Source organism: Coregonus lavaretus (assembly GCF_964263955.1).
Source record: "Coregonus lavaretus genome assembly, chromosome: 25".
NCBI lineage: Eukaryota > Metazoa > Chordata > Actinopteri > Salmoniformes > Salmonidae > Coregonus > Coregonus lavaretus.
The window spans coordinates 36,198,291-36,270,379 of record NC_140012.1 but is presented as its reverse complement, the minus strand read 5'-3'; the positions used below and the strand labels follow the sequence as shown (position 1 = coordinate 36,270,379).

The following is a 72,089-nucleotide window of genomic DNA, read 5'->3' as shown; positions in this document are numbered from 1 at the left end:
CCTGAAAACCCACCTGTCCCTTCGGCGTGAATTTCTGAACATCCTTACCTACACAATGAATGAGTTTGTGCCGCCACGAATCAAGATCCTGCCGAAAGCCTCGCCTCTCGATCGTGCATTGCTGCCTCTTGCACAGACTCGCCATTTTCTACCGATTACTCTCGGGAACGCGCGCGTTGGCAGAGAGGAAGCGCTAACATTAAGATGAGCGCGCACGCAATGAAGAATAGGCGCACTACCCAGTGCGCACTACAATGCTGTCAAAACTCAGCTGCGCTGTCACACACTACAAGTTAACATAGTAACATTAATTATTTTTTAATCGTGAATAGAAGACTGCCTTACTTTGCTTTCTAACTTTTCTTTTGAGAGATAATTTAGCCTAGGCCTACAGAATAATAAGTAGCCTTTGACTTTTGAAAGAAACATACATTTTCTTTTTTTTTAAGAACGTAAAATAAAAGTTGATGTATTTATGTTTTAAAATGCAATTACTGTACTATGGTAAGGCCTGTCAGTTAGACCACAATTGAAATAAGGAATTAATGACTATTATAAATGTTTGCCTATTCAATTAGGCAATTTCTTTATTCTACAATATTGTGCCTACACATATTTGGGCTACTCATTGAAATAGGACCTTTAAAATGCAGCATTCATTCACTGCACCATAGAAACATGTCTGGCAGAGTGCTGTAACACAGGGGTTCCCAAACTTTTTCACTCTGGCCCCCCTTACAATATTGGGGAACATTCCGCTCCCCCCTCTGCGTGAGCGCCACGTCTATTTCTATGGGCAAAAGCACTGTTCATGACACAAACTGTTCACACCCCTCTTGTTGATGGAGAGACCTTTTTGCAGTTTTAAAGCTCATTTTCTTGCAATTCTCTACATTTTGCCATGTCTAATGTTATTATGATATTTGAGTAACTCAAACATTACAACAAAATCTATGGGCTAAAAAAACCTAACTAAAAAACGTTAACAGACATTTCTGACAAGTTATAAATAGCTCTCTAAGATATGCAATGACTGACATGACAAGAGGAAAACTGATGATGCACTACCCAATTTCGAAATTGCACGTTGTGCATTCTACTATTACAACTTTCAAGAGTTATCTGAAAGCTAGACTGAGTTCCTTAAAAATATATACAGTATATATACAGTACCAGTCAAAAGTTTGGACACACCTACTCATTCAAGGGTTTTTCTTTATTTGTACTATTTTCTACATTGTAGAATAATAGTGAAGACATCAAAACTATGAAATAACACATATGGAATCATGTAGTAACCGAAAAAGTGTTAAACAAATTAAAATATGTTTTATATTTGAGTAGCCAACCTTTGCCTTGATGACAGCTTTGCACACTCTTGGCATTCTCTCAACCAGCATCATGAGGTAGTCACCTGGAATGCATTTCAATTAACAATTGTGCCTTGTTAAAAGTTAATGTGTGTAATCTCTTTCCTCTTAATGCATTTGAGCCAATCAGTTGTGTTGTGACAAGGTGTGTGTGTGTGTGTGGGGGGGGGGTATACAGAAGATAGCCCTATTTTGTAAAAGACAAAGTCCATATTATGTCAAGAACAGCTCAAATAAGCAAAGAGAAACGACAGTCAACCATTACTTTAAGACATGAAGGTCAGTCAATCCAGAACATTTCAAGAACTTTGAAAGTTTCTTCAAGTGCAGTCGCAAAAACCATCAAGCGCTATGATGAAACTGGCTCTCATGAGGACTGCCACAGGAAAGGAAGACCCAGAGTTACCTCTGCTGCAGAGGATAAGTTCATTAGAGTTAACTGCACCTCAGATTGCAGCCCAAATAAATACTTCACAGAGTTCAACTAACAGAAACTTCTCAACATCAACTGTTCAGAGGAGACTGTGTGAATCAGGCCTTCATGGTTGAATTGCTGCAACAAAGAAAACACTACTAATGGACACCAATAATAAGAAGAGAATTGCTTGGATCAAGAAACACGAGAAATGGACATTAGACCGGTGGAAATCTGTTCTTTGGTCTGATGAGTCCAAATTTCAGATTTTTGGTTCCAACCGCCGTGTCTTTGTGAGAAGCAGAGTAGATGAACGGATGATGTCCGCATGTGTGGTTCCCACCGTGAAGCATGGACGAGGAGGTGTGATGGTGTGGGGGTGATTTTCTGGTGACACTGTCAGTGATTTATTTAGAATTCAAGGCACACTTAACCAGCATGGCTACTACAGCATTCTGCAGCGATACGCCATCCCATCTGATTTGCGCTTAATGGGACTATCATTTGTTTTTCAACAGGACAATGACCCAACACACTTACAGGCTGTATAAGGGCTATTTGGCCAAGGTGGAGAGTGATGGAGTGTTGCATCAGATGACCTGGCCTCCACAATCACCCGACCTCAACCCAATTGAGATGCTTTGGGATGAGTTGGACCGCAGAGTGAAGGAAAAGCAGCCAACAAGTGCTCAGAATATGTGGGAACTCCTTCAAGACTGTTGGAAAAGCATTCCAGGTGAAGCTGGTTGAGAGAATGCCAAGAGTGTGCAAAGCTGTCATCAAGGCAAAGGGTGGCAACTTTGAAGAATCTCAAATATAAAATATATTTTAATTTGTTTAACACTTTTTTTGTTACTACATTATTCCATATGTGTTATTTCATAGTTCTGATGTCTTCACTATTATTCTACAATGTAGAAAATTGTAATATTAAAGAAAAACCCTGGAATGAGTAGGTGTGTCCAAACTTTTGACTGGTACTATATATATATATATATATATATATATATATAAATGGATATATAGATATTAGGCCTGGCTCGCAGTCGGCATTCCAATTCATCCCAAAGGTGTTCGACGGGGTTGAGGTCAGGGCTCTGTGCAGGCCAGTCAAGTTCTTCCACACGATCTCGCCAAACCATTTCTGTATGGACCTCGCTTTGTGCACGGGGCATTGTCATGCTGAAACAGGAAAGGGCCTTCCCTAAACTGTTGCCACAAAGTTGGAAGATATGAATCGTCTAGAATGTCATTGTATGCTGTAGGATTAAGATTTCCCTTCACTGGAACTAAGGGGCCTAGCCCGAACCATGACAAACTGCCCCAGACCATCATTCCTCCTCCACCAAACTTTACAGTTGGCATTATGCATTGGGGCAGGTAGCGATCTCATGGCATTCGCCAAATCCAGATTCGTTCGTCGGACTGCCAGATGATGAAGCGTGATTCATCACTCCAGAGAACGCGTTTCCACTGCTCCAGAGTTCAAAAACGCGAGCTTTACACCACTCCAGCCGACGCTTGGCATTGCGCATGGTGATCTTAGGCTTGTGTGCAGCTGCTCGGCCATGGAAACCCATTTCATGAACTCTAGACTAACAGTTCTTGTGCTGATGTTGCTTCCAGAGGCAGTTTGGAACTCGGTAGTGAGTGTTGCAACAGAGGACAGACGATTTTTATGCGCTACACGCTTCAGCACTCGGTAGTTCTGTTTTTTACACCTGTCAGCAACTGGTGTGGCTGAAATAGCCGAATCCACAAATTTGAAGGGGTGTCCAAATACTTTTGTATATATATATACACTGCTCAAAAAAAAAAAGGGAACACTTAAACAACACAATGTAACTCCAAGTCAATCACACTTCTGTGAAATCAAACTGTCCACTTAGGAAGCAACACTGATTGACAATACATTTCACATGCTGTTGTGCAAATGGAATAGACAACAGGTGGAAATTATAGGCAATTAGCAAGACACCCCCAATAAAGAAGTGGTTCTGCAGGTGGTGACCACAGACCACTTCTCAGTTCCTATGCTTCCTGGCTGATGTTTTGGTGACTTTTGAATGCTGGCGGTGCTTTCACTCTAGTGGTAGCATGAGACGGAGTCTACAACCCACACAAGTCGCTCAGGTAGTGCAGCTCATCCAGGATGGCACATCAATGCGAGCTGAGAAGGTTTGCTGTGTCTGTCAGCGTAGTGTCCAGAGCATGGAGGCGCTACCAGGAGACAGGCCAGTACATCAGGAGACGTGGAGGAGGCCGTAGGAGGGCAACAACCCAGCAGCAGGACCGCTACCTCCGCCTTTGTGCAAGGAGGAGCAGGAGGAGCACTGCCAGAGCCCTGCAAAATGACCTCCAGCAGGCCACAAATGTGCATGTGTCTGCTCAAACGGTCAGAAACAGACTCCATGAGGGTGGTATGAGGGCCCGACGTCCACAGGTGGGGGTTGTGCTTACAGCCCAACACCGTGCAGGACGTTTGGCATTTGCCAGAGAACACCAAGATTGGCAAATTCGCCACTGGCGCCCTGTGCTCTTCACAGATGAAAGCAGGTTCACACTGAGCACATGTGACAGACGTGACAGAGTCTGGAGACGCCGTGGAGAACGTTCTGCTGCCTGCAACATCCTCCAGCATGACCGGTTTGGCGGTGGGTCAGTCATTGTGTGGGGTGGCATTTCTTTGGGGGGCCGCACAGCCCTCCATGTGCTCGCCAGAGGTAGCCTGACTGCCATTAGGTACCGAGATGAGATCCTCAGACCCCTTGTGAGACCATATGCTGGTGCGGTTGGCCCTGGGTTCCTCCTAATGCAAGACAATGCTAGACCTCATGTGGCTGGAGTGTGTCAGCAGTTCCTGCAAGAGGACGGCATTGATGCTATGGACCGCCCGTTCCCCAGACCTGAATCCAATTGAGCACATCTGGGACATCATGTCTCGCTCCATCCACCAACGCCACGTTGCACCACAGACTGTCCAGGAGTTGGCGGATGCTTTAGTCCAGGTCTGGGAGGAGATCCCTCAGGAGACCATCTGCCACCTCATCAGGAGCATGCCCAGGCGTTGTAGGGAGGTCATACAGGCACGTGGAGGCCACACACACTACTGAGCCTAATTTTGACTTGTTTTAAGGACATTACATCAAAGTTGGATCAGCCTGTAGTGTGGTTTTCCACTTTAATTTTGAGGGTGACTCCAATTCCAGACCTCCATGGGTTGATACATTTGATTTCCATTGATAATTTTTGTGTGATTTAGTTGTCAGCACATTCAACTATGTAAAGAAAAAAGTATTGAATAAGATTATTTCATTCATTCAGATCTAGGATGTGTTGTTTGAGTGCTCCCTTTATTTTTTTGAGCAGTGTATATATATATGTTTTTGTTTTGGGGGGGGGGGGTGACCTAGTGCCACCCTGCGACCCCTCGTGCCAACCCCCCCCCCCACACACACAGTTTGGGAACCACTGCGTGTAACAAATCAAGCCAATCAGAACAGGTTTAAATGAGCGGCAGCCAAAGCCCTGCAATAGAACAGCACGACTGTGTGAGTGCATAGTGATGCCATACCGTCCGCGTCAGGAACTCTGAAGCTTATAGCGGCAGGCTAATAATGTTCACTAGCCGAATTGCGCTTCTCCTCTCTTCTCGCCAAACCAACTCGTTAATGTCGTAAAGGTGGATTCCAATGCTCCAGAGACAGAGAAGGTAGCGCACAGGTAAACCGTTTGGTCATTTGATTGTAGGCTATGTACACTGTCAATAGAATGCAGTTCGGGACTTGTCCAAATTGGCTCAGTTACTGTAGCTATCGTAATATACAGGCATGATAGACGATACGCCGGCGACATAATAATACGAATTTTGACAACATGTTTGAAGGCAGACGTGTGATCACCTAGGATTACTCGATAGGTGTTTTACAGGTGAGAATATAGCTACATTGGGCGAGTGGTGTCACTGTAGCCTAATTTACATATAGACGAGAGTGATTGAATAATTTATTACTCATCCAGTGTCAACGGGTTCATACTTGAATTACATCAGTGGCAGCATTTTGTCTCACATGCTAATGGTAATGTGGCAGCAAATAGCCTCCCTCTCAAGTTCTCTGAATGATTAGGTTATATTCCTGCTGCAAGTTGATAAGAAATTATTGAAAATTAGGGGAAGCTTTGCCAATCCTTTTTCTGAAACACATTCCCCAGTTTTCCTTTGTCTGTGTGGGTGAACCTTTTGAAGTCCAGTAGAGGTCCCTGCTTTAGATTTATGTGATGCACTGTCCATAGGCTAGTTAGCCCACCTCAAGTGTGCACACTTGACTTGATAGTACTGTATCTGGAGAGCTATCGATCTGATCTCTTCCCTGCTGTTCCTCTGGACTTCAGCACCTGTCCTCTGCCCCCACACCTCCCTCATCCCTTCTCTCTCTCCCCATCCTTTTCTTCTGCCCATCCTCTCCCTCCCCTCTCCCTCTCCCTCACCTATCCCTCTCCTCTCCCTCGACCTCAGCCTATCCCTTGATCTCACCTCTCTCCATTCCTCTCACCATTTCTTTCCCCAGCCTCCTCTGCCTATCATTCAATCTCTCCCCATCCCTTAATCTCACTATCCCTCTTTCCCCTCCTCTCCCCATCCATCCCTATATCCCCTCTCACCATACCTCTCTTCCCTTGATTTTAACATAGTGTACTTCTGTGAGGTCACACTAACGTCAGGGTTACGTTAAGACAGCTAGTGTCCTAGAAGTGCTATTTACGTGTGTGTGTGCACGCGCAGAGCGGAGGAGCCATGACTCTGACGAGAGGGTCGTTCACCTACACCACTGGGGAGGAGTACCACGGGGAGTGGAAAGAAGGCAAGGCATCTCCTCTCTTAACCTTCTTTTTCAAGTTCACTTCATTTGACATCATTATATAGTAGGCACATATAGTGGCTGATCAATATGGCGCCAATGCATCATGCTTTATACTGGTATGTAGGCCTTCATGTATATATGAGAGTATGGTGATTCTCTAATCTGTTTTGTGTTCTAATATTCCTACGAACCCTTCACACTGAAGTCCAGAGGTTATTCAATTCATGGGATCAATAATCTGAACGTAATATCCTCTGGGGCTAGCATCAGCCAGATATTTTCATCCACAGAGCTGTCGAATATAACATCCTTACAGCCTCATTACCAGCAGCTAGCATCTCTAGGCAGTTCCCTGGAGTCTCTGACTCCATAGTATGTTACCTAACAGTCTCCCGTGGCTCTGTTTCTCTATGTGTCTTAACTAACAGTACCCTGTGTCTGTTTCTCTATGTGTCTTAACTAACAGTACCCTGTGTCTGTTTCTCTATGTGTCTTAACTAACAGTACCCTGTGTCTGTTTCTCTATGTGTCTTAACTAACAGTACCCTGTGTCTGTTTCTCTATGGGTCTTAACTAACAGTACCCTGTGTCTGTTTCTCTATGTGTCTTAACTAACAGTACCATGTGTCTGTTTCTCTATGTGTCTTAACTAACAGTATCCTGTGTCTGTTTCTCTATGTCTTAACTGTACGTATTTAGTTGGTCAGTAATTAGGGATAATCTGGGCAGGATGAATACCAGTGAGAGGGTGGAGGTTGGGGGAATACTGTGAACTCAACAACCCTTTGTCTTCTTCCTGTCATTTCTTATTTCTGTAAGGCACGGGACTAGGTTTTTAAACATAGAAACAAATGCACAGAATAGTCTCCCCATTTCCAAAAGTGTTTGATCTTATTATTTCCGACCACACACACACACACACGTAGTCTATTAAGCCAAATCCTAACTAGCCTTTAACCCATGACCCATCACGTCAAGGCCGACCTCCTGTTGCTCTGTCAAATCTCCAGGATTAGGCCTTGGACCGCTTTAGGAAACACACTGGAAAGCTCAGACTCAACCCCTGTTGAGGAGACAAAGGTCAAGCAACAGAACAGCCAAACACATCTACCAGGAGGAACTATAATATTCACAAGAATATTTCAAAACTTGAGATCGTTAAAACATACTTTTTGTTTAAAAGGTCAGCTCCCTCAAACAACACAGCCATGTTATTTATTTATTTATTTTTATTTTACCTTTATTTAACTAGGAAAGTCAGTTAAGAACAAATTCTTATTTTCAATGACGGCCTACACCGGCCAAACCCGGACGACGCTGGGCCAATTGTGCGCCGCCCTATGGGACTCCCAATCATGGCCGGTTGTGATACAGCCTGGAATCGAACCAGGGGGTCTGTAGTGACGCCTCAAGCACTGAGATGCAGTGCCTTAGACCGCTGTGCCACTCGGGAGCCCAATATAAACCGTGTCCACAGTTTTAATGAGTATAGAAGTCCAATGCAAGGTCAAAGAATGTTAAGAGAGCAGGATTGCAGTTTATATACCGTAACATCTACTGTAAAATGTGGAATAAATACCCTAAACCTTCTTGTATCTGACCTGTAGATGATTGGCTAAGTACACATTCTTAGGGTTATATGGGGAGAACAGCCTCATACATTCTGTATTGGATCATACAGGTGGCAGATACACATTAATTCCTTGAATTATTTTGCGCGTGTGTGTGGTAGATCATTCGCAGACAGATTCTGAAGTAGGAATCCCTGTTAGAAACCTGCTGGATTAGACCGCTTTGAGGCAGTAGGCAGATGGTATCCTAATATACTAAACCTGCTGGATTAGACCGCTTTGAGGCAGTAGGCAGATGGTATCCTAATATACTAAACCTGCTGGATTAGACCGCTTTGAGGCAGTAGGCAGATGGTATCCTAATATACTAAACCTGCTGGATTAGACCTCTTTAAGGAGGCAGTAGGCAGATGGTATCCTAATATACTAAACCTGCTGGATTAGACCGCTTTGAGGCAGTAGGCAGATGGTATCCTAATATACTAAACCTGCTGGATTAGACCGCTTTGAGGCAGTAGGCAGATGGTATCCTAATATACTAAACCTGCTGGATTAGACCTCTTTAAGGAGGCAGTAGGCAGATGGTATCCTAATATACTAAACCTGCTGGATTAGATCTCTTTGAGGCAGTAGGCAGATGGTATCCTAATATACTAAACCTGCTGGATTAGACCTCTTTAAGGAGGCAGTAGGCAGATGGTATCCTAATATACTAAACCTGCTGGATTAGATCTCTTTGAGGCAGTAGGCAGATGGTATCCTAATATACTAAACCTGCTGGATTAGACCGCTTTTAGGCAGATGGTATCCTAATATGTGGTCCTCTGTAGCTCAGCTGGTAGAGCACGGCGCTTGTAACGCCAAGGTAGTGGGTTCGATCCCCGGGACCACCCATACACAAAACATTTTTATGCACGCATGTAAGTCGCTTTGGATAAAAGCGTCTGCTAAATCGCATATTATTATATTATACTAAACCTGCTGGATTAGACCTCTTTAAGGATGCAGTAGGCAGATGGTATCCTAATATACTAAACCTGCTGGATTAGACCGCTTTGAGGAGGCAGTAGGCAGATGGTATCCTAATATACTAAACCTGCTGGATTAGACCGCTTTGAGGAGGCAGTAGGCAGATGGTATCCTAATATACTAAACCTGCTGGATTAGACCGCTTTGAGGCAGTAGGCAGATGGTATCCTAATATACTAAACCTGCTGGATTAGACCGCTTTGAGGAGGCAGTAGGCAGATGGTATCCTAATATACTAAACCTGCTGGATTAGACCGCTTTGAAGAGGCAGTAGGCAGATGGTATCCTAATATACTAAACCTGCTGGATTAGACCTCGAGGCAGTAGGCAGATGGTATCCTAATATACTAAACCTCTAGTTCGTATAGGGAAGGAAGGTTACAGTTCAAAATAGTGTGTACACAGGACTCGTGCCAAGAAGCACATATTATTCAACGATCAAGAAGCCTATTACAAGAGCATTGGGCCATGCAGTAGGTTGAATTATTTGATGATAAGGAAGGAAGGAAAGAAGAAATGCTGCATTTCTAAAGTAATCTAACAGCTCAGATTGTTGTATTTTCTGTCTGTGTGTTTAATAACTTAAAGGATGTCTCGTTCTGTTGTACCCTCTCCCCCCCCCCATCCCATCAGGTCGTAGACATGGAATGGGCCAGCTGAAGTTCTCAGATGGAACATGCTACGCGGGACAGTTTGAGAATGGACTGTTCCAAGGCTCGGGGGTGCTCCTCTTCCCAGACGGATCCAGGTGTGTGTACGCGTGTGCGCGTGTGTGTGTACATCTTCTTTATTTCATATTTTGTTTTTCTTCATCCCTAGGTATGAGGGGCAGTTTGCCCAGGGGAAGTTCCAGGGAGCCGGGGTCTTCAGTCGCTTTGATGGGATGAAGTTTGAAGGGGAGTTCAAGAGTGGACGTGTGGCGGGATATGGTAAGTTTATCAAACCACAAGTCTCTAATAGGAGTAACGGTTGCAAAACAAAGACAACCCCTACCCCATCTAGCTGTTATTATTTTTAGTGTTCCAATCAGCATCTCATCCTACATCTTGTGTCTGTGTTGTCCAGGGTTACTGACGTTTCCAGATGGGAACCATGGTGTGCCGCGTAAAGAGGGCCTGTTTGAGAACCACAAGCTGCAGAAGAGGGAGAAGTGCCAAGGGGTGGTACTGCAGGCACAGGGAGCCGCCTCCACCGCCCGCAGTCTGGCTCTATGACCCTGCAGACACCCCAGACCCCACCAGGACACTATGAGGAGTGGCTAGCCGTTCAGCAACTGGACTCCTTTTAGATCCAAAATGGTGGAACAATGGGGCTCAACCATGGCCAGGGTACAATGTCCTCATACAGGCACTCAGGGATGAACAACAGGGTTATGCACCAGGGTTGTGGTCAATTGTAAATTGAGTTGCGAATCGGTCTTTAATTCCAATTCAATTCTTGAATTTGAATTGGCCACACCCCACAGAAAGCAGAATTTAATTTGAATTAAAGGAAGTAGAATTTAATTCAATTTATTTTATTCAAATTCAAATGTCTCATTTATTCTACACATCACTTGGCCTATGCACAATGTACAGTTACTAACACTATGTATAACATACTGTAGGTTAAACCTAACATGACCTCTTTGAGTTATAATCAAGTTAATATTTTAAATGTGGTTTTCTTTGCAGTAATAAGTTGTATATGCTTTTGGTAAAATATATGTCAAAGGAATGAAACGTTCAATTTCTTTGAATTGGTTTGAATTAAATGTCTACTTCCTTCAATTCAAAGTCTGCTTCCTGTGGGGTGTGGCCAATTTCAAATTGAATTTTGAATTTCACGGCATGAATTCAATTCTGAATTGACCCCAACCCTGTTATGCTCTCCCTGCCCTGTTCTGCCTTGGTGCCCTCACCAGGTTTATGGCTCTATACTACACACCATTTTGTGTTTTTTGTACACCGTTATGGCTCTTCTATACATAGACTTCTGCTATCACCTCAACAAGCGACGTAAAGGGAAACTGGGATGCCTTTCATTGTGTGGAACTGTGGTTGTGTGAATTCACCCAGAATATACCTTGGATGGACATGGGCAAACTAAATGCCTGCCTGCTCTGCTAGGAGGGGCTACTGACTCTACACAGCCTTGGGATTGGTCTCTGTGTTTGTCAGTCAGGACTAGCAAAGTTCAGCAACAAAAATTGGGACCATAACATAAGCCTACAGTGTCTGAAATGTAAATAATTAGAACTACAACAATGACCGTGTTTCTGCAATGAAACCCACAACACAATCACAGCATCTCACCTTAGAACAGGAAAACACTGCTTGCTGGCAATCTTAATTCCATACTTCATCTGATGCCTGTTCAGGTCAGGAGGTTGCTTAATGTTACTGAACGTGACAATAGGATAACGACAGGTATGATTGTTATTCAAGTAGAATGAAAAGTATCCAAGTAAATTAGCTGTTACTTGTTCTTTAATCTATGTCTTAATGCATGTGTGTGGGAGCCTGGCAGGCCACATTGTTCTCCTTTGTCTTTAAATATCTTTATGACAGGGCTGTTCAATTCCAGTCCTGGAGGGCCAAAACGCGTTAAAATGTTTTTCTTCTAACTGGTAGTTAATTGTACTCACCTGGTATCCCAGGTCTGAATTAGTCCGTTATTAGACGGAGAGGATGAAAACCAGAAGTGTTTGGCCCCTCTAGGACCCACACTGAACAGCCCTGTTTTATGATAACACTGACAGGCTGCTTCTCAGGTTAGCACTCGCCCCCCAGTCTTGGTCTTGACTCAAACTAAATTTGCTCCGGTCTTGAATCGGTCTCACTTTAGGTCTCGAACAAAACATTGACCCCGCAGATGTATTGTTTTGACAACGTGAAAATGTCCCAAAACATGATTCATTTATTATTCACTAATTAGTGGTTCTCACCTACAACATTAAGCTGTATGATCGTAATGGAAATGCATTATTTAAAGAATCAAGTATTTCATTTTTCAGCTATTGATCAAATAGGCATCGCTCTGGTAAACTAGTCCTATACTGAGATGTATCTACAATATGTGAATAATGGCACTATTTAAAGAATCAAGCGTTTCATTTTTCAGCTATTGATCATATAGGCATCGCTCTGGTAAACTAGTCCTATACTGAGACTTATCTACAATATGTGAATAATGACCTATTGATATGTTTGTCTTGTAGGTCGAACACACATTTCCCGTTTGCCTTAACAGGGTGTGTTGGAGAAATGGTCTAAACAGGGGAACTGTTCATTTGAGGAGGATGAAAATTCATAGAAGACCTCCTTCCTCCCCTCTATCATCCTCTTCTTCCTTTCCCTCCTCCTCTCTCAACCTCTTCTACCCTCATCCCTCCTCTCGTCCTCCCTCCATAACCCCTCCCATCCTCTTCCTCTCCTCCCCTCTCCTACCGCTCCATTTGCCCTGAGGGTGCATCCAGGAGCCTGACATCCTAATGAGGCTCACACACACAAAATACTATCCTCTGTGACACATGCTGTGGTGATGACGGGATTCAACACAAATGATTCTGAGTCCAGTGTTTTTCCACTCTAACATTTGAAAGGAGAGAGTAGGTTCAACAGTATGATTTTGACAGGCATGAATCCTTAGTTGCTACATCATTGATTATTGATGAATATAACTTATAAATGCCTCGTGCTTAGTTTAACTGTCAGAACCCATCATAACCCAAATATACACTTGTTTTACTGTAATGTTTAACGTACATGTAAACAAACACTGTATAGCCTCAACACATAGTTAAAATTATACATTTGATATCATGGATGGTCAGTCCTTGAATCCATAGCGCTGTCTATGAATTTGAGAGTGATTACATTTCTCCAGACCCTCCCTTAGCTTTTTAGCGAAACGGGTGGGGAGTACGCTTTGTTATTGTTTCAATGAAAGAGTCTAGCTTTAAAGAAATGGATAGAGGGAAATGGGAAGAGTGAACTCGTGCACAGTCCGTATACTTCTAAAAACCAACATATAACAAATGCAACATTTCTGTCACATAGGCTATAGGCCTTTGTCAAGACATGAGGGAAGGACATGGTTGATCCGATAGCAGGCTGTTTATTCTCTATGGTGTGTATTGCTTTACATGTGTATCTTACAGTATATCTCTGCTAGGGGACAAGTGACACTTTATAGGCTAGTGGCACTTTATTAACCATTAGTTACACACCTATGATACTTGTCATTATTAGTCATAGGACGGTTGGTATCTGTATTCTGTGGGGTTGAATTGTATTCTACTAGGATTGATCATGGCTATAGTGTGATGATCCCAAATGAATCCATTGTACGTTAACCGTTTACTCTGAAGGAGTAAATATATGGTTTTGTCGGTGGATAACTAGAGCCTTTACTAAAGACAATGGAATGATTAGATAAACAGAGGATTTGGGAAGCAGACGTGTCTATAATGAGACCATCATTATCAGAAATATACTCCGTTATTCCCCAGAGAGTAGAATGAATTGGATATCAACGCTACATGTTAAAGACTTATCCTCTAGAGATTTATGCTAATAACAAAGACCAAGAGATTGACAGGAGACTTCTTATTGTTGACATTCCGGCTGCTAATTTGACAATAAAAAGTATCTTCTAATAAATATTTATCTTTGTTAAGATCTCTTTGTTGTTCGATAGGCAACACAGACTAGAGAAAATAATTATGTTAAAATGATCATTTAATTTATTTAAATGTTTTATTTGATAGAAAGATTGTCTCTTACAATGTCTATAGTCTATAGTGGTCTCCTCTCCTGCATCTCAATAGTCTATAGTTGTCTCCTCTCCTTCATCTCAATAGTCTATAGTGGTCTCCTCTCCTTGTCTCATCTCCTTCATTCCAATAGTCTATAGTGGTCTCCTCTCCTTGTCTCCTCTCCTTCATCCCAATAGTCTATAGTGGTCTCCTCTCCTTCATCCCAATAGTCTATAGTGGTCTCCTCTCCTTCATCCCAATAGTCTATAGTGGTCTCCTCTCCTTCATCCCAATAGTCTATAGTGGTCTCCTCTCCTTCATCCCAATAGTCTATAGTGGTCTCCTCTCCTTCATCCCAATCGTCTATAGTGGTCTCCTCTCTTTCAGCCCAATAGTCTATGGTGGTCTCCTCTCCTTCATCGCAATATTCTAAAGTGGCCTCCTCGTCTCCTCTCCATTTTCACTAACTGTAAATACAGTGTAGAAGAGAGCAATATGGTGGAGACCTAATAGGAAATAGTTTTGATCTGTGCCAGTGCTGTTCTTTCCTGTCAGAGCAGACGAGGTTCAGGAGAAGAGAAGAAGAAGGAGACGTATAAGATATGCAGTATCAAGTATCATAGTTTTAGTGTGCTTGTGTAAAGTTGAAGGCCATGGAGCGACCTTGATGTTTAATGATTGAGGACTATGGTATGACATCATGTGGTCAACTTGGCATATTGCAAGACAGAAAATGAATTCTGAAATCTGCTGTATTTTATTTGTAATAAGCTTCATGTGTGGATGTTAGGAGGACACTATATGGTAAGTTATACATAGAAATATGCAGTTGATTTAAAGGTTTGCTAAGCTAAATATATTACTGTAATTATTAAATAACATTGGCATACACACACGATCTGATATACAAAACCAACACGCTTGGATGCATCTTTTATGTACATAGTCCATACTCAACATACTGTCACTATGGCAATGATGTCCCCCGAGGGCTCAGAGGTCAAAGTTTAACCTGTTAATATCATCTAGGCAGGGACATATTCTGTCAGGTGAGGATTACTAATAATATGAATAGCTTTATCTTTAAGGTGCTTTTCAGGCATTGCACTCAAATCGATACCATTGTAGTGGTTGAGGGAGAACCTTTGGAGTGGGGCTTGAACCAACAACCCTGCAGTTATCCAGACCTATTGGCAAAGGTACAGTGAACTCAGATTCAGAGGGCTTATACTATTGTTACTACTGCCTTAAGCCCTTCCACTATTCAGAGACACACGTCCATGTAATCAAACCAACAGACATCTGACCGCTCTATCCCTGAGCAAGAGATCGTTTTCCCTCCGGCAGGACTGTACGTATGATGACAACAGGAAAATATCTCCACTGAACCCACTGAAGTATGTCCACACATCTCTAACCCAATCCTGGGGTTTAACAAAGGAAAAAACAGCCATCCCAACCATCCCATCCACCCCTAGGGTACAACAGAGACAATAGAACCAGTGTTTAATAAACATTGTCTGTAACTCTAGCCTCTGTAAAAATGAACCGTTTTTCAGTGACCTTTAAACGCAGAACAACTGCTGATGGACAGTCACTTTTAAAATGACTGTAATAATGGTGGAGGATGAACCAAATGCAGTGTCAAATCAAAACCTAATGCTGATATAAAGCTATGATGATGCAAACAACACATGGGCCTACTGCATTGGTAGCATTTTCATCTGCTCATGAAATACCGCGCATAAAGACTTTTAACAACAACAACAACAACGCACTTGGACATACATTTGTACGTAATTTGTTGATTTAATATCCTCATGGATGGTGTAATGTTGGAGAGCAAAGCCAGCAGTGAATGTACTGTACATCTTAGATTCTCAGATGGATGATCTGCAATTTACATTGAATATATGGTGACTAGCCTATATGGCAAGATAGTGTCCCCACTCGGCACAGACTTCAATTCAACGTCTATTCCACGTTGGTTCAACATAATTTCATTGAAATGACGTGGAAACAACGTTGATTCAACCAGTGTGTGCCCAGTGGGTCACTCTAATGCAGGAACACAGCTTTTCAGGGTTTCTAAAGCGCTTTAGGAGAGAATCGTCAATGAGCTGCTTTTTTAAAGTCCAAAGTAGGCCAAAGGTTTGAACAAGTCACCAGCACCACATTGCTCAGCTGAAAGGACTTGTGTTTTCAGTGAAAGCAGATGACATGAAAGCAGCAGTGTCACCTTCGCTGCTATAACGGTACACAGAACTAATCTCAGAACTTTAGCCTTTCGTGTCCTAGAAAGACACACTGAACATGACACATGAATCAAATACCATTTACATAAGGGGCATGAGTATATAGGAAAAATATTATATAACACATACAGTAAGTAAAAGTGCTTGGTTTATGTTCCTGAGAGCCATGCAGACACTAGGAGAGTTGAGAATATAACTTGTACGATCCTGTTACATCATATATAACCAGAAAACAAGATAATGAGAGTTTGCTATGACTGTGGGTCTGCATTGAAATGACTTGATCAAATATATGGTAGCCCACTGGGCACAGACCTCTCTTCAACGTCTAGTTTTGATTTACATTTGAGAGACACACTCTTAGAAAAAAGGGTTCCAAAAGGGTTCTTCGGCTGTCCCCATAGGAGAACCCTTTTTGGTTCCAGGTAGAACCCTTTTTGGTTCCAGATTGAACTCTTTTGGGTTCCATGTACAACCCTATGTGGAAAGGGTTCTATATGGAGCTCAGAGGGGTTCTACCTGGAACCAAAAAGGGTTCTTCCAAGGGTTCTCCTATGGGGACAGCTGAAGAACCCTTTTAGGTTCTAGATATAACCTTTTTTTCTAAGAGTGCAGGGCTAAGTCTTGCAGGACTAAAAAGCCTGCACATACTGTGCCTGTCCAGGATGGGAGTTGAAGTTAAGCCCTTTGAACCCAGTCAGGGGCTGAGATGCTGGTGTCTGGATAGATAGGTAACAGTGGGGATGTGGAGGTTCAGGGCTGAAGGCTGATTTGGTGGACTGGTTAGGGAGGTAACAGTGGGGATGTGGAGGTTCAGGGCTGAATGCTGTTTTGGTGGTCTGGTTAGGGAGGTAACAGTGGGGATGTGGAGGTTCAGGGCTGAAGGCTGATTTGGTGGACTGGTTAGGGAGGTAACAGTGGGGATGTGGAGGTTCAGGGCTGAAGGCTGATTTGGTGGACTGGTTAGGGATGTAACAGTGGGGAAGTGGAGGTTCAGGGCTGAAGGCTGATTTGGTGGTCTGGTTAGGGATGTAACAGTGGGGATGTGGAGGTTCAGGGCTGAAGGCTGATTTGGTGGTCTGGTTAGGTAGGTAACAGTGGGGATGTGGAGGTTCAGGGCTGAAGGTTGATTTGGTGGTCTGGTTAGGTAGGTAACAGTGGGGATGTGGAGGTTCAGGGCTGAAATCTGATTTGGTGGTCTGGTTAGGTAGGTAACAGTGGGGATGTGGAGGTTCAGGGCTGAAGGCTGATTTGGTGGACTGGTTAGGGAGGTAACAGTGGGGATGTGGAGGTTCAGGGCTGAAGGCTGATTTGGTGGACTGGTTAGGGAGGTAACAGTGGGGATGTGGAGGTTCAGGGCTGAAGGCTGATTTGGTGGACTGGTTAGGGAGGTAACAGTGGGGATGTGGAGGTTCAGGGCTGAAGGCTGATTTGGTGGACTGGTTAGGGATGTAACAGTGGGGATGTGGAGGTTCAGGGCTGAAGGCTGATTTGGTGGTCTGGTTAGGGATGTAACAGTGGGGATGTGGAGGTTCAGGGCTGAAGGCTGATTTGGTGGTCTGGTTAGGTAGGTAACAGTGGGGATGTGGAGGTTCAGGGCTGAAGGTTGATTTGGTGGTCTGGTTAGGTAGGTAACAGTGGGGATGTGGAGGTTCAGGGCTGAAATCTGATTTGGTGGTCTGGTTAGGTAGGTAACAGTGGGGATGTGGAGGTTCAGGGCTGAAGGCTGATTTGGTGGACTGGTTAGGGAGGTAACAGTGGGGATGTGGAGGTTCAGGGCTGAAGGCTGATTTGGTGGACTGGTTAGGGAGGTAACAGTGGGGATGTGGAGGTTCAGGGCTGAAGGCTGATTTGGTGGACTGGTTAGGGATGTAACAGTGGGGATGTGGAGGTTCAGGGCTGAAGGCTGTTTTGGTGGACTGGTTAGGGATGTAACAGTGGGGATGTGGAGGTTCAGGGCTGAAGGCTGATTTGGTGGTCTGGTTAGGTAGGTAACAGTGGGGATGTGGAGGTTCAGGGCTGAAATCTGATTTGGTGGTCTGGTTAGGTAGGTAACAGTGGGGATGTGGAGGTTCAGGGCTGAAGGCTGATTTGGTGGACTGGTTAGGGAGGTAACAGTGGGGATGTGGAGGTTCAGGGCTGAAGGCTGATTTGGTGGACTGGTTAGGGAGGTAACAGTGGGGATGTGGAGGTTCAGGGCTGAAGGCTGATTTGGTGGACTGGTTAGTGAGATAACAGTGGGGATGTGGAGGTTAAGGGCTGAAGGCTGATTTGGTGGTCTGGTAAGGGAGGTAACAGTGGGGATGTGGAGGTTTAGGGCTGAAGGCTGATTTGGTGGTCTGGTAAGGTAGGTAACAGTGGGGATGTGGAGGTTTAGGGCTGAAGGTTGATTTGGTGGTCTGGTTAGGTAGGTAACAGTGGGGATGTGGAGGTTCAGGGCTGAAATCTGATTTGGTGGTCTGGTTAGGTAGGTAACAGTGGGGATGTGGAGGTTCAGGGCTGAAGGCTGATTTGGTGGACTGGTTAGGGAGGTAACAGTGGGGATGTGGAGGTTCAGGGCTGAAGGCTGATTTGGTGGACTGGTTAGGGAGGTAACAGTGGGGATGTGGAGGTTCAGGGCTGAAGGCTGATTTGGTGGACTGGTTAGGGAGGTAACAGTGGGGATGTGGAGGTTCAGGGCTGAAGGCTGATTTGGTGGACTGGTTAGGGATGTAACAGTGGGGATGTGGAGGTTCAGGGCTGAAGGCTGATTTGGTGGTCTGGTTAGGGATGTAACAGTGGGGATGTGGAGGTTCAGGGCTGAAGGCTGATTTGGTGGTCTGGTTAGGTAGGTAACAGTGGGGATGTGGAGGTTCAGGGCTGAAGGTTGATTTGGTGGTCTGGTTAGGTAGGTAACAGTGGGGATGTGGAGGTTCAGGGCTGAAATCTGATTTGGTGGTCTGGTTAGGTAGGTAACAGTGGGGATGTGGAGGTTCAGGGCTGAAGGCTGATTTGGTGGACTGGTTAGGGAGGTAACAGTGGGGATGTGGAGGTTCAGGGCTGAAGGCTGATTTGGTGGACTGGTTAGGGAGGTAACAGTGGGGATGTGGAGGTTCAGGGCTGAAGGCTGATTTGGTGGACTGGTTAGGGATGTAACAGTGGGGATGTGGAGGTTCAGGGCTGAAGGCTGTTTTGGTGGACTGGTTAGGGATGTAACAGTGGGGATGTGGAGGTTCAGGGCTGAAGGCTGATTTGGTGGTCTGGTTAGGTAGGTAACAGTGGGGATGTGGAGGTTCAGGGCTGAAATCTGATTTGGTGGTCTGGTTAGGTAGGTAACAGTGGGGATGTGGAGGTTCAGGGCTGAAGGCTGATTTGGTGGACTGGTTAGGAAGGTAACAGTGGGGATGTGGAGGTTCAGGGCTGAAGGCTGATTTGGTGGACTGGTTAGGGAGGTAACAGTGGGGATGTGGAGGTTCAGGGCTGAAGGCTGATTTGGTGGACTGGTTAGTGAGATAACAGTGGGGATGTGGAGGTTAAGGGCTGAAGGCTGATTTGGTGGTCTGGTAAGGGAGGTAACAGTGGGGATGTGGAGGTTTAGGGCTGAAGGCTGATTTGGTGGTCTGGTAAGGTAGGTAACAGTGGGGATGTGGAGGTTTAGGGCTGAAGTCTGATTTGGTGGTCTGGTAAGGGAGGTAACAGTGGGGATGTGGAGGTTCAGGGCTGAAGGCTGATTTGGTGGACTGGTTAGGGAGGTAACAGTGGGGATGTGGAGGTTTAGGGCTGAAGGCTGATTTGGTGGTCTGGTAAGGGAGGTAACAGTGGGGATACCAGACCCACCTCCCTCAGCTGTTCCAGTTTCTCCAGAGTCTCCTTGGTGTCAAACTGCCACTCTTTCACCTGCTCCACTGCTGTAAATCCCTCCTGAAACACACAGACACATGCATGACTGAACAAACAGTTACACACGGACGCAAAAATACACATTTGAATAGAAAATGTCAATGCCAACCTCCAGTTTTATTTGAGAAGATGTGATACTCACATGGTTTTTGAGCCTGGTGTCAGCCCCTCCAACAATGAGCAGCTTGAGTATCTTATATCTGCCCAGGCGCACAGCATCATGCAGCGGAGTGTCCCCCTCCTGGAATACACAATTACAATACTACACTATGAGGACCAGGAAGATAATGAGGACAATATGAGGACAACCAAGATAATGTTGAGCCATATCGTAACAATGATGTTTGTTTATTGTATTTCACCAAAACTGACTTACAATATCATATTAGACCAGGTATGATGCAGTGAGAAAGCATGACATCCTACCCTGTCTCTGGCGTTGATTTTTGCTCCGCTGTTCAGCAGGTATCCCACTACATCAGCATGGCCTGTCCTGGTGGCCACATGGAGAGGGCTGGCCATCAGCTATGGAGAGAGGGAGAGAGAGAGATAGAGCGAGAGAGAGAGAGAGAGAGAGAGAGAGAGAGAGAGAGAGAGAGAGAGAGAGAGAGAGAGAGAGAGAGAGAGAGAGAGAGAGAGTGAGTTAGAGCCACCATGGGCACATCTCTCCTCATCTCCTCTTCGTGAAAGACGTTGCAGATAACAATTCCTTGTAGCTGAAATCTTCCCAATTCTACATGTCAAAGGACAGAGAAACATGTCTGTTCTTAATATATCTGAACCCCACTGAGGACAACCCTGGACTGGTGAAATGATAAGGCTATGGGTAGATGGCCATTCTATTAGCTGGGTAACTCCATAATGAACGAAATGTCAGTAGCTATAGTCGCACAAATGCATCATGACACACCCACCCACGTCTCACCTTGTCTCTGATGTTGAGGTCAGCTCCATGTTTCTGGAGGACCTTGATGACTGCCAGGCTTCCTCCTCTACAGGCCCAGTGAACAGCTCTGGACTCCAGCTGGAACACACACAGCATGGCCGCCTTCACTCTACAATGTCTGAGGCTTAACAACTGATTCATCACTAGCTTTCCATTCCACAGCCCTAACCTAATCAATTATCCATTTATGAGCACAATACTTGAGGTTATATAGAGGTTACATCTAAGAGGTTAGGTTACATACTGTACGTGTGATAAAAAATAGTCAATTTGTTCCCTAGTATTGGAGTTAAAAACACAATTATGTCAATTATGTCATTTCACAGCTTTTATCATTGACTATAGAACATACAGTAGTAATGGCAAGAGTCTCTCACCCGATCTTTAGAATTGACGTTAGCTCCTTTCTCTAGAAGCTTCTGGACAACGGTAGAGTGTCCTTCGATGGAGGCAAAGTGCAGTGCTGTCCTCCTTAACTGGAAAAATATTTAGTTATGTAAGACTGTTAAAATTATATTTGTCTGAGGTTAAAGGTACAATTTTTTATTTTTTGTATTGTGTGCTACTTCTACAGTACTGCAAGGCCATGGCAGATAGCTAGGCCACAATCATTTCAATTTACAGTTGAAATGAACTTTGAACTATTGAGGCCAGATCTTTCAACAAGTAAATAAATATATTTTGTGAAGTATACCCAGCACCCTGTGTTTTGGTTAATCATGTCACATGACCTGGATTTTAACCTTTATTTTAAGCCTTTTCCAGACATGAGAATTAGATCAAAAATGAAAGCAATTGTCTGAGGATGGTGCTGGACCATGTGACATTTAAGGAAAAGTGGTCAGTTTGATGAAAAAGCGTAATAAAGGTTACAATCCAGATCATGTGACATGATTAACCAAAACACAGGTCCTAAGTAGACCATATACCATAGAGACTATTACTTACCTGATCACTGAAGTTGGGGTCTCCTCCATCTTCCAGATATTTCTCCACCACTTTGAGTTTACCCTGAGTCACTGCCTTCATGAAGTCAAAAGTGTCTACAGGTCCTAACTGACCAACACAAACACACAGACTCTCTGGGACTTATCAACTGATCCAGCAAACCCTGGTCCCACTCTTAAAAATGACAATCAGAGTATTCTGCATTGTTCCGGTCATCATTTATACATAAAACTGGAAATCTGAAAGATAAATATTGCTCAAAAAATATATATATATGTTGCCTCACCACAGGCACGTCCACAGCCACCTTGGATGAGGACCGAGTCTTCTTCTTCAACTTCCTCCTCTGGCAGATCTCCTGGATGCTCTCTGGTCCACCCTGATCAACTATCTCCCCCTCTGAAAATGAATTCCTCTCTCTGTCCTCTGCCTAGGGGAGACAAGATGACAGACTGACTCAGAATCAGCTCTCATTACCACAGTTAGTTATCTGCTGCAGTTGAGTTCAGTTACAGTATCTCTCCTCTCTCTCTCTCTCGCTCTCTCTGTCTCTCTCTCTCTCAACAGTTTGACACAACAACAATAAAGAATACGACTGCCAAAACACAAGACAGATTACATTTATCATGGTAGTATATGTAATATTGTCTTAACTATTAAAAGTATTACTATTCACTCATTCTTCATACACCAGCCCTAGAGTCTGGTATGAGTGACTGGCATCCCTTCCTTTATTCTGGGTCTGGTGTAAACCAACAGCTGTTTGAACAGTAGCTAGCCAACACCTGATTTACTACAGGGCATAGAAGGGGCGAGGGTGTGAGAGGGTCAGGGTGCCTGTAAAAGCAGAGATGCCAGGGGCTCATGTTGAAGTGGCTAATGCCCAGATACATTCATAGCATGGTAACCTCATAGCCTGGTTGTGATCATAAACGAGCACATGCTTTCAACAAAATATCTGGTAATAGAGCAATGTTGTTGGCAATAACCAACCTTGGGGAAATATAAACAGCCTCTTGAGATAGATGTGAGTAGGTTGTGTGTAAAATAAAGGTGAATATAATTAAATATTGTCTCAATAACAAGCCTGGTAAAAGAGAGCTAAATAAAATTTATTGACAATAAACTATTGCTGGATATAGAATGTAGGATTCACAGACTATAATGTAACTGAGGGTGAATACATAACCAAATGTCACGATCGTTGAACGGAGTAGATCGTTGAACATACTTTATTATCGATAGTGATAACAAAACAATAAACGATAACGTGACGTCCTAGGTTAAACACAACCAACACGGAACAAACCAAAAGGAACAAGATCCCACAACTACTGTGGGTAAACTGGCTGCTTAAGTATGGCTCCCAATCAGAGACAACAAGCAACAGCTGATACTCGTTGCCTCTGATTGAGAACCACACTGGCCAACATAGAAAACACAACTCTAGAATATCGACATAGAACAAGAACACATAGAATCTACACACCCTGGCTCAACATATAGAGTCCCCAGAGCCAGGGTGTGACAGTACCCCCCCCCAAAGGCGCGGACTGCGACCGCGCCTCAACCTAAACCAAACAGGGGAGGGCTGGGTGGGCATTCCTCCTCGGAGGCGGTTCCGGCTCCGGGCTTGCCCACCACCCTCCAATAATCCCCCCGTAGCGCCCCTGGTCCGGTCTGGCCCCGCTGGCTGGAGCTGGACTGGACATCGTAGGAGCGGATTGCTTAAGCTCCGGTGTGGAGCAGCTGACCGGTACCCGACCAGGCACCGGTGACCCAGGCACGGGTTGTGCCGGACTGACGACTCACACCCCTGGCTTGGTGCGTGGAGCAGGAACGGGCCGGACCGGGCTGACGATGCGCACCCCTGGCTTGGTGCGTGGAGCAGCAACGGGCCGGACCGGGCTGACGATGCGCACCCCTGGCTTGGTGCGTGGAGCAGGAACGGGCCGGACCGGGCTGACGATGCGCACCCCTGGCTTGGTGCGTGGAGCAGCAACGGGCCGGACCGGGCTGACGATGCGCACCCCTGGCTTGGTGCGTGGAGCCGGAACGGGCCGTACCGGGCTGACGATGCGCACCCCTGGCTTGGTGCGTGGAGCAGGAACGGGCCTTACCGGGCTGACGACTCGCACCCCTGGCTTGGTGCGTGGAGCAGGAACGGGCCTTACTGGGCTGACGACTCGCACCCCAGGCTTGGTGCGAGTGGCAGGAACAGGCCGGGCCGGGCTGGCGACGCGCACCGTAGGCTTGGTGCGAGTGGCAGGAACAGGCCGGGCTGGGCTGGCGACGCGCACCGTAGGCTTGGTGCGAGTGGCAGGAACAGGCCGGGCCGGGCTGGCGACGCGCACCGTAGGCTTGGTGCGAGTGGCAGGAACAGGCCGGGCCGGGCTGGCGACGCGCACCGTAGGCTTGGTGCGAGGGGCAGGAACAGGCCGGGCCGGGCTGGCGACGCGCACCGTAGGCTTGGTGCAAAGGGCAGGAACAGGCCGGGCCGGGCTGGCGACGCGCACCGTAGGCTTGGTGCGAGTGGCAGGAACAGGCCGGGCCGGGCTGGCGACGCGCACTGGAGGCTTGGTGCGAGGAGCAGGAACAGGCCGGGCCGGGCTGTGGAGACGGATAGGAGACCTGGAGTGAAGAGCTGCCACAACCCGTCCTGGCTGAATGCCTACCTTCACACACTCTGTGTGAGGCATCAGCACAGGACGTACAGGGCTGTGTACCCGTACTGGCATAACAGCACGTGACACTGGCGCAGGATATCCGGGACCGAGGAGAGGCACTGGAGGCCACGAGCGCTGAGCCGGCACACTCCGTCCTGGCTGCATGCCCACCTTCGCACGACACGTGCGGGGTGCTCGCACAGGACGTACCGGACTATGCCGGACCACTCGTGGCACAGTACGCAGCTCCGCATACCCCGGAACCTGCCCAGTCTCATGCTGCCATGCCTGAGTATGGGGAGTTGGCTCTGCTCTCCATCCAGGCTCCGCCAACCTGCCTTCTGGCCCCCCAAACCCGGTGGCCTCCTCTCCTAATCTCCCAATACGCCCTGTGGCAGCCTCCTGCTGCCCCGTCGCCCATGCCGTGTGCCCCCCCCCTAAAAAAATATTGGGGTTGCCTCTCGTCCGTCCGACGACAACACTGTTGACGCCGTTGCTCCTCTCTTGCCAGGGCCTTAACCTTAGCCCATGGCCCTTTTCCCCCGAGCATGTCCTCCCTGGACCACAATTGGCCCACCTGGGCCATCGCCAACCTCTCCAGCTCCTTACCCGGCGCTTCCTCCCATGTCCAGGCTGCCTGCTCCTGGACACGCTGCTTGGTCCTGGTATGGTGGGATCTTCTGTCACGATCGTTGAACGGAGTAGACCAAGGCGCAGCGTGATGAACGAACATACTTTATTATCGATAGTGATAACAAGAACAAAACAATAACGTGACGTCCTAGGTTAAACACAACCAACACGGAACAAACCAAAAGGAACAAGATCCCACAACTACTGTGGGTAAACTGGCTGCTTAAGTATGGCTCCCAATCAGAGACAACAAGCAACAGCTGATACTCGTTGCCTCTGATTGAGAACCACACTGGCCAACATAGAAAACACAACTCTAGAATACCGACATAGAACAAGAACACATAGAATCTACACACCCTGGCTCAACATATAGAGTCCCCAGAGCCAGGGTGTGACACCAAATGTATGAGCAGTTTACTTATTTTTACTTTTACTTTACCTGGATGCTTTCAACGTTGTGATTGGTGGGTTCACTGCCTGGTTCTTCCTGTTCAGGTGTGTCCCACTTTATATGTCCCAGCTTCATCGCTCGCGCTCTGCGACGCTGGTTAATAACATAGAAATTATATTCAAATCGTAACTCTATCTAAAGTGAATTGAAAAACACACCTTAATATACTTTACAATTAAAACAGAAATGCAAAAATAGAAAGCCAAGCAAAATATTATTTTCCATTTGTAGAAAACTGGCGTAATCCTTCTGTGCCTGCAGTAAGAGTACTTATGTTTACAGTTTTTTAAAATTGCTTTGGTACTATTTTCACAAGTATGTGGTTAATTTTAAAAACTGTTCGCACAAAACTCCAAACTGGCAACACTTGTAAAGCAGCCAGTTTTACATTCAAAACCTTTCATTGTGCATCCATTTTGTTTGCAGACATCTTTCACCACACAACCATTGATCCAAAATATGTTTGCTGTGAAATATAATGAGTAGATTGGTTTAATCACCAAAACACAACATAACGATAATGATTTAGTTATTTTAACAACCAGCTAATCCAATAGCAAAAAATGTAAGATACATGTTTAAAAATTGCCCTTTGAATGTATTAAGCTACAGCTACAGTACAGTACATTACACTGTTTTCACATTAGGCAATACACTACCCATTACAATTGACTAAACATGACATTTCCATAATTTCTATCCCATGTGCGATCAAAGGGCGGCAGGTAGCTTAGTGGGTAAGAGCGTTGTGCCAGTAACCGAAAGGTCGCTGGTTCTAATCCCCAAGCCGACTAGTTGAAAAATCTGTCGATGTGCCCTTAAGCAAGGCACTTAACCCTAATTGCTCATGTAAGTCGCTCTGGATAAAAGCATCTGCTAAATGACTAAAATGTAAATGTAATCATTGAAACATATTTCACAATGTAATCAAATGAAACATCATGTTTAGCAGCACTAGTTTGCATCAAGCCTGTCTTGATCATTTGGCCATAGGTTCTCATCGAAACCGCAGTAAATATCTTAATTGTTCATGCTCCTGGGGGAAAAACCTTTTGGCATGGCTATTCCAAGCCTGACATAGGTCTGGATTGATGTCATTGCATGCCTCATTCATGGCCTGAAGGAGGGTGGTGTGGTCATTGGGATGGCAATCATACACCTTCCAACTGTAACGTAATCATGTATTGTATTTTACAGTATTGTATTGTAGTGGTCCTGTGTGGCTCAGTTAGTAAGAGCATGGCACTAGCAACACCAGTGTTGTGGGTTCGATTTCCACTGGGGTCACATACCAAAATGTGTGGACTGACTGTTGTCACTTTGGATAAAAGTGTCTGCTACGTAAATGGCATATACTACTGTATTGGTCATTATTACAGTACTGTATTGGCCTATGTTAAAGTACTGTATTGGCCAATGACATTTTAGTAAAGCAGTGTGAAACCTCCCCATCAAAAACACCCCAGATACATGTTTACTGTATAGGGATGCATTTCTTTCTTGTTTTGGAATTTCTGGATTATTTTCGCATCGGTATTGTATTTATTTATGCATTGTAGGAGCTAGAAATATAGGCGTTTCACTGCACCTGCTGTAACATCTACTAATCTGTGTACACGACCAGTAAACTTTGATTTGATTTGTTACATCCAGTACATCTCTGATCTTGTCAATAACAGATCTTTTTTTACATTTACTGTTAAGTCAAATCATAATAGTCATCATCATAGTAGTACATTCAGGTATATTTATTACACTTTTTATGTTTCTACTTTACAGACGTACATTTTCATTATGTAGTTCTCAAAATCTGTAGTAGACAAACCAGTTTAAATGTAAAATCTATAGGTTTACCAAACGTTTAAGTGACGATCAATAAAGAGCAGTCGGATTAAGTAATAGTAAAATGTATTTTAACAAAAGAGAAGAGAATCATATCAAAAGTAATGTGAGCATTGCATTGTGAAAGACAATTACTTCATATGAACATGTATGCAATGTAAAACATGTATTTCTAGATGACACTGATTGAGTTTGTGAAAAAGTTACTGTATGATTTTGTGTATTATACTTAGTCAATTGAAGATGTGCTTAGACTTTTGAAACAACTGCCTGTCTGATGATGTGTTTTGTGTTTTGTACTAAGAGTTGTGAAAATGTACAGCATACTTGTGAATATTGCACTAAAGCAGGGGTGTCAAACGTACGGCCCGCGGGCCGGATCAGGCCCGCAAACGGGTTTAATCCGGCCCGCGAGATGATTAAAAAAAATAAATAAAAAAAAATAATAATAATAATATATTTTTTTTAAGTATAAAAATGCGCTGCAATTTTTCAACAAAATAAACTGCTGTTCCAATTGCGTCCACTGGATGGCGCAATAGAAATTATGTTAAGCAAGCAAACTGTTTATACCGGGGCAGAGCAAGTAGGTCAAGCACGTGCAGCCAATGAGCTACTTTGTTTTGCCCGCGATATTTATTACGGCTTCTACTTTTAACATTATGTGCTTTGGCACCCTCATTGCCCCAATATGTCTCTGTCAAAAAAGAGAAAAGTGGACGCAGAGTGCAGAGTGTTCCAAGAAAAATGGTCATCCTATTTAATCACGGAATTGAATGGGAAAGCTGTATGTTTGGTGTGTTCAGAGCATGTTGCAGTGCTGAAAGAATATAACCTTCGTCGCCACTATGTGAGTCTTCATGCCGACAAATATGACAACTTTCAAGGACAGCGGAGATGAGAGAAGGTGAATGAACTGTTGGCGGGTCTGAAGAAACAGCAGTCTGTGTTTACTCACAGCCGAGACATCAGTGACGCTGCAGTGAAAGCTAGCTACCTCATTGCTAATGAAATCGCAGTGGCTTCAAAACCATTTAGTGACGGTGAATTTGTAAAAACATGCATGATGAAGGCAGCGGAGATTGTGTGCCCTGAAAAGCGGCAGGCTTTTGCAAATATCAGCCTGACAAGAAACACAGTTGCAGACAGGATTTCCGATCTTTCAGTGGATTTGGACAGCCAGTTGAAGCAAAAAGTAAAGTCATTTATTGCGTTTTCGGTTGCAATTGATGAAAGCACGGACATTACAGATGTTGCACAACTGGCCATTTTTTCATCCGCGGAGTTGATGACACATTGACCATCACCGAGGAGTTCGTGGAGTTGGTGCCGATGACAGATACAACGACAGCAGCTGATATTTTTACCGCACTCGTCGGCGCGCTGGACAGGGTCGGAGTGGACTGGTCCCGCGCTTTCAGCCTGGCTACAGATGGTGCGCCCTCAATGATCGGGAAAAAAGCAGGCGTTGTGACAAAGTTCAGAGAGAAAGTGCAATCTGCAAATGGAGGACGTGATTTTTTTACTTTTCACTGTATTTTGCACCAGGAGGCTTTGTGTTGCAAGTCATTAAAGATGGATAACGTCATGAAGGTGGTATTCCAAACTGTTAATTTCATCCGATCCAGAAGCCTGAATCACCGTCAGTTTGACAGCCTTCTCAGAGAGAAAGACCACATCTATGGCCTGCCATACCACACTGAGGTAAGATGGTTAAGCCGAGGTGCTGTGCTGAGGCGTTTCTTTGATTTACGAGAAGAAATTGAACAGTTCATGGAAGAAAAGGGCAAACCAGGGTTAGAATTTCATTCCGCAGAATGGATGCCGGACCTTGCATTTATGGTGGATGTTACAGAGCACCTGAATAACTTGAACAAACAGCTGCAAGGGCGCAACAAAGTTGTCACGCAGTATTATGACAGCATACGTTCTTTCAAGTTGAAGCTGTCATTGTGGGAGACGCAACTTGCCGGTGGTGATGCAGCTCACTTCCCCTGTCTGAAAAATGTGTGCGCGACCCAACATGTGGCAGACATGAAGCGGTTCAAAGATAAAATAACTGGACTGTTACGGGAGTTTGAGCAACGCTTTCAGATTTATGTTTATATGTTTTTATGTTGATGTGCTATTGTTTTTAATTGATTTTATTTGTATATTTAACCTATTATTGACTCTGTGGTTCTTGCACTTGTTTGGGGAACAGGATTTCATTATTTTTATCTACATTTCTGCCTGAGAAATGACACCCTGATATAGTTCTGTGATCTGTGATATACTTCTGTGAATCACTGAGGCATTGTGTGTTTGTGTGTTCTTTGTCCTCAGAACTTTCAAATAACTTGAGGTGTTTTATGATTAATAGTGATGTTGTGCTTTTGGACACTGTCCTCAGGCTCCAGCTTTATGTTTATATGTTTTTATGTTGATGTGCTATTGTTTTTAATTGATTTTATTTTATTTGTATATTTAACCTATTCTTGACTCTGTGGTTCTTGCACTTGTTTGGGGAACAGGATTTCATTATTTTTATCTACATTTCTGCCTGAGAAATGACACCCTGATATAGTTCTGTGATCTGTGAAACAGTTCTGTTAATCACTGAGGCATTGTGTGTTTGTGTGTTCTTTTTCTTTAGAATTTTCAAATAAACTTGACGTGTTTTATGATTAATAGTGATGTTGTGCTTGTACTATTTTGGACACACTGTCCTCAGGCTCCAGCTTTATGATGTATGTTGATCGTATTAAAACAAAGAAAACAATCTGAAGTTGTTGTTTTTAAGTTATATATACCATGATTTTTCCGGTCCGGCCCACTTGGGAATAGATTTTCCTCCATGTGGCCCCTGAGCTAAAATGAGTTTGACACCCCTGCACTAAAGTGATAAAAAAAAACTGTAACATGAGATTAGTGGTTGTATTCTGAATATAATTTATAACTAACAAGCTAATTGCCCTCTAGTGCTGAACTGCTGGTTGTAAGAAAGTGTAAATTAAGTCATTAATTAAAATCTGTGAATCCCAAATAAGCCCTAGGTGTTGTCTGCTTGTAGAGGAAGGAAATATTTAACTTTGATCCCTCCCTGGAGGCAGTATCAAACCTGTTGAGGGGCATGGATCATAGAGGAATCTACTAGAACACCTGCCCATTCAATATAATGTATTTTTGCATGGAATATTTAAATTAATCATTGCAAACTGAAATGTTGATATTAGAATGGTGAAACATGAACAAATATAGACCAAAATCCTGAAGTAAAATCCTTGCAGACACCATGGCATACAAATGTCTATGAAAGTCTATGAAACAAAATACATGTATAATCAAGGACATTACTTTATTTATAATTAAGAAATTACTTGATTTCATGTATTAGTTGTAAAGATGTAGCAATGTACTATAGATAGGCTGCAGTCGGTTTTCTTTGGTGGTAGCTTACATCGGGTACTGTAGGTCAGATGTCAGAGGTCAGGCTGTTAAGTTAATAAGCTGTAAACTATTTCAGAAGCAGCAAAGGGTCTCGTGGTTATAGATACCTCAGATAACTGTAGGTCACACCAGGGGGAGAACTGCCTCCTCTCATTGAAGCCATGAAGTTCATGGCTGACCGAAGAACTGCAGCCTGTTGTTTGCAGAAAGCAGGCTCCCCCAATACAGTGAATGGGAAAATGGCAATCTTCATGGTCAATATTTGTGTGAATAAAATAAAAATCAGAAGACAGTCACGGTATCAGTAATTGCTTCTACACCAGATGTATGTCCTTGAACCGATTACTTTAAAATTGCACACAGAAGAAGTTATAAAGATAATTTTGTTGCTACCGGCAGCCTGCAGTCCGCGGTCGGCCTTCAACTTGAGATACTTGAGAGGGGACAGTCGTTCTCCCCTGGTCGCAGCCTGCTATGTCACTTCCTGAAGTAGCACAAACTGCGCATTTTATGTCTTGAGAATCCCCCCCCCCCCCCCCCCCCCCCCGGAAGAGACGCCATCTTAGCAAGCTAAAACCGACTTCCTGAGCTTTAAATGCGCCATTGAGTCTTCACATAGGAATGAATGGTGTGATGTCATTGATGGCTTTGTCCATTCTTATACAGTCAATGGGTCACACAGTCACAGCAAAGGCTAGCTTAGGTCACTCAACCTCACACACGATTAACACCAGCTAGTGCAAGTGTGTGTATGTGTGGGTGTGTGTACACGTGTGTGTCTATGTTAATATGTACAGTAGGATATGTGATTGTTTTAAAGGCCCAGAGATTTTCCTGTGAGGTTGAAATAATACTGTGAAATTGTGAAAATTATGATAAAGCCCTTTCAATGTAAGAGCTATAGAACGCCTGAAATTTCAGCCTGTTTTGGTGGGAGGGAGTTTTGGCCTTCCATGGTGACATCACCATGCTGTAAATTAGTTAATAGACCAATAAGAAAGAGTTCCAAACCTCTCTGCCAATAACAGATCATTTTCAGTTTTCCCCTCCTCACTCAGACCACTCCCAGACAGTCCTAGCATAATTATTGCTTGAGAAATTTTCCAAGAAGCTATTTGTTAAGAAGCTATTTTTGTTTATTTTTGACCATTTTAGTTGAAACAGTAAGGTACTTAATCAAAATCAAATCAAATGTTATTGGTCACATACACATATTTAGCAGATGTTATTGCGGGTGTAGAGAAATTCTTGTACATTGTTACCCAAAAATGATTTGATATTGAGATAAAAAAACAGCTGCATTTAAATACATTTAGCAGACGCTCTTATCCAGAGCAATTAGGGTTAAGTGCCTTGCTCAAGGTCACATCAACAGATTTTTCACCTAGTTGGCTCGGGGATTAGAACCAGCAACCTTTCGGTTACTGGCGCAATGCTCTTAACCACTAAGCTACCTGCCGCCCCATACTCATCTATGGCTAAATATGATGGCATTATTTGAGCTCTAAGGCAACTTTCTCAATGTAAAACATTTGTCTATTATGTAATGAATTGGATTCAGCCTTGATGCTCTCATCCACCTTCATTAGAACCTTGGTTAGGAAAAGGTCTGAGGCATAGCCTTGCAGGAAAGTGTCCCACTAGCCAATAGAGTGCTCCCTTTGCTTTGTTTTCCTGGATAGTCACCCGTTGAAGTGTCCTGGGGTAAGGAATGTGTTTTTTAATACACCATTGTTGTTTATGATAACGCAATGACATGTTACCCATTTACCAGTAGAATGCATCTTGAATTTAAAACATGATAAATAAGTGATCATTTCCCCCTACCTCAGATTTCTTGTGATCCAGTTCTGCTTTCACATTGGTAGTCCACTGCACATCCTCCTCCATACTGGGGTGTTCGTTCAGGGTTGAAATGGAAACAAAACAACAGAAACACAACCTGTGGTTGAAACAACTTCCCAATCCTCACTTCCAATCTATATCTAACAGTTCTAACAGCTGAATAGCAAACAGATTGTCTGTCTAAACATCAGTCTGCCTGCTCAGGGGACCGGTTGGTTACCAGCTGTGATGTGGCAGTCCGGGTGGTCTTATACTTCCTGATTGGAATGCCAGGCTCACAAGGGGCATTGTGAAACCCTAGTAGACAGGTCTACTACTGTGTGTGTGTGTGTGTGTGTGTATGTATGCGTGTATGCTTGTGACCCCCCCCCCCCCCCCCCCCTTACACACACACACGCTCTGGAGTCATGAGCACAGGGTGCATTCGTTCCACAAGCTCTTACTTTTACGCACAGCCCCTGTGCCAGCCCTGTTAGCTGTCGTTTTACTAGGCCTCCAGACTCCAGGCCTGTAAACACACAGTTTTGGAGGATTACGTTATTTATAAGTAAGTCAAGTGATACCTTGTAAATATCTGCAAGGCTCATACCGTGAAGCAACCAATCAGAGACCGGCGCCGCGGTTTGACACAAATATCAGTAGATTTATCAGTCTATAACAAAAGCGTTTGTATGTTACAAATGTTGTTCACAGTTCCCCGACCCCCATCCATAACCCCCCACCCCCCCCCACACACACACACACACACTCACACACACACACACTGTCACATGTACACCTTTGAAAAGCAGTTGATAGGAAAGGTCAGGGTACCATAGTGAGTAGGCCACCACCAGAGCATGCTACTTATCTGAGCTCTAATAAATGTGTGATCCAACAGGATGAGTCATGATGATTGATATAAATCTCAGGTTAAGAGGACATTAGAGAGCAGCAAATAAATATAGTTATTACTTAGGCTGGGTGTGTGTGACATCATCAGAACACATTACAAGCCTCAATACACGCACACACACACACACACACTGGCTGTTGTTCCTGTGAGACTGACTGTTACTGTTTAACAGCAGGTGAATGATTCATTTTCAGTTAGGGAGGAGAAGGCAGAGTTCACAGGTGCATAAACAGCATAACACTCTCTCTGACACAGATCTAGAATCAGCTCACCTTCACCCTAATCTTAACGTTTACCACAAGTAGTACAAATGCAAAACTGACCTTAGATCAGCAGTTAGGGACATATTCAGTCTAGTGTAATAGCAGTCTAGCTTGGCAGCCATTTTAGCTGATTAGAGTCATTTGCCTTCTTGTCGTCACTAGAGCATGGAGGACAGAAGATGAACACTACGGAGACTGCTGTCTACAGACTTTCTCTAACATCTCTGAGCCCCTAGTCTTTAGGTAGGTCTTTTTGTTCAATTTTTCTTATGTACAATCTTTTGAATTGATCTATTCAACCTTTATTTAGCCAAGTTTGTCACTGAGATATGTCATTGTTAAGTTGTCTAGTGGCTGTGTGGAGTTAGCTAGCAACAGCAACCTTCAGTCAAATAAAATAAAATGTTATTTGTCACATGCGCCGACTAACACAGCTGAAGACCTTACCGTGAAATGCTTACTTACAAGCCCCTAACCAACAATTCAGTTCAAGAAATAGAGTTAAGAAAATATTTACTAAATAAACGAATGTCAAAAATAATAAAAAGTAACACAATAAAATGACATTAACAAGGCTATATACAAGGGGTACCGGTACCGAGTCAATGTGCAGGTTAGTCAAGGTAATTTGTAGGTAGGGGTAAAGTGACTATGCATAGATAATAAACAGTGAGTAGCAGCAGTGTAAAACCAAAGGGGGGGGGGGGGGGGGGGTGGGGGTAAATGTAAATAGTCCGGGTGGCCATTTTATTAATTGTTCAGCAGTCTTATAGCTTGGGGGTAGAAGCTGTTAAGGAGCCTTTTGGACCTAGACTTGGCGCTCCGGTACCGCTTGCCGTACGGTAGCAGAGTCTATGACTTGGGTGACTGGAGTCTTTGGCAATTTTTTGGGCAATGCTCTGACACCACCTAGTATATACAGTAGGTCCTGGATGGCAGGAAGCTTGGCCCCAGTGATGTACTGGGCCATACGCACTACCCTCTGTAGCGCCTTACAGTCGGATGCCGAGCAGTTGCCATACCAGGTGGTGATGCAACCAGTCAGGATGCTCTCGTTGGTGCATCTGTATAACTTTTTGAGGATCTGGGGACCCATGCCAAATCTTTCCAGTCTCCTGAGAGTGAAAAGGTGTTCTCTTGCCCTCTTCACGACTGGCTTGGTGTGTTTGAACCATAATAGTTTGTTGGTGATGTGGACACCAAGGAGCATGAAACTCTCGACCCGCTCCACTACAGCCCCGTCGATGTGAATGGGGGCGTGTTCGGCCCTCCTTTTCCTGTAGTCCACGATCAGCTCCTTTGTCTTGCCTACCACTGTTGTGTCATCATCAAACTTAATGATGGTGTTGGAGTCGTGCTTGGCCACGCAGTCGTGGTTTAACAGGGAGTACAGGAGGGGACTAAGCACGCAATCCTGAGGGGCTCCCCTGTTGAGGATCAGTGTGGCAGATGTGTTGTTGCCTACCCTTAACACCTGGGGGCGTCCCGTCAGGAAGTTCAGGATCCAGTTGCAGAGGGAGGTGTTTAGTCCCAGGGTCCTTAGCTTAGTGATGAGCTTTGTGGGCACTATGGTGTTGACCGCTGAGCTGTAGTCAATGAACAGCATTCTCACATAGGTGTTCCTTTTTTCCAGGTGTGAAAGGGCAGTGTAGAGTGCGATTGAGATTGCGTCATCTGTGGATCTGTTGGGGCGGTATGCGAATTGGAATGGGTCTAGGGTTTCCGGGATGATGGTGTTGATGTGAGCCATGACCAGCCTTTCAAAGCACTTCATGGCTACTGACGTGAGTGCTACAGGGCTGTAGTCATTTAGGCAGGTTACCTTCACTTTCTTGGGCACAGGGACTATGGTGGTCTGCTTGAAACATCTAGGTATTACAGACAAACATCAACCTATTACAGTGAAGACACTTGCCAGTTGGTCCGCGCATGCTCTGAGTACACTTCCTGGTAATCCGTCTGGCCCCGCAGCGTTGTGAATGTTGACCTGTTTAAAGGTCTTGCTCACATCGGCTACGGAGAGCGTGATCACACTGTCGTCCGGAACAGCTGGTGCTCTCATGCATGCTTCAGTGTTGCTTGCCTCAAAGCGTGCTAAAAGGCATTTAGCTCGTCCGGTAGGCTTGCGTCACTGGGCAGCTCGCAGCTGTGTTTCCCTTTATAGTCTGTAATAGTTTGCAAGCCCTGCCACATCCGACGAGTGTCAGAGCCTGTGTAGTAGGATTACATTTTAGTCCTGTATTGACACTTTGCCTGTTTGATAGTTCGTCTGAGTGCATAGCAGGATTTCTTATTAGCGTCCGGATTAGTGTCCCGCTCCTTGAAAGCAGCAGCTCTAGCCTTTAGCTCGAGCGGATGTTGCCTATAATCCACGGCTTCTGGTTGGGATATTTACGTACGGTCGCTGTTGGGACGATGTCGTCGATGCACTTATTGATGAAGCCGGTGACTGAGGTGGTATACTCCTCAATGCCATTGGATGAATCCCGGAACATATTCCAGTCTGTGCTAGCAAAACAGTCCTGTAGCGTAGCATCTTTATCATCTGACCACTTCCGTATTGAGCGAGTCACTAGTACTTCCTGCTTTAGTTTTTGCTTGTAAGCAGGAATCAGGAGGATAAAATTATGGTCAGATTTGCCAAACGGAAGGCGAGGTAGATCTTTGCATGTGTCTCTGTGTGTGGAGTAAAGGTGGTCTAGATTTTTTTCTCGTCTGGTTGCATATGTGACATGCTGGTAGAAATGAGGTAAAATGGATTTAAGTTTCCCTGCATGAAAGTCCCCGGCTCGTTGAGTGCTGTCTTAGTGCCAGCATCAGTTTGTAGTGGTAAGTTGACGGCTACGAATAATATAGATGAAAACTATCTTGGTTGATAGTGTGGTCTACAGCACATCATGAGTTCAATGTTCATCAATGTCTTAGTTTGGATAGTTTTCATGGATTTCAGGACAAGCACAGGAGAATAGGATCTCATCCCTAACCTTTCCTGGTGTGACACTAACCCTATAATAATTTGGGGGATGCTTCTATTTGTCCTGTAACGGAAATGCATTTATTGCTCGAGTGGCGCAGTGGTCTAAGGCACTGCATCGCAGTGCTAGCTGTGCCACTAGTGATCCTGGTTTGAGTCCAGGCTCTGTCCCAGCCGGTCGCGACCGGGAGACCCATGGGCGGCGCACAATTGGTCCAGCGTCGTCCAAGGTAGGGGAGGGTTTGGCCGGCAGGGATGTGGGTTTGTTTCCCATGGGGGGCCAGTATAATAAAAAATAAAAGGGGGCACATCAACAGCTTTTTTCGCTTTGTCAGCACTAGGACTCGAACCAACAGCATTTTAGTTACTGGCCCAACACTCTAACCTCAAGGCTACCTGCCACCCCTGCTACCTGGGCACACTCTGGCTGAACCCTAACCCTAGCCACAACTCCAACCTTAATCCTACCTTTCCCTGGTCTGACCCCAGGTCAGCATGGTGACTCTGAAACAGAGTGTGGAGGACCCAGATGACTGCAGCTCTCCTCTGCTGCCTGACGTTGACTTCACTGAGATAACACCTGTTACAGTTACACACAGGAGACCTAGACCTGACACCAGGGAAATGCTACTCAGCAGGTATGGTTCTCTGTGTGTGTGTGTGTGTGTGTGTGTGTGTGTGTGTGTGTGTGTGTGTGTGTGTGTGTGTGTGTGTGTGTGTGTGTGTGTGTGTGTGTGTGTGTGTGTGTGTGTGTGTGTGTGTGTGTGTGTGTTTTTGTCATTCACGTATATCCTTTCTATTCCAGGACTAACAACCTAGCTTTGAGTCTGGTGCTGCTGGTGGGATGCTACTCTGCTGTCCTGGTCCCTGCTCTTATACCTTCAGACCATCTGTCAGGGGCTAACGACAGCCAACACACTGACATGGTACTAAACACACACAAATGCATATGAATACATGTATTTGGTGGTTGTGTGTATTAAACTGCTCTCTTGTAATGAACTGATTTCTCTTACTCTAGTCTGTGCTGTAGGTCTTACAAAACTCCCCCCTCTTCTCTCTCCTCCAGGTCATACTAAACCGCTCTGCCTCCCTGCTTGTGCAGCCCTGCCAGCCAGGCCGGTGTGTGTCTCGTCTCCTCTCCCTGGACTCCTCCTCAGACCTCCAGGACATCCCTGTGTTCCTCCAGCAGGGGGTAGCAGCAGACAGGCCTATTCCCTGGGACCTGCCTCCTCCTCTGGGCCTCCATGGCTGTGACGAGAGTGTGGCTAGGGCCCTGGCCTCTCTAACCCACCCCGGCCTGCCCCCATACCTGGAGGGGAGAGGTGAGAGTGGGTGCTGTAGGAGGTGTGTTGTGGTGGGCAGCGGAGGGGTGCTACATGGCAGCAACCTGGGATCCCATATCGACCAGTATGATGTCATCATCAGGTGAGTGACCAATCAAACAAACAATCAATGTAATTGTAAAAGAAGCACAATTTTTTTAAATCAGATAATATTTTCCAGGACCCCCTACTGTATCACCTAGACGACAATCTGTTTCTGATATTACAACCAATCCCATTTTTAGTTTTCCAGACGGCTAAAGTAAATACATCAAAGCAACCAAACTAACCTCTACAACTTCCTGGTAACTAAGGGGATATACTGGATTTGATTTTGATTGTCTGAAGCTGTGTTTTCCTTCCTCTCCTCTCTTGCCTCCTTCCCCTCCTCTTTCTCCTTCCCCTTCACACTCCTCTCTGTCCTCTCAGGATGAACAACGCCCCAATGTCAGGGTTTGAGAGGGACGCAGGCTCCAGGACCACCGTCCGTCTGATGTACCCAGAGGGAGCTCCCCTTTCCTCCAGCGAGTACAGACACACCTCCTTGGTTACACTGGTGGTCTTCAAGTGCCTGGACCTGGACTGGCTCACCTCCATCATCACCAAACAGCCTCTGGTGGGAATGTGTTTACTAACTGTTTGTTTTCCTGTTTGTCTGTTTGTTTCCCTGTCAGAGACACAGTGGCTTGAGGAGTTTTAGTGCAGTTTTGCAGACAGAAAATGACTTCCAGAGTAGCTTCTCTACGTTCTGCTGTCCATGGACAGGGTTGGGTAGGTTACTTTCCGTTACAGTTACTACTTACCTGTCCAAGATTTTTATCAGTAACGTAACATTTGGATTACCCAAACATAATCTGAATACTTTCAGTTACTGCATTTGGTATGCTATCATAGTGGTCTCTGACATGTTGTCAGACTCGCTTAGGTGAAACAAACCTAAAGGTCAACTGCACTTCCAGATTTGGCCTTGTTTTTCATCAATGGTCATTAAGAAATGCTAGTGGCCATGAGTTGGGGGTGTGGTTTGATGTGGGTGTTTGTTGGGTGTGTCTTTGCCATTCAATCAAAACCTACAAGGACAGTAGCTAGCCAGTTCGAGTTTAAACATTATTTAAAGAAAGCTGCCAACATGCATCAAACATGTCAGGTTTGCTTGATTATGAGCTAGCTAGCTAGCTAATGTTAGCTAGCAGGGATCAAAGCTGTCTTCAGGTTCAACGTTAGCTATGCAAATCTTCCTCTCACGTTATACGTTAAGGAGAGGCTATGTATTTAGCTAGTTACATCAAAGTATCATAGCCTAGTATCCTAGTGGCATAGCCTACCAAAGAATGACATGTAGCTAGCTAGCCCTTGATCGTGACTCTCAGTTCCATTACATTACACATAAGATTCATTGGACGAAGGCATTTTCTGTAGGGGGAGTTTTGTTAAGAGCCCCGATGCTCAATCTGAACATTGCTTGTGGTACGGTTTTGGAAGCATAAGGTCCTTATTTTTCATATCAGCAAGAAATAATTTTCAAAAAACAAAAGGTTAAATTGATACTCACCTTGATAGGGTTAGTGTTCCCACACGGCCATATCTCCAGGTTACAGCGCTTGTTTACGGATGACAAGAGGGTACCATTATGCAAATTAGCTATCTAGTATGCTCCGCACAAATATGTGTAAGTGTAACTTGGGAAGTGTAGCAGAAGTGTAGTTTTGTCAGATGGAGGCACCCATAGCAGTATGGATCTGTGCAAAACTGCTACAGTAAGTGTATTCTTTTTATTTGAAAGATTCTTTCTCACTGATGAAAGAGAAGGGCCATATGTTTTGAAAGCCGTATCTCAAGCAATGATTATTGATGTTTCTAAACGTTTAAACACAGCAACGGGATTGTAGTTCACATGAGGCAGTCGTAGGCGAAGCTAATGTCTGAGAACTGTAGGGAGAATGCAGAATGCCGCCTAAAGTTTTCGAGAGCTAGCTAGCTATAAACAAAATGTAGCTACTTACCAATAACACACCAGTCTCAGGTTTGACGGTTGACACCCCAAGTAGAAGCTAGTCAGATTTAATCCATATCCTGGCCATCTGCCGAAGATTGTTGAACAACTTTATGGAAGCCCATTTTCACTAGAGTAGATATTTCCTGAGCAAGGGCAAGTACTAAACACTGTCTGGGGAAGACTTTCCAGTGGGCGAGTTCGTTTTGCTTGACCCGGTGCCACGGGTGGGTGGGGTTTACTCATTTTCAACCATTCCATTGGTCCTCTAAGGAGAGATCTGCCCCCGCCTTTGCTGAGATCCGGTTTTCAGGGGAAATGGAAATATAGCCTGTGAATCAACTTCCGCTTTTGGACGTTAACAAGGCGGCACTCCATCTTAAATCCTCCTCCACATTTACTGGATTGGTTGAAAAGTGCAAAAGTAATTTTTCTTCTTGTCAAGACCAGTATGTAGGGGATCTAGTTTCAGGAATTTCTTTATTTTACACCTACTAGGTTACCACCCGGGCCATGCAAAGACAAATTTTTCAGTCTCCTGAGGGGGAATAGGCTTTGTCGTGCCCTCTTCATGACTGTCTTGGTGTGTTTGGACCATGATAGTTTGTTGGTGCTCTCAACCTGTTCCACTACAGCCCCGTCGATGAGAATGGGGGCGTGCTCAGTCCTCTTCTTTTTCCTGTAGTCCACAATCATCTCCTTTGTCTTGATCACATTGAGGGAGAGGTTGTTATCCTGGCATCACACGGCCAGGTCTCTGACCTCCTCCCTATAGGCTGTCTCATCGATGTCGGTGATCAGGCCTACCACTGTTGTGTCGTCTGCAAACTTAATGATGGTGTTGGAGTGCTGCCTGGCCATGCAGTCATGGGTGTACAGGGAGTACAGGAGGGGACTGAGCATGCACCCCTGAGGGGCCCCCTTGTTGAGGATCAGTGTGGCAGATGTGTTGTTACCTACCCTTACCACCTGGGGGCGGCCCGTCAGGAAGTCCAGGATCCAGTTGCAGAGGGAGGTGTTTAGTCCCAGGGTTCTTAGCTTAGTGATGAGCTTTGAGGGCACTATGGTGTTTAACGCTGAGCTGTAGTCAATGAATAGCATTCTCACGTAGGTGTTCCTCTTGTCCAGGTGGGAAAGGGCAGTGTGGAGTGCAATAGAGATTGCATCATCTGTGGATCTGTTGGGGCGGTATGCAAATTGAAGTGGGTCTAGGGTTTCTGGGATAATGGTGTTGATGTGAGCCATGACCAGCCTTTCAAAGCACTTCATGGCTACAGACGTGAGTGCTACGGGTCGGTAGTAATTTAGGCAGGTTATCTTAGTGTTCTTGGGCACAGGGACTATGGTGGTCTGCTTGAAACATGTTGGTATTACAGACTCAGTCAGGAACATGTTGAGAATGTCGGTGAAGACACTTGCTAGTTGGTCAGCGCATGCTCGGAGTATGCGTCCTGGTAATCCGTCTGGCCCTGCGGCCTTGTGAATGTTGACCTGCTTAAAAGTCTTATTCACATCGGCTACGGAGAGCGTGATCACATAGTCATCCGGAACAGCTGATGCTTTCATGCATGCTTCAGTGTTGCTTGCCTCGAAGCGAGCATAGAAGTGATTTAGCTCATCTGGTAGGCTTGTGTCACTGGGCAGCTCGCGGCTGTGCTTCCCTTTGTAGTCTGTAATAGTTTGCAAGCCCTGCCACATCCGACGAGCGTCGGAGCCGGTGTAGTACGATTCAATCTTAGTCCTGTATTGACTCTTTGCCTGTTTGATGGTTAGTCGGAGGGCATAGTGGAATTTCTTATAAGCATCCGGCTTAGAGTCCCGCTCCTTGAAAGCGGAAGCTTTACCCTTTACCTCAGTGCGGATGTTGCCTGTAATCCATGGCTTCTGCTTGGGGTATGTACAAGGCACCCCGACCTACGTCCACGATATCTCTGTCTCTTTCTCATGCGAATGACAGGGATTTGGGCCTTCTCGGTTGTCTGTAGAATATCCTTCGCGTCCGACTCATTGAAGAAAAAAATATTCGTCCAATACGAGGTGAGTAATCGCTGTCCTGAAATCCATAAGCTCGTTTTGGTCATAAGAGACGGTGGCAGAAACATTATGTACAGAATAAATTACTAATAACGTGAAAAAACATAGATGCACTTATTGACGAAGCCAGTGACTGATGTGGTGTACTCCTCAATGCCATCGGAAGAATCTCGGAACATATTCCAGTCTGTGCTAGCAAAACAGTCCTGTAGCTTAGCATCTGCGTCATCTGACCACTTCCTTTTTAACCAAGTCACTGGTGCTTCCTGCTTTAGTTTTTGCTTATAAGCAGGAATCAGGAGGATAGAATTATGGTCAGATATGCCAAATAGAGGGCAAGGGAGAGCTTTGTACGCATCTCTGTGTGTGGAGTAAAGGTGGTCTAGTGTTTTTTTCCCTCTGGTTGCACATGTAACATGCTGGTAGAAATTAGGTAGAACGGATTTAAGTTTCCCTGCATTAAAGTCCCCGGCCACTAGGAGCGCTGCCTCTGGATGACCGTTTTCCTGTTTGCTTATGGGCTTGTACAGCTCATTGAGTGCAGTCTTAGTGCCAGCATCGGTTTGTGATGGTAAATAGACAGCCAAGAAAAATATAGATGAAAACTCTCTTTGTAAATAGTGTGATCTACAGCTTATCATGAGATACTCTACCTCAGGCGAGCAAAACCTTGAGACTTCCTTAGTATTAGATTTCGTGCACCAGCTTTTGTTTACAAATATACACAGACCGCCATCCCTTGTCTTACTGGAGTCAGCCGCTCTATCCTGCCGATGTAGCATATATCCCGCAAGCTGTATGTTATCCATGTCGTCGTTCAGCCACAACTCGGTGAAACATAAGATATTACAGTTTTTAATGTCCCATTGGTAGGATATCCGTGATCGTAGGTCGTCTGTTTTGTTTTCAAATGATTGTACGTTGGCTAATAGGACTGATGGTAGATGCAGAGTACTCGCTTGCCGTCGGATCCTTACAAGGCACCCTCACCTACGTCCACAATATCTCTGTCTCTTTCTCATGCGAATGACGAGGATTTGGGCCTTGTTGGGTGTCTGTAGAATATCCTTCACGTCCGACTCATTGAAGAAAAAATCTTTGTCCAATTTGAGGTGAGTAATCGCTGTCCTGATATCAAGTAGCTCTTTTTAGTCATAAGAGATGGTGGCAGAAACATTATGTACAGAATAAATGACAAATAACGTGAAAAAACACACATGATAGCACAATTGGTTAGGGGGCCGTAAAATCACACCTGTGTTAATTGTAATCCAAACCCAATGTCACGTTCGTTCATAGACGGGTCAGACCAAGGCGCAGCGTGATATGCATACATGTTTATTTTAAACGTAATAAACAACGTCAAAACAATAAACCAACGAAACGTGACGTCCAAAGGTAACACACAACAAACCTCACACGGAACAAGATCCCGCTAGTGCCAATAGGCTGCCTAAGTATGGTCCCCAATCAGAGACAACGAGCGACAGCTGCCTCTGATTGGGAACCACACCGGCCAACATAGATCTAGACATACTAGATCCTATAACATAGAACAGGCACAACAAGGAATATACACACCCTGACTCAACGTATAAGCGTCCCCTGAGTCAGGGCGTGACAGTACCCCCCCCCCCCCCCCCTCCCCCCAAAGGTGCGGACTCCGACCGCACAACATAAACATAACAGGGTAGGGGCAGGGTGGGCATTCCGGCTCGGGGCGTGACGACCTCTCACTCTTCGCCTCCCTGTTGCGCCCCTGGTCTGGTCTAGACCTAGGCGCATTGCTTCCCCTCTCCTTCCTCCCACGATACGCCAGGCCCAGTCTGGACCCTGGTGTGGGAGACCCCAAACCTGGAGAGGGGCTGACGTCATGGTCTGGACTGGAGCCGCTGACCGGAGCTGGACTGGGCACCGGTGGAGCGGACTGCTCTGGCTCCGGAGTGGAGCCGCTGACCGGAGCTGGATCAGGCACCGGTGGAGCGGACTGCTCTGGCTCCGAAGTGGAGCCGTTGACCGGAGCTGGACTCGACCCCGGTGGAGCGGACTGCTCTGGCTCCGGAGTGGCGCAGCTGACCGGAGCTGGATCAGGCACCGGTGGAGCAGACTGCTCTGGCTCCGGAGTGGAGCAGCTGACCGGAGCTGGATCAGGCACCGGCGGAGCGGACTGCTCTGGCTCCGGAATGGAACAGCTGACCGGAACTGGATCAGGCACCGGTGGAGCGGACTGCTCTGGCTCCGGAGTGGAGCAGCTGACCGGTGCCGGACCACGCACCGGTGGAACGGGCACGGGCCGTGCCGGACTGGACAAACGCACCACTGGTCTGGTGCGAGGAGCAGGAACAGGCCGGGCCGGGCTGGCGACGCGCACCACTGGCTTGGTGCGAGGAGCAGGTACAGGCCGGGCCGGGCTGGCGACGCGCACTACTGTCTTGGTGCGAGGAGCAGGAACAGGCCGGGCCGGGCTGGCGATGCGCACCACTGGCTTGGTGCGAGGAGCAGGAACAGGCCGAGCTGGCGACGCGCACCACTGGCTTGGTGCGAGGAGCAGGAACAGGCCGGGCCGGACTGGCGACGCGCACCACTGGCTTGGTGCGAGGAGTAGGAACAGGCCGGACCGGCTGGCGACGCGCACCACTGTCTTGGTGCGAGGAGCAGGAACGGGCCGGACCGGGCTGGCGACGCGCACCACTGTCTTGGTGCGAGGAGCAGGAACTGGCCGGACCGGGCTGGCGACACGCACCACTGGCTTGGTGCGGGGAGCAGGAACGGGCCGGACCGGACCGGACTGGCGACACGCACCACTTCCTTGGTGCGAGGAGCAGGACTGGGTTCCTTTATTAACCCCCGCTCCTTCTGCTGCCTAACCAGCTCCTCTCGCCGTGCCTCTACCTTTTCCTTCTCCCTTTTAGCTTCCTGTAGCGCCTCCCTCTGACCGAATAACTCCTGCTCCCTCTGAACCAATAGCACTTGGTGGCCTCCTCTCCTAACCTGCAGATCTGCCCTGTCGCGGCCTCCTTCTGCCTCGTCGTCCACACCGTGTGCCCCCCCAATTTTTTTTATTGGGGTTGCCTCTCGGGTCTCTGTCGTCGGCACTCCTCTTCCCGTGAGGACTCCTCCGGGAGCCCCCACGAGTTAGGGAACAGAAACTCGTCGTCGTCGTCATCCTCCGACTCCTCAGTATAATACTGTTCCCACTCCTCTTCCCATGGTCGTGGGGACCCAATCTGGAAACCAACCGGGTGCAGTGGTCGGGGCTCTTCTCTCTCGCTCCCCGACCACCCCTTTAGCCCCCCAAAAAAATTTGTCCAGGGTGTTCGGTCCTCCTGGGCACGCTGCTTGGTCCGTGTTTGGTGGGATCTTCTGTTACGTTCGTTCATAGACGGGTCAGACCAAGGCGCAGCGTGATATGCATACATGTTTATTTTAAACTTAATAAACAACGACAAAACAATAAACCAACGAAACGTGATGTCCAAAGGTAACACACAACAAACCTCACACGGAACAAGATCCCACAACCCACTAGTGCCAATAGGCTGCCTAAGTATGGTCACCAATCAGAGAAAACGAGCGACAGCTGCCTCTAATTGGGAACCACACCGGCCAACATAGATCTAGACATACTAGATCCAATAACATAGAACAGGCACAACAAGGAATATACACACCCTGACTCAACATATAAGCGTCCCCTGAGTCAGGACGTGACGCCCAACTTTCATTTATCTGTTGTGATGCACTAGGGTTCAAAACTCTGTTTTTGACGAGACTGACTTTATGACCAGAATTATCCTATTTGCACTTTGCAGTCAATTTGGACACTAGAATAAATGTTTTTGACTTATATCGATGCCACATAGGCCATTTTCAAAGGGATTAGTTGGTTTTTAGGGACAGTCGTTCTTTAAACTTGCACCATTTTTAAATGCTGAATTTAATGTTATTGAGAAAACAGAAAGGTGTCATAATGTATTTTTTCCCCGGAAACATCCTTTCTGAATTAATAAGTAATCCAAGAAGTAATAATCTAGTTTTTCAAAAGTATCTGTAATCTGATTACAATATTTTTGTAACTGATTAAATGTTTTCAGTTACTCCCCAACCCTGTCTATGTTTGTGTTCTAGAGCTGTTTCCGAACTGGTTCTGCTTCCTGTGGTTGTGTTGTCTAGAGCTGGTGGTCCAAGCTGTGGTTCTGGAGAGACGTGGTGGAGAACATTCCTCTGAAGCCGGAGAACATCCAGATACTCAACCCAGAGATCATGCACAAAACGGGCCTGGCACTGCAGAGATACACGCAGCAACAGAGGAAGGTTAGTACTACTGATACACGTAGCAACAGAGGAAGGTTAGTACTACTGATACACACAGCAACAGAGGAAGGTTAGTACTACTGATACACGTAGCAACAGAGGAAGGTTAGTACTACTGATACACACAGCAACAGAGGAAGGTTAGTACTACTGATACACGTAGCAACAGAGGAAGGTTAGTACTACTGATACACACAGCAACAGAGGAAGGTTAGTACTACTGATACACGTAGCAACAGAGGAAGGTTAGTACTACTGATACACGTAGCAACAGAGGAAGGTTAGTACTACTGATTCACACAGCAACAGAGGAAGGTTAGTACTACTGATACACGCAGCAACAGAGGAAGGTTAGTACTACTGATACACACAGCAACAGAGGAAGGTTAGTACTACTGATACACGTAGCAACAGAGGAAGGTTAGTAATACTGATACACACAGCAACAGATGGTTAGTACAGAAGTACTACTGATACACACAGCAACATAATACTTTTAAAGGACATACAGGTAACTGACAAAATAATGGAAACACTTGAGTAAATGAGGGATACAAAGTATATTGAAAGCAGGTACTTCACACAGGTGTGGTTCCTGAGTTAATTAAGCAATTAGCATCCCATCATGCTTAGGGTCATGTGTAAAAACGCTGGGCAGGCCATTGTTTTTCCATTATTTTGGCTACCATGGCTATGCCTCTATAAGATGACAATGAATGGTTTGATTAACATGACAATGATGTAAACCATATGCCATGACCATCTCAGTCACCAGATCTCAACCCAGTTGAACACTTATGGGAGATTCTGGAGCGGCGCCTGAGACAGCGTTTTAACACCAAATTATGGAATTTCTCATGGAATAGAGTCCCTCCAATATAGTTCCAGACACTTGTAGAATCTATGCCAAGGTGCATTGAATCTGTTATGGCTCGTGGTGGCCCAACGCCCTATTAAGACACTTTATGTTGGTGTTTCCTTTATTTTGGCAGTTACCTGCAAATGCATACCCAATGGATGAATGCTGCAATAATTGAATGGCTCTCTCTATATGGTTTGCTTTAACCCTTGGGTGGAAATGTTTCTTCTTAGATTGGTGTCGTCTGAACACGAGTTGGCCTTAATAAACACTTATTTACCATCCTGTCTTCTCTCTCTAGTTGATTCCTACGATAGGTGCCAGTGCGGTGGTGATGGCCCTACAGCTGTGTGATGAGGTGAGCCTGGCAGGGTTTGGTTATGACCTGCAGCATCCCAGTGCCAGACTGCACTACTACGAGAGACTATGTATGGACGCCATGAAGGCCCAGGTACACTAAATAGGAGCAGTGGAGAGCGAGAACGGCAAACACTGATTGTTTGCTGTTCCCATAAAACGTTTGTTAGCTTGTGCTACTTGTAAGGTCCAGGTCAGAGAAGCACTTTTTAATTATATATATTTTTCTAATGAAAGTCTCTAAGTATCTTCCTGTATTGATTGTCTTTGTCCAGGTGGTACATGATGTGAGCGCTGAGAAACTCTTCCTCAGAGAGCTATTGGCTGCAGGCGTCTTGACTGACCTCACAGGGGCACTGTGACAGAGAGACAGTACCAGGGATGGACCCAGTTCTAGCAGTTGTGGTTGGTATGTTAACTGCCTAGCTCAAGGGCAGAACGGCAGATTTTTCCACCTTGCCGGCTCGGGGATTCGAACCAGTGACCTTTCTTAGCAACCCCTGGTCCCTACTATGATGATTCAACCAATCAAGGCTTAGTTGAAGAATGTACTATTATTATTATTATTATTTACTATATTACGCACAATAAAAATTTATGCACACATTACTGTAAGTCGCTTTGGATAAAAGTGTCTGCTAAATGTCATATATTATTATTAGATATTAAATGCCCAATGCAGCTGTTTTTATATCAATATCAAATAATTTCTGTGTAACAATTAAGTACCTTACTGTAATAGATTTCCATTAAAATGAAATGTCTGGGAGTGGTCTGAGTGGGAGGGGAAAACTGAAAACTAGCTGTTATTGGCAAAGGTTTGCAACTTTCTTTGTTATTGGTCTATTAACTAATTTACTGCATGGTGATGTCACCATGGAAAGCAGAAACTCCCGCCCATGCAAACCTGCTCATTAGAAGGTCCTGTGTAGATTGTATTTTCAACCAGCAACTATCAGGAAATAACACTGAACACATTTTTTCACACTTTTACAGTGTTAGATTAATCAGCTGTTGTACAATATGATACAAAACACTGGAAAAACAGAATTTTGACTGCACTGGGCCTTTAAGAACAAAAGATTGACCACCTCTGCACTACTTACCACAACCTGCCCCAACCTCAACACGTTGTAGTACAGTACCTTCCATATCCTGCCCCAACCTCAACACGTTGTAGTACAGTACCTTCCATAACCTGCCCCAACCTCAACACGTTGTAGTACAGTACCTTCCATAACCTGCCCCAACCTCAACACGTTGTAGTACAGTACCTTCCATAACCTGCCCCAACCTCAACACGTTGTAGTACAGTACCTTCCATAACCTGCCCCAACCTCAACACGTTGTAGTACAGTATCTTCCATAACCTGCCCCTACATCAGTACATTGTAGTACCTTCCACAACCTGCCCCTACCTCAACACGTTGTAGTATCTTCGGTAAAGTCAAGCTTTTACAAGACAATCTTTATTTATGTCAATACTCTCATGACGTAGTCAAGGCAAACAGGTTGAGATGACTTTGCCCTTCCTGCAATCTCCCCGGTCCCCTAGGTAATACATTAATACACTCGATCATTGGCAAGTCTACCTTCAGTTGATTTTCGCCACAGATGGCAAGGTCCTGAGAGTGGAATAGATCAATCTGGAGAGAGAAAGAGAGAGAGAAATCTTTTTTTTGCATGTGTGTGTAGCGTGTGTGTGGGAGGAAATGTGCAGGGCTCCACTAATGTCTCATATGGAGCTGAGACATCCATGCTGACCTTGTCCTGCTCCTCTACAATATGTACATTTAACCTGCCTACATATTACAAATGTATTTAATTTAGTGGTTCAAAAAGAATGTAATCCATTTTAGAATAAGGCTGTAACGTAACAAAATGTGGTTAAAGGGAAGGGGTCTGAATACTTTCAGAATGCACTGTGTATATATATATATATATAGCATTTTCATTGTTTGACATACAAAATGTAAAACCACCAGAAAATCAGCTCAAACTGATTTTAATTTGGAAAATCTGTTCCAAAGTATTCCCCCGCATAATAAAGAGATGTGATCGTATACAAATGTAAGCAAGGTTTGAAATGAATATGTTTTAGTCAAATATTATATCTGTTTGGGATTATTGCGGTCAATTTGTAGTCTACAATTGATCTGTAATTATATTACGGCCCCCAGACCATCTGCTCAAGAAAAAATCTAGTCTAGTTGATGATCACTGTCCTAGATGGACCGTCAGCAGCTCATAACGCTTCACCACCTCCCACTGGTGGCTCTTACTGTAGTAGAGCACCAGCTTCATGTGGAGGGGAACACACACACACACAGGCTTGTAATACAGCCAGAAATACAAGAAAATGCATTACACACACACACACACACACACACACACACACACACACACACACACACACACACACACACTTTTAATACCTACAGAACTACAAGAAAACTCATTACACACACACACACACACACACACTCCTCCTCACCTGTAGTAGTCCCAGGCTAGCATTCCGATGGGGACGGCGTCATCAAGCAGGATTGGCAGATACTTCACTTCCAGCTTCACTTCTAGCCCTGATTGGTCAGGGGTCAAAGGTCAGACAAACACAATGACATTCCAGAACATTCCAATGCGAAAACCCTGCTTGGTGTACCCATCATAGTAGAGGTAATTTACCATTTCATTTTTGAACCAAAGGAGGTAGCAGAAGAAGTCGTCTCCATCTCTCAGAGTGACAGTGGAATAACCCTTCTGTAGGTAAAGGCGCGATGTATTAACCAGACCCCATACCTACAGAGAGACAGAGACAGAGAGACAGGAATCATACATTTACTGAAAATATCAAACCAGCTTTACATTCACTAAGGCAACATTTGAGCCTATTTTAGTTTATTATAATCCCAAACTAGCGGCTAACTCTCAGACAATCCTCTAGACCCAGTGTAGATGATGCAGTCTAACCTTGCCCTTCATGAAATTACCCAGCGGCCCCTTTCCTAGCTCAGAGGTGGCGCGGTCTGTGATGTTGAGAGAGGGAGCGATCATCTGACCAGCGGTGCGGTCAACGTAGATGAAATGGATCAGGCCTGGGAACTCCTCAAGGTACGTAATATCCGCGGGTTAGTGTCAATACACCTCACAACACAGAGATTCAGTACCACAACACTGCAGTAACTCCTCTGGGTATGTAACATCAGCTGGGTTAAATACACTCAACAACTACAGTGAGGGAAAAAAGTATTTGATCCCCTGCTGATTTTGTATGTTTGCCCACTGACAAAGAAAGTATCAGTCTATAATTTTAAAGGTAGGTTTATTTGAACAGTGAGAGACAAAATAACAACAACAAAACCCAGAAAAACGTATGTCCAAAATGTTATAAATTGATTTGGATTTTAATGAGGGAAATAAGTATTTGACCCCCTCTCAATCAGAAAGATTTCTGGCTCCCAGGTGTCTTTTATACAGGTAACGAGCTGAGATTAGGAGCACACTCTTAAAGGGAGTGCTCCTAATCTCAGTTTGTTACCTGTATAAAAGACATCTGTCCACAGAAGCAATCAATCAATCAGATTCCAAACTCTCCACCATGGCCAAGACCAAAGAGCTCTCTAAGGATGTCAGGGACACGATTGTAGAACTACACAAGGCTGGAATGGGCTACAAGACCATCGCCAAGCAGCTTGATGAGAAGGTGACAACAGTTGGTGCGATTATTCACAAAATAACTGTCAATCTCCCTCGGCCTGGGGCTCCATGCCAGATCTCACCTCGTGGAGTTGCAATGATCATGAGAACGGTGAGGAATCAGCCCAGAACTACAAGGGAGGATCTTGTCAATGATCTCAAGGCAGCTGGGACCATAGGACTGAAATCCTGTAACGCCCGTAAGGTCCCCCTGCTCAAGAAAGCACATATACAGGCCCGTCTGAAGTTTGCCAATGAACATCTGAATGATTAAAAGGAGAACTGGGTGAAAGTGTTGTGGTCAGATGAGACCAAAATCGAGCTCTTTGGCATCAACTCAACTCGCCGTGTTTGGAGGAGGAGGAATGCTGCCTATGACCCCAAGAACACCATCCCCACCGTCAAACATGGAGGTGGAAACATTTTGCTTTGGGGGTGTTTTTCTGCTAAGGGGACAGGACAACTTCACCGCATCAAAGGGACGATGGACGGGGCCATGTACCGTCAAATCTTGGGTGAGAACCTCCTTCCCTCAGCCAGGGCATTGAAAATGGGTTGTGGATGGGTATTCCAGCATGACAATGACCCAAAACACACGGCCAAGGCAACAAAGGAGTGGCTCAAGAAGAAGCACATTAAGGTCATGGAGTGGCCTAGCCAGTCTCCAGACCTTAATCCCATAGAAAATCTGTGGAGGGAGCTGAAGGTTCGAGTTGCCAAATGTCAGCCTCGAAACCTTAATGACTTGGAGAAGATCTGCAAAGAGGAGTGGGACAAAATCCCTCCTGAGATGTGTGCAAACCTGGTGGCCAACTACAAGAAACCTCTGACCTCTGTGATTGCCAACAAGGGTTTTGCCACCAAATACTAAGTCATGTTTTGCAGAGGGGTCAAATACTTATTTCCCTCATTAAAATGCAAATCAATTTATAACATTTTTGACATGCGTTTCTCTGGATTTTTTTGTTGTTATTCTGTCTCTCACTATTCAAATAAATCTACCATTAAAATTATAGACTGATCATGTCTTTGTCAGTGGGCAACCGTACAAAATCAGCAGGGGATCAAATACTTTTTTCCCTCACTGTATCTCATAGTTAAATACATTCAACTATCTCATAGTTAAATACATTCAACTATCTCATAGTTAAATACACTCAACTATTTCATAGTTAAATACACTGAACTATTGTCATAAATATCTGTCCAATGTGGTCTGAACTACTGTAGCAGCATTTGCTTTGATTTTAACTGACTTTAACTGACCTTAACTGATTTTAACTGACTTTAACTGACCTTAACTGATTTTAACTGATTTTAACTAGATGCATGAGGACATTCTACTCCTGCAGATAAGAGACATACAGTAGAAATGACATACTGTATGTGATGACACCAGGGCAGACCATACCCCATGGATAGTTGTCAGCTTCTATCACTCTCAACATGCTATGGAAACGGGGAAACACTGAAACCACTTGAGATATACACTGAGTAGACAAAACATTAAGAACACCAGCTCTTTCCATGACATTGATTGACCAGGTGAAAGCTATGATCCCTTATTGAGGTCACTTGTTAAATCCACTTCAATCAGTGCAAATGAAGGGGAGGAGACAGGTTAAAGAAGGATTTTTAAGCCTTGAGACAATTGAGACATGGATTGTGTATGTGTGCCATTCAGAGGGTGAATGGGCAAGACAAAATACTTAAGTGCCTTTGAACGGGGTATGGTAGTAGGTGCCAGGCGCACCGGTTTGAGTGGGTCAAGAACTGCAACGCTGCTCGGTTTTTCACAGTCAGTTTCCCATGTGTATCATTGACTCGGTTCCGGTACTCCTTGTATATAGCCTCGTTATTGTTTTTATTGTGTTACTATTTCCTTTTTATTCTATTTAGCAAATATTTGTCTTACTTTTTAAATCTGCACTGTTGGCCATGGGCATAATAAGTAAGCATTTCCCTGTAAAGTCTACACCTGTTGTATTCGGCGCATGTGACCAATAACATTTTATTTGAATGATCCACCACCCAAAGGACATCTAGCCAACTTTACACAACTGTTGGAAGCATTGGCGTCAACATGGGACAGCATCCCTGTGGAACGCTTTAAACACCTTGTAGAGTCCATGCCCTGATGAATTGAGGCTGTTCTCTAACCTCATAATATTGGGAGCACAAAAATAGGGAATAGGATACCATTTGATATTCTAACATGGCTCCAGGGAGCGGGGTTACTGTGAGGCAGGATATGACACCATGGTGATGTTCCTTTTACTCTTCAACAACAGGAAGTCCTTCCAGTCCATCAACTTCTCCCTGGAGAGGGGGGGGGATTAAGGGGAAAGAGTGAGGACAAGTGGAGAGAGAGAGCAGATAGGATGAGAGGAGGGGCCTAGAGGAAAGACAAGAAGAGGGAGAGAAAGAGTAGAGGAAGATAAGAATGTCTTCACCCGAACAGGGGCAAGCCTTTTCATCAGAATGCCGATTTATTTTGTAAAGACAATTTATTTCATTTTTTAACACAAAACAATAACCAACATATAAAACAAAAAAACAAAAAAACACAAATACAATACACAGGGAGATTTCTTTTTCTGATAAATGATAATATACAAATGCATGACATATTATAGATGAAGTCCTTGATATCCACAGCTCTGTCCTACAGGCCTTTACACAGTACCTACAGCCCTGGTTGGTTGTTATTGTGACAGGTACTAGTACTGGGCCCCATACATACTGCACCATGGTGAGAGCTCTCCCCTGTAGACTGGGTGATAGACACCGTGGACTCCCTCCTCCAACTGTGTTCTCTGTGATGAAACACTGTCTGTAGACCCCACGAAGCTGACTCTTCATACTATGACACCAGGGGACCAGGCTAGGGACAGGGTTCATAGTTCTGAGCTAACTGGTAATGATACACATCTTGCCAAATGGACCCATCAGGTACCTTCCTCTGACATTGGGTAAGCAATGTGATGATCATTTCATGTAAACTATAAGAAGGTAAGGTAAAGCTATTACCATATTGCAGGGCTCAAGACTGCGACCATTTAGTCACATTTTGGGGGGTGGTCTGAGTGGGGTGGGGAAAACTGAAAATTAGCTGTTATCGGCAGAGTTTTAGAACTCCCTTTCTTATTGGGCTATTAACTAATTTACCGCATGGTGATGTCAAAACTCCATCCCACCAAAACATGCTGAAATGTATTTTCAAACAGCTCTTACACTAAAAGGGCATTATCAGAATTTTCACAATTTAACAGTATAATTCCAACCTCATAGAAATATATATAAAACACAGGAAAATCACGTTTATAAAAAAAATAACGAGAGCCTAGCACTGGGATCGAACACGCGACCCTCAGAACCGGAGCTCGTGACATACGCCCATCCGCCAACACCCTAGCAAAACCCAAGCCTACTTAATGGTAATAGCGCCCACCTAGTGGCCGGTTTTGACGTCATCTCCTGACGTCCTGCTTATCTGGACAGACGTCTAATTTCGCAGTGGATCTTGAGCGACATGGCTGGTTGAAGAGATGAGGTTCTCAGCTTTCTGTAGGTATGATGTGTCTTTCTCAACTCTCAATATTTAGCTCTATAGGCCTAGCAACAATTTTACAACAAAGATATTCATATGGCTTGAGATACAGAGCGTGCGAAATGCGCAACGGCCATTGTGAGTGCATAGGACTCATTGGGCAGGCAGTAGGCTACAACTGCTATACTACATGACCAAAAGTATGTGGACACCTGCTCATCGCACATCTCATTCCAAAATCATGGGCATTAATATGGAGTTGGTCCCCCCTTTGCTGCTATAACAGCCTCCACTCTTCTGGGAAGGCTTTCCACTAGATGTTGGAACATTGCTGTGGGGACTTGCTTCCATTCAGCCACAAGAGCATTAGTGAGGTCGGGGACTGATGTTGGGCGATTAGGCCTGGCTCGCAGTCGGCTTTCCATCATCCCAAAGGTGTTCGATGGGGTTGAGGTCAGGGCTCTGTGCAGGCCAGTCAAGTTCTTCCACACCGATCTCAGCAAACCATTTCTGTATGGACCTCGCTTTGTGCACGGGGGCATTGTCATGCTGAAACAGGAAAGGGCCTTCCCCAAACTGGTGCCACTAAGTTGGAAGCACAGAATCATCTAGAATGCCATTGTATGCTGTAGCGTTAAGATTTCCCTTCAATGGAACTAAAGGGGCCTGAACCATGAAGAAAAGCCCCAGATCATTACTCCTCCTACACCAAACTTTACAGTTGGCAATATGCATTGGGGCAGGTAGCATTTTCCTGGCATCTGCCAAACGCAGATTAGTCCGTCGGACTGCCAAATGGTGAAGTGTGATTCATCACTCCAGAGAACGCGTTTCCACTGCTCCAGAGTCCAATGGCAGCGAGCTTTACACCACTCCAGCTGACGCTTGGCATTGCGCATGGTGATATTAGGCTTGTGTGGATTGCTTCCAGAGACATTTTTGAACTCGGTAGTGAGTATTGCAACCGAGGACGGACGGCTTTTACGTGCTACGCGCTTCAGCATTTGGCGTCCCGTTCTGTGAGCTTGTGTGGCCTACCACTTCACGGCTGAGCCGTTGTTGCTCCTAGACATTTCCACTTCACAATACAGTTGACCAGGGCAGCTCTAGAAGTGCAGAAATTTGACGAACTGACTTGTTGGAAAGGTGGCATCCTATGACATTTTACATTTTACATTTTAGTCATTTAGCAGACACTCTTATCCAGAGCGACTTACAGTTAGTGAGTGCATACATTGTCATACTGGCCCCCCGTGGGAAACGAACCCACAACCCTGGCGTTGCAAGTGCCATGCTCTACCAACTGAGCTACACGGTGCCACGTTGAAAGTCACTGAGGATAGACATTTTTTTTAAGTCACTGAGGATAGACATTTTTTTAAGTCACTGAGGATAAAAAAAATGTTTAAGTCACTGAGGATAGACATTTTTTTTAAGTCACTGAGGATAGACATTTTTTTTAAGTCACTGAGGATAGACATTTTTTTTAAGTCACTGAGTATAGACATTTTTTTTAAGTCACTGAGGATAGACATTTTTTTAAATGACATGACGCTTCCATATACAGCTAGGACTGTATACACTACACACACCTGTATGAGCTTCTCCAGTTTGTTGCAGAGGTCCTGCATGGGGGTCTGGCCTCGGGCAGTTGAGACCTCCAGACCTTCACTCAGACGCTTCTCTAACGCATCCAGGAACACATAGACTAATATGGCCAGGTTATATATATATATATATATATATATATATATATATATATATATATATATATAGAGAGAGAGAGAGAGAGAGAGAGAGAGAGAAGTTTTATCTCATAGTGACACATCACTGCCATCTTCTGGCTTGATCTAAAATAACATCCCATGTTGTTGTCATGATCTGCTTACCTCTTTCTAACCCATGAGTATATGTATGCATGTACATGTGTGTGTGTGTGTGTACAGACCTTAGTGAGCAGCACCAGAGTGATTCCAGGCCAGAGTGGCAGACAGTACGTGGAGTGAGGCATCATGGGATAGCAGCCCTCCTTCAGCGTGACCTAACCTTTACCTGTAGTAGAAAGCTAGTCGTTTTTTTTTAAACATACACATACACATACACATACACATACACATACACATACACATACACATACACATATATGGGGGGGGGGGGGGGGGGGGGGGGGGTTGGTAGCTTAATATTGCAGATAGATTGTAACTTCCATCAATGTAATTGTCTGCATCACTTCCAATCCCCCATTTTATATATATATATATATATATATATATATATATATATATATACATACATACATACACATACACATACACATACACATACACATACACATACACATACACATACACATACACATACACATACACATACACATACACATATATATATACAGTGGGGAGAACAAGTATTTGATACACTGCCGATTTTGCAGGTTTTCCTACTTACAAAGCATGTAGAGGTCTGTAATTTTTATCATAGGTACACTTCAACTGTGAGAGACGGAATCTAAAACAAAAATCCAGAAAATAACATTTTTAAGTAATTAATTTGCATTTTATTGCATGACATAAGTATTTTATCACCTACCAACCAGTAAGAATTCCGGCTCTCACAGACCTGTTAGTTTTTCTTTAAGAAGCCCTCCTATTCTCCACAAATTACCTGTATTAACTGCACCTGTTTGAACTCGTTACCTGTATAAAAGACACCTGTCCACACACTCAATCAAACAGACTCCAACCTCTACACAATGGCCAAGGTCAGAGAGCTGTGTAAGGACATCAGGGATAAAATTGTAGACCTGCACAAGGCTGGGAAGGGCTACAGGACAATAGGCAAGCAGCTTGGTGAGAAGGCAACAACTGTTGGCGCAATTATTAGAAAATGGAAGAAGTTCAAGATGACGGTCAATCACCCTCGGTCTGGGGCTCTATGCAAGATCTCACCTCGTGGGGCATCAATGATCATGAGAAAGGTGAGGGATCAGCCCAGAACTACACGGCAGGACCTGGTCAATGACCTGAAGAGAGCTGGGACCACAGTCTCAAAGAAAACCATTAATAACACACTACGCCGTCATGGATTAAAATCCTGCAGCGCACGCAAGGTCCCGCTGCTCAAGCCAGCGCATGTCCAGGCCCGTCTGAAGTTTGCCAATGACCATCTGGATGATCCAGAGGAGGAATGGGAGAAGGTCATGTGGTCTGATGAGACAAAAATAGAGCTTTTTGGTCTAAACTCCACTCGCCGTGTTTGGAGGAAGAAGAAGGATGAGTACAACCCCAAGAACACCATCCCAACCGTGAAGCATGGAGGTGGAAACATCATTCTTTGGGGATGCTTTTCAGCAAAGGGGACAGGACGACTGCACCGTATTGAGGGGAGGATGACTAAATGACTAAAATGTAAAAGTAAAATGAGGATGGATGGGGCCATGTATTGCGAGAGCTTGGCCAACAACCTCCTTCCCTCAGTAAGAGCATTGAAGATGGGTCGTGGCTGGGTCTTCCAGCATGACAACGACCCGAAACACACAGCCAGGGCAACTAAGGAGTGGCTCCGTAAGAAGCATCTCAAGGTCCTGGAGTGGCCTAGCCAGTCTCCAGACCTGAACCCAATAGAACATCTTTGGAGGGAGCTGAAAGTCCGTATTCCCCAGCGACAGCCCTGAAACCTGAAGGATCTGGAGAAGGTCTGTATGGAGGAGTGGGCCAAAATCCCTGCTGCAGTGTGTGCAAACCTGGTCAAGACCTACAGGAAACGTATGATCTCTATAATTGCAAACAAAGGTTTCTGTACGACATATTAAGTTCTGCTTTTCTGATGTATCAAATACTTATGTCATGCAATAAAATGCAAATTAATTACTTAAAAATCATACAATGTGATTTTCTGAATTTTTGTTTTAGATTCCGTCTCTCACAGTTGAAGTGTACCTATGATAAGAATTACAGACCTCTACATGCTTTGTAAGTAGGAAAACCTGCAAAATCGGCAGTGTATCAAATACTTGTTCTCCCCACTGTACATAGGAGTGGTTAAAACATGCTAATAACGGTCCTCTTAGTATATCAAAAAAGGTTTCGTATACCTCGACTGGTATGCCATCCAACCCTGGAGTTTTCCCAGACTTAAAGTCTTTAATTGCATCCAGAAGTTCCTCCTCTATAATTTCACCTTCCCATGAGTCTTTCTGTATGGCTGTTGATTTTTACATTATTAATAGCAAAAAAATCTCTACAATTAGCTTCAGTTAGAGGAGATGGAGGCGACTGAAACGAAAACATATGCTTAAAGTACTTTGTTTCCTCCTTCAAAATATTATTTGGTGAATCATGGGTGACTCCGTCAATTGGAACCAGTTTCATTAAATTATTTTGGTAGCATTCCTATGTTGAAGATAAAAAGAAAATGGTGCATTTTTCCCCATATTACATCCAGTTTGCTTTATTTTTTATAATATATTACACTTGATCTTTCTTGAATAAGTTTCTCCATTTCTTTTTGTTTTTCCTCTAATTTATTCTGAGCCTCTATGTTACAGTTTTTATTGCCATCTATCTGTTCTGTTAGACTTTCTATTTCCTTTGTTAGTATAAACTCTTTTGACCTAAATTGCTTTTGTTTTCGAGATGAGTACTGAATTGCATGGCCTCTAAAGGCACATTTAAAGGTGTCCCATACAATAAGGGGATTTGCTGTACCTATGTTATGTCGGAAAAAGTCAGTTATAAATTCCTTTGTCCTAGTTAAAAATAAATTATCATCCAATAGGCTTTGATTACATTTCCAATATCCTCGCCCACGTGGAAATTCAGTAAGAGTAATGTATATGCCAATTATATGATGGTCCGACCGCATTCTGTCCCCTATCAACACTTATAAAAACTTTTGGTGCCAACGAGAATGAGATAAGAAAGAAGTCAAGACGACTAGCTTGATTGAGTCTCTGCCATGTATATCTCACTAGATCAGGATATTTAAGCCTCCATATATCTACTAGTTCTAATGTATCCATGACATTCACAATTTCCTTAAGAGCATGTGGTTGATTGTTTGTGGTGTGATTTCCTTTACGGTCCATTGAGCTATTTAAAACAGTATTATAATCCCCCACCATAATAATATTGTCTTGAATTGCTTGCAGGGTTGATGATTTATAATATATAGTAAAAGAAGTGTGGATCATCATTATTTGGTCCGTAAAGGTTAATGAGACATATCAGTTTATGGTCCAATAACATATTTAAAATAATCCATCAACCTTGTGTATCTATTTGGACAATTTGCACATTCGGATCGAAATGACTTTTTTATATCATCACCCCTTTTGAATTTCTTTGCCCATGGGAGAAGTATATTTCGCCCCCCCATTCCTTTTTCCACGCAACTTCATCTAGAATTATTGAATGAGTTTCCTGTAAACAATAGATATTATATTCCTTCTCTTTGAGCCATGTAAATATTGTTCTTCTTTTGTTATTATCAGCTAAGCCATTACACTTATAACTGGCTATACTTACTTCACCATACAACATAATGAGATACAAGTTGCAAGTCTATTTATCATTATATATGTTTGTAAATTTACCAATAAAAAATACCGTAATGATTGAGTGTCCATATAGCTGTACCGTGATATTTGCATTGCTACTAAGTAACCCTTCAATTGTTCTCCACTAATTCCCCCGCTAAAGCCCCTCCCCATCCCAAGTTGAGCCGTCATCCCAGTAATCGGCATTCCACCCACGTCCCTCCGGATCCCTAGGGCCCCGAGAGGCCAGGACCCATCCATCGAAAACAGCATACAGTGCCACCCACAAAACAGAAGCAGATTTACCGCCAAAAGCATTTCCAATGCTGTCACCTCTATATATATATATACACTGCTAAAAAAAATAAAGGGAACACTTAAACAACACAATGTAACTTCAAGTCAATCACACTTCTGTGAAATCAAACTGTCCACTTAGGAAGCAACACTGATTGACAATACATTTCACATGCTGTTGTGCAAATGGAATAGACAACAGGTGGAAATTATAGGCAATTAGCAAAACACCCCCAATAAAGGACTGGTTTTGCAGGTGGTGACCACAGACCACTTCTCAGTTACTATGCTTCGTGGCTGATGTTTTGGTCACTTTTGAATGCTGGCGGTGCTTTCACTCTAGTGGTAGCATGAGACGGAGTCTACAACCCACACAAGTGGCTCAGGTAGTGCAGCTCATCCAGGATGGCACATCAATGCGAGCTGTGGCAAGAAGGTTTGCTGTGTCTGTCAGCGTAGTGTCCAGAGCATGGAGGCGCTACCAGGAGACAGGCCAGTACATCAGGAGACGTGGAGGAGGCCGTAGGAGGGCAACAACCCAGCAGCAGGACTGCTACCTCCGCCTTTGTGCAAGGAGGAGCAGGAGGAGCACTGCCAGAGCCCTGCAAAATGACCTCCAGCAGGCCACAAATGTGCATGTGTCTGCTCAAACGGTCAGAAATAGACTCCATGAGGGTGGTATGAGGGCCCGACGTCCACAGGTGGGGGTTGTGCTTACAGCCCAACACCGTGCAGGACATTTGGCATTTGCCAGAGAACACCAAGATTGGCAAATTCGCCACTGGCGCCCTGTGCTCTTCACAGATGAAAGCAGGTTCACACTGAGCACATGTGACAGACGTGACAGAGTCTGGAGACGCCGTGGAGAACGTTCTGCTGCCTGCAACATCCTCCAGCAAGACCGGTTTGGCGGTGGGTCAGTCATGGTGTGGGGTGGCATTTCTTTGGGGGGCCGCACAGCCCTCCATGTGCTCGCCAGAGGTAGCCTGACTGCCATTAGGTACCGAGATGAGATCCTCAGACCCCTCGTGAGACCATTTGCTGGTGCGGTTGGCCCTGGGTTCCTCCTAATGCAAGACAATGCTAGACCTCATGTGGCTGGAGTGTGTCAGCAGTTCCTGCAAGAGGAAGGCATTGATGCTGTGTACCGCCCGTTCCCCAGACCTGAATCCAATTGAGCACATCTGGGACATCATGTCTCGCTCCATCCACCATCGCCACGTTGCACCACAGACTGTCCAGGAGTTGGCGGATGCTTTAGTCCAGGTCTGGGAGGAGATCCCTCAGGAGACCATCCGCCACCTCATCAGGAGCATGCCCAGGCGTTGTAGGGAGGTCATGCAGGCACGTGGAGGCCACACACACTACTGAGCCTCATTTTGACTTGTTTTAAGGACATTACATCAAAGTTGGATCAGCCTGTAGTGTGGTTTTCCACTTTAATTTTGAGGGTGACTCCAAATCCAGACCTCCATGGGTTGATAAATTTGATTTCCATTGATAATTTTTGTGTGATTTTGTCGTCAGCACATTCAACTATGTAAAGAAAAAAAGTATTTAATAAGATTATTTCATTCATTCAGATCTAGGATGTGTTATTTTAGTGTTCCCTTTATTTATTTGAGCAGTGTATATAACTATTAAAAAATATATATCTATTCAAATATCTTGCATATCTTATTTTCCATCATTAACAATTAATATGCGTAATAATGTCGGCAGTTCATGCGGAGGATTTTAACATATAACCCGGATTGCCATTGTATTACATTTAATTTATTGACAACTTATTGTGGGAAGCTTGTGGAAATCTACATGAAACGTTTGACCCAAGTTAAACAATTTAAAGGCAATGCTACCAAATACTAATTGAGTAAACTTCTGACCCACTGGGAATGTGATGAAAGAAATAAAAGCTGAAATAAATCATTCTCTCTACTATTATTCTGACATTTCACATTCTTAAAATAAAGTGGTGATCCTAACTGACCTAAGACAGGGAATTTTTACTAGGATAAAAAATGCAGGAATTGTGAAAAACTGAGTTTAAATGTATTTGTCTAAGGTGTATGTAAACTTCCAACTTCAACAGTATAGCGTTTACATAGGACGCCGCGCATTTGGGCATATACAGTGGGGGAAAAAAGTATTTAGTCAGCCACCAATTGTGCAAGTTATCCCACTTAAAAAGATGAGAGAGGCCTGTAATTTTCATCATAGGTACACGTCAACTATGACAGACAAATTGAGATTTTTTTTCTCCAGAAAATCACATTGTAGGATTTTTAATGAATTTATTTGCAAATTATGGTGGAAGATAAGTATTTGGTCACCTACAAACAAGCAAGATTTCTGGCTCTCACAGACCTGTAACTTCTTCTTTAAGAGGCTCCTCTGTCCTCCACTCGTTACCTGTATTAATGGCACCTGTTTGAACTTGTTATCAGTATAAAAGACACCTGTCCACAACCTCAAACAGTCACACTCCAAACTCCACTATGGCCAAGACCAAAGAGCTGTCAAAGGACACCAGAAACAAAATTGTAGACCTGCACCAGGCTGGGAAGACTGAATCTACAATAGGTAAGCAGCTTGGTTTGAAGAAATCAACTGTGGGAGCAATTATTAGGAAATGGAAGACATACAAGACCACTGATAATCTCCCTCGATCTGGGGCTCCACGCAAGATCTCACCCCGTGGGGTCAAAATGATCACAAGAACGGTGAGCAAAAATCCCAGAACCACACGGGGGAACCTAGTGAATGACCTGCAGAGAGCTGGGACCAAAGTAACAAAGCCTACCATCAGTAACACACTACGCCGCCAGGGACTCAAATCCTGCAGTGCCAGACGTGTCCCCCTGCTTAAGCCAGTACATGTCCAGGCCCGTCTGAAGTTTGCTAGAGTGCATTTGGATGATCCAGAAGAGGATTGGGAGAATGTCATATGGTCAGATGAAACCAAAATAGAACTTTTTGGTAAAAACTCAACTCGTCGTGTTTGGAGGACAAAGAATGCTGATTTGCATCCAAAGAACACCATACCTACTGTGAAGCATGGGGGTGGAAACATCATGCTTTGGGGCTGTTTTTCTGCAAAGGGACCAGGACGACTGATCCGTGTAAAGGAAAGAATGAATGGGGCCATGTATCGTGAGATTTTGAGTGAAAACCTCCTTCCATAAGCAAGGGCATTGAAGATGAAACGTGGCTGGGTCTTTCAGCGTGACAATGATCCCAAACACACCGCCCGGGCAACGAAGGAGTGGCTTCGTAAGAAGCATTTCAAGGTCCTGGAGTGGCCTAGCCAGTCTCCAGATCTCAACCCCATAGAAAATCTTTGGAGGGAGTTGAAAGTCCGTGTTACCCAGCGACAGCCCCAAAACATCACTGCTCTAGAGGAGATCTGCATGGAGGAATGGGCCAAAATACCAGCAACAGTGTGTGAAAACCTTGTGAAGACTTACAGAAAACGTTTGACCTGTATCATTACCAACAAAGGGTATATAACAAAGTATTGAGAAACTTTTGTTATTGACCAAATACTTATTTTCCACCATAATTTGCAAATAAATTCATTAAAAATCCTACAATGTGATTTTCTGGATTTTTTTTCTCATTTTGTCTGTCATAGTTGACGTAGTTGCCTCTCTCATCTTTTAAGTGGGAGAACTTGCACAATTGGTGGCTGACTAAATACTTTTTCCCCCCACTGTATATATTTAAAATATATATATATATATTATTTCATTTCAAATTACAATACAATCACACAAAAAAACATAGGACATCACTACATGTATATTTTCTTTGAAGAAGCCTAAAATAAAATAAGTAAAATAATATTTGAAACTGCAAAGGTGCTGACGTAGGTTGCCAGACGCTGAAATGGTAATCCTTTCATTAGGGTAGTAATTGAGTCGAGTTAAAGTCATGTGCTGAAGACTAGACTGATATGATTCTGACAGTTTTATAATGATCTGGTATTCCTGGAATGTATTATGGTAGTGTGTGTGTGTGTGTGTGTGTGTGTGTGTGTGTGTCTGTGTGTGTGTGTGTGTCTGTCTGTCTGTCTGTCTGTCTGTCTGTCTGTCTGTCTGTCTGTCTGTCTGTCTGTCTGTCTGTCTGTCTGTCTGTCTGTCTGTCTGTCTGTCTGTCTGCCTGTCTGTCTGCCTGTCTGTCTGTCTGTGTGTGGAGAGAGATTTCATTCATCATTCATTTACTTCCTTGTAAGAGTAATAGGTGTACAGTGCTATATCAGATGAGATGAAGCCTAGCCAATACATGGAGCAGAATCATTCGTTTCATTGTCAAGAGAGGCACATCATTATTATTAGAAAGGATGTTCAGAGTTTTACAAATGTAACCTTGATTATGCAACTATCGTTGAGCAGTCACACACACACACACCCGCAAATTAAGGCCGTGGGGAATTTCAGAATGTTCCTTGTTTCCTAGAAAATTATCTTTTAAAAATATATAAATTCATAGGCAGAACTAATCTGCGGGAACATTCTATAATAATCTGAGTTTAGAATCTGGCAGACCATTTATATGTCTGGGTCTACCAACCAGAGAGAAGGAAAGCATTGAGTTATTCTAGCTGCATTTTAACATCAATATTTATGTTTTATTAGCCTTGCTTTGGTCTCACTGTCCATGCTAGCCAGGGGTTCAAATGTTGTTAGTGCACAGCCTAATCTGTACCATCAATTTCCAGCGATTGGACATTCATGGAAGTCTTATTTAATCTGACAACTGTTTACACAGAGTAAACACAGCAAAGTCCTCCATGTTGGCTAGCAGAAGAAAGGCATCCTCGCATGTTTCAAAACGGATCACACAGTATAAACAGAGTTAGCCAGGGTATGGTTACAGCTACCTCTGCTAAAGAGCCTCTGTCACGCAATGGTATCCAGTACACCACCGTAGTGTACTAAACCGTGTCACCATCAGATTGGCTCAAAGGACGCAGAGGTTATTATCACAATGTACTGTTTTTGAAGAAGTTGAGCTTTCCAAACAGAAGTTTCCCACAATGGCCTGATGAGAGCGGGTTAGATGGGTCAGATCTGGATAGTGTAAAATGTAATGAGCTATAGGTTGAGTGTTCACTTCAGTACACTACAGGTAATCTGACTATGTGAAGTCTTTTTCCTTCTTTTATCCAATGAATTCAGCCATGAGAAATACAAGTTGTAGTACTTTGAAAAGTCAAGTTCTTGGCAGAAACTGTTTGTGTCAGCTCATCCCTGTATGTGTGTCAGAGTCGTGGGAGTTGTAATCAAATCAACTGTGGCATCCCTCTGATGTTGTTTTCCTGAGAAATGCCAGGCCCGGTTTACACTTTGAATATGTGTCCTGAGATCAGTGTGTCTGGGCTATTTCTCTCTTGGTTGTGTATGTTTGTTCGTGTCTCTCTCTCTCTCTCTCACACACACACACACACATATGTGCATGCGTGTGTATGCTTGAGAGAGAGAGAGAGAGAGAGAGAGAGAGAGAGAGAGAGAGAGAGAGAGAGAGAGAGAGAGAGAGAGAGAGAGAGAGAGAGAGAGAGAGAGAGAGAGAGAGAGAGAGAGAGAGAGAGAACTCCTTTCTCTTACAAGGACTGCTGGTTAAATCCAGGTGTGAATGAGTCTGGTATTCTGTTTACAAGTCAACCAGGTTGGCCCGTTTAAGATTAACCATATGTGGGATGTAGACTGGGTTCTTCAGGCTAATTTCTGAACAGGTCTGTGATAAATATATAAAAGCAAAATAAAGTTCACATATCTGTGCATGCCGCAGTTCAGTGATCAGGTTCATGACTCTTGAATGACTGCCAACACAATATCACACTTTCAAAATGTTCAATGAAAAACAGTACACTGTTCAACTATCACATGAGCGCCACATACTGTTGTACTCAAGCCCAACTCTGACAATCTTGATTCGGTGGAAATCCAGTCACTTAGAATATATATATATATATATATATAATTTTTTTCACAGCAGCGTAAACTCTAAACAGTACAGTGTCTGGTCTATGGTCCACTCCTATCCCACCACAGCCCATACTAGCTCTCTCCTAACCTGGTTCTGAAGCGTTGGGGACTGACTCAGCCTGGCAGGGCCGAGCCCAGCGAATGTTACCCATCAACCACTGGATCTCTACCTCTCTCTGACAGGACAGGACAGGGCAGGGCCCTCCTTCCCCACAACAAAGCCCGATTCCAGCTGCCCTACATCTGCTGGGGGCTGTGAGTGTGTGTGTGTGTTTGTTTGTGAGTGTGTGTGTGTGTGTGTGTGTGTGTGTGTGTGTGTGTGTGTGTGTGTGTGTGTGTGTGTGTGTGTGTGTGTGTGTGTGTGTGTGTGTGTGTGTGTGTGTGTGTGTGTGTGTGCATTTGTGTGTGTGTGTGTGTGTGTGTCTGTGTGTGACCCCTGGCTCTCTTTGTGAGTATTCCAGTGCCGGGACTGGAGACATGGGCGGCACTCTTTGATGCTACGTTAGTTGATTCACCGGCTGGCTGAACTGGGGAGAAATAAGGAGAAAGTGTGTGTGTGTGTGTGTGTGTGTGTGTGTGTGTGTGTGTGTGTGTGTGTGTGTGTGTGTGTGTGTGTGTGTGTGTGTGTGTGTGTGTGTGTGTGTGTGTGTGTGTGTGTGTGAGTGCATTCTGATTGCTTCCTACTGTCACTGTGAGTGCTCTCTCTGCTTTAACAAGAGCAGTTCTAACTCATATAGATCCTCTCATCCTCTCACCTCCGACTCACTAACTCGTGGTCCTGTTTGCCCCGTCTTTTCTCTTCTCCTCTCTTCTCTCCATTTACACTCAGTAACCTTGCCGAGATCATGGAATGTTGATTTATTTAATTCTAGGGCATTTTAATGCTATTATTCAGTAATACTATTAACACAGAAAAATGTGCTTTGGCATAGTTTTAGCCATACATTAGTAGTAACCAGACAGGTACAGTTGCGTGCCGATACTATTTGTGTTAACGGCCCAATTCAATCAGATCCGCTTTAGCTGACATCCACATAGCTGATATTTTGATGGTGTCAGAGGTGGAAGTGCGTTAGGGCTGTCAAATCCACAAGCGGCTCCCGGAATTATACCTAAAGTGGACATTGCCATTGGCTGCACGGAGTCGTATTAAGAGAAATCCCATGCAGCCTTGTTAACAAGTTCGAACACTGGAATGTGAGATGTAATCTACACCTCGATTAGGCTGATAAAAATCCTCATTATTTCGTTTAATAATTTTCAATTCGAGCGTCATTATTTCTATATAGCCTACACTTTCTCGTTCTGAACTTCTAACTCGAGTGGGATGGGTGTGGCTTCGTGACGAGGATCACAAGATTAGCTGCTCACAGTTTTGGCAGCTCCAACTCAGTTACACCTCCGACACCGACACCGCCAAAACACCAGCTATGTGGCTGTCGGCTATCGCCCGGTTAACGCTTGATCCGATTAAATCTAGGACTAAGTAGGTCTACTTTGCCTATAGCTGCAGTAGGATTTTACCAATAGGACTTTGCAAATCTTCTACTGTATACAGTATGTGCTTTGTTATATCAACAAAACCCCCAAACAAAAGTAAAGCAGTATCACAATGGAAACACCTATTACAATTAACGTTATTGTAATAATTTTAATATCGCTGTATATATTTTCTTTTCCAAAAAATAATGCTCAATTGCACACTTTACACAATAAAATAATGCTCTTTTAAAAAAGGAAATATGAACAACTCTACATGAACAATGAAACACATTCAGGAGGAAAACATATGCTTATTATTATTTAACACATTCAGGCGAAATGTTCTGAAAAACAAAATGTTTCATCTCTCCCAACCCCATGCGTACACGGTACAGTATCTCTTGTAAGATGATGAACTTCAAGTTACACTAAAGAATAGTTACAGTACACCGTACCATGCATTATGCTGTCATTTTTGATTGACTTAGGGTTCTGTTTTAGTCTCACCCAAAAAGGTACCAGTTCAATTTAGTTTCCTCAACATAAAAAATAATTACATTCAAATATACATTTGATTTAAATTACAATTATATGTAAGTAAACACTTCAAGCATGCATCTCCTGTAATTAACACGCTTTTATGTATATTACATATTCAAATAGAATGATGATACACCGACTAAGGGAATTCTGTACAAAACAATAATAAGTAGTATTTAATATTATTAATATTAATACTTCATTTTTATCATAAAGGCTAGCAGCATAACATACCTGTACATGGGAATGGACTTGTAGTGATGAATCTGAATGGACTTGTAGTGATGAATCTGAATGGACTTGTAGTGATGAATCTGAATGGACTTGTAGTGATGAATCTGAATGGACTTGTAGTGATGAATCTGAATGGACTTGTAGTGATTAATCTGAATGGACTTGTGGTGATGAATCTGAATGGACTTGTAGTGATGAATCTGAATGGACTTGTAGTGATGAATCTGAATGGACTTGTGGTGATGAATCTGAATGGACTTGTAGTGATGAATCTGAATGGACTTGTGGTGATGAATCTGAATGGACTTGTGGTGATGAATCTGAATGGACTTGTGGTGATGAATCTGAATGGACTTGTACTGATGAATCTGAATGGACTTGCAGTGATGAATCTGAATGGACTTGCAGTGATGAATCTGAATGGACTTGTAGTGATGAATCTGAATGGACTTGTAGTGATGAATCTGAATGGACTTGTAGTGATGAATCTGAATGGACTTGTAGTGATGAATCTGAATGGACTTGTAGTGATGAATCTGAATGGACTTGTAGTGATGAATCTGAATGGACTTATAGTGATGAATCTGAATGGACTTGTAGTGATGAATCTGAATGGACTTGTAGTGATGAATCTGAACGGGAGGTTGATTGACAAGAATAGTGTTTTAGTAACGTGTTCATAGTGACCCAGCTCTCTGCTGCTAGAGAGCCATACCGTAAATGCAATGTTTGTTGTTTTCCTGTTACAGAAAAACATCAACCATTAACCGACTCTCCCTTTCTTTTCTGTCTGAAGATGGACATTCTGCTGTGCATTGCTGTCTTCAACTGTCCTTCAGACAACAAACCCACGACAATACAACAAAGAGATTCCCAATTGCCAATGAACAGTTTAGGTATAGATGTAAGCCAAGCTGATTTAGAAACCAAATCTCCGAGGGACATGGTAGACAAGGACAGGCTCGTCAGCAGGGGTATTCACGCACACTCTCACACACACACACGCATGCACGCACGCACACCACACCACACCACAGCTCACCACAACATACACACCACACCACACCCCACCACACCCCACCACACCACACCATACACACCACACCATACCATACCACACCATACCACACCATACACACACAGTGATGATTCAATCAGACAGCAGACATGGCTGCTGGAGCTAACACATGTCCTGCGGTTGACTGGTTGTATTTTCTTCAGGTTTTCTCTTCTTTCTGTCTCTCCATTTGCCAGGAGCATCAGAGTATCAACAACAGAGAGTTGAAAGGACTTTAAGGGGAAAGAATAAGAGTTGTTGGCAGATTCAAATCTGAGTGACCATTAGTAGATCTGATGATCAAAGACATGGACAATAAGTCTTGTTGGACATGGATGATGATACAACCTTCTGAAATAGCAGTTCTGTAATAACAAAACTCAATAACTTTTTACAAAACAATACAAAATCACAATAGTAGAATCATCACTGTCCGTTTTGTAGCACATGGGGAGTTGGTGTAGAGAGCTATTGAAAGGTATTCAGTGCAACCCTTGTCTGGGACAAAGGGCAAGCCTTTCTGAGTCAGACCAGGGACTAGGGACTAGTGATAAGGAACCAGAAGGTAGAAACTAAGGGCTAGGGACTAGGGATGAAGGAGTGAGGGGTGAGGGGTGAGGGGGTGGTCCGGTACTAGGCAACGGTGTGGGCGGTGATGGGGTGAGGAGGAGGGGGTGGGGATAAGGAGTGAGTGGTGAGGGAAGGGGGTAAGGGGTGAGGGCTAGGGTGTGAGGTAAGGAGTGTAAGGGGGAAAGGGTGAGGAGTGTGGGGGTAAATGGTGAAGGGTTAGTGGTGAGGAGTATTGGGGTGAAGGTTGAGGGTGAGGAGTGTGGGAGTGAGGGGTGAAGGGTGAGTGGTGAGGAGTATGGGGTGAAGGGTGAGGATGAGGAGTGTGGGGGTGAGACGTGAAGGGTAGGTGGTGAGGAATGTGGGGGTGAAGGGTGAGGGATGAGGAGTGTGGGGGTGAAGGGTGAGGGGTAAAGGGTGAGGAGTGTGGGGGTGAAGGATGAGGGGTGATGGGTGAGGGGTGAAAGGTGAGGAGGAGTACGCTGAGGATTATCTGCGGCAGGCATAAGCGTTGATGTTCTTGATGACGTAGAAGCCGATGGTCATAGGGGGTATGGCTATCGTCCTCCCTGCCCGCAGCGTCTGAGGCTTCAATTCTGGGAACGTCTCGTTGTCCAACATCAACAACCTTTCTCCGTTCAACTGGACTGACCTGAAGGAAGACATGAGAGAGAGAGTAGAAGAGATGAAGAGAGTGGAGTTAGAGAGTGAAGTTGGAGAGACAGAGAGAGTGCAGTTGGAGAGACGGAGAGAGTGGAGTTGGAGAGACGAAGAGAGTGGAGTTGGAGAAGGATAGGAGAGAGGGGGGAGAGAGAGGAGAAGGATAGGAGAGAGGGGGAGAGAGAGGAGAAGGATAGGAGAGAGGGGGAGAGAGAGGAGAAGGATAGGAGAGAGGGGGGAGAGAGAAGAGAAGGATAGGAGAGAGGGGGGAGAGAGGGGGGAGAGAGAGGAGAAGGATAGGAGAGAGGGGGGAGAGAGAGGAGAAGGATAGGAGAGAGGGGGGAGAGAGGGGGAGAGAGAGAAGGGTGGGAGAGGAGTTAGGGTTTCACTTCTGCTCAAAGCTGGACTGGTAGAGCAGGAGTCATTCTGAGGCTGCACGTACAGTCATCTGAACACTAGGGGGCGCTAAAGTTACATAATGGCAGCCTCTTGACACTAGGACAGCTTTTGTGACAGATGTGATCCTTCTTATCTAGATGGAAGAGTGGCTAGGTTGGGGTTTCTTTTTGCTAAATTCCAGGCAATTC

The 72,089-nt window shown here is 44.5% G+C and overlaps 5 protein-coding genes across 5 annotated transcripts in view; 2 read left to right on the top strand and 3 right to left on the bottom strand.

Moving 5' to 3' along the window:
• LOC311100978 (uncharacterized protein) overlaps positions 1-145 on the bottom strand; it is a gene marked incomplete at its 5' end in the record, with an annotated part of 49,239 nt that extends 49,094 nt beyond the window's left edge. Inside the window, one exon of the mRNA XM_084141983.1 lies at positions 49-145. Within this exon, the coding sequence (XP_083998109.1) occupies positions 49-145 (97 nt within the window). The remainder of the gene's footprint in view (positions 1-48) is intronic.
• A 6,435-nt stretch (positions 146-6,580) lies between these two features.
• Positions 6,581-10,461, top strand: morn4 (MORN repeat containing 4; the record flags this gene model as incomplete). Its single annotated transcript, XM_084141587.1, has 4 exons — positions 6,581-6,647; positions 9,881-9,995; positions 10,067-10,176; positions 10,313-10,461. The coding sequence occupies 4 exons, from the start codon at positions 6,581-6,583 to the stop codon at positions 10,459-10,461; spliced, it is 441 nt and encodes a 146-aa protein (XP_083997713.1).
• Positions 10,462-19,911: 9,450 nt separating this feature from the next.
• Positions 19,912-33,094, bottom strand: ankrd2 (ankyrin repeat domain 2 (stretch responsive muscle)). Its single transcript, XM_084141823.1, has 9 exons — positions 32,865-33,094; positions 25,755-25,859; positions 22,300-22,443; positions 22,014-22,121; positions 21,443-21,541; positions 21,045-21,143; positions 20,546-20,644; positions 20,262-20,360; positions 19,912-20,140 (listed from the first exon to the last, which is right to left on the bottom strand). Exons 1-9 carry the CDS (start codon positions 32,925-32,927, stop codon positions 19,994-19,996), a joined length of 963 nt encoding a protein of 320 aa, XP_083997949.1. The 5' UTR covers positions 32,928-33,094; the 3' UTR covers positions 19,912-19,993.
• Positions 33,095-34,166: 1,072 nt separating this feature from the next.
• On the top strand, positions 34,167-49,970 carry st3gal7 (ST3 beta-galactoside alpha-2,3-sialyltransferase 7). The gene is made up of 8 exons (XM_084142174.1): positions 34,167-34,283; positions 37,504-37,652; positions 37,820-37,940; positions 38,084-38,442; positions 38,769-38,955; positions 46,540-46,680; positions 47,841-47,990; positions 48,172-49,970. The coding sequence occupies exons 2-8, from the start codon at positions 37,510-37,512 to the stop codon at positions 48,256-48,258; spliced, it is 1,188 nt and encodes a 395-aa protein (XP_083998300.1). The 5' UTR covers positions 34,167-34,283; positions 37,504-37,509; the 3' UTR covers positions 48,259-49,970.
• Positions 49,971-71,331: 21,361 nt separating this feature from the next.
• LOC311100980 (inactive heparanase-2-like) overlaps positions 71,332-72,089 on the bottom strand; it is a gene marked incomplete at both ends in the record, with an annotated part of 123,360 nt that continues 122,602 nt past the window's right edge. Inside the window, one exon of the mRNA XM_084141985.1 lies at positions 71,332-71,494. Coding sequence (XP_083998111.1) covers positions 71,332-71,494 — 163 coding nt within the window. The remainder of the gene's footprint in view (positions 71,495-72,089) is intronic.

Excerpts from the sequence above, each read along its gene's own strand:
- st3gal7 (XM_084142174.1), top strand. The coding sequence starts at position 37,510 with ATGGTGACTCTGAAACAGAGTGTGGAGGACCCAGATGACTGCAGCTCT. Across the intron at positions 38,956-46,539 it reads TCATCACCAAACAGCCTCTG|AGCTGGTGGTCCAAGCTGTG; the intron begins GTGGGAATGTGT and ends TGTGTTGTCTAG. Across the intron at positions 47,991-48,171 it reads TGGACGCCATGAAGGCCCAG|GTGGTACATGATGTGAGCGC; the intron begins GTACACTAAATA and ends GTCTTTGTCCAG.
- ankrd2 (XM_084141823.1), bottom strand. The coding sequence starts at position 32,927 with ATGGAGGAGGATGTGCAGTGGACTACCAATGTGAAAGCAGAACTGGAT. Across the intron at positions 25,860-32,864 it reads TGGATCACAAGAAATCTGAG|CGTCGCAGAGCGCGAGCGAT; the intron begins GTAGGGGGAAAT and ends GTTATTAACCAG. Across the intron at positions 20,645-21,044 it reads ACCTCAACATCAGAGACAAG|CTGATGGCCAGCCCTCTCCA; the intron begins GTGAGACGTGGG and ends CTCTCTCCATAG.